This window comes from Amphiura filiformis, chromosome 14 (genome assembly GCF_039555335.1).
Source record: "Amphiura filiformis chromosome 14, Afil_fr2py, whole genome shotgun sequence".
NCBI classification, from domain to species: domain Eukaryota; kingdom Metazoa; phylum Echinodermata; class Ophiuroidea; order Amphilepidida; family Amphiuridae; genus Amphiura; species Amphiura filiformis.
In genome coordinates this window covers 12,665,352-12,737,440 of record NC_092641.1, presented here as the reverse complement: position 1 = coordinate 12,737,440, position 72,089 = coordinate 12,665,352, and the positions used below count along the sequence as shown (strand labels likewise).

At 36.7% G+C, this 72,089-nt stretch overlaps 2 protein-coding genes across 4 annotated transcripts; one reads left to right on the top strand and one right to left on the bottom strand.

The window, feature by feature from the left end:
• Nucleotides 1–13,060: 13,060 nt before the first annotated feature.
• LOC140169729 (microfibril-associated glycoprotein 4-like) lies at nucleotides 13,061–21,378 on the top strand. The gene is made up of 6 exons (XM_072193025.1): nucleotides 13,061–13,725; nucleotides 14,171–14,295; nucleotides 16,423–16,519; nucleotides 18,057–18,224; nucleotides 19,650–19,785; nucleotides 20,700–21,378. The coding sequence occupies exons 1-6, from the start codon at nucleotides 13,332–13,334 to the stop codon at nucleotides 20,812–20,814; spliced, it is 1,035 nt and encodes a 344-aa protein (XP_072049126.1). The 5' UTR covers nucleotides 13,061–13,331; the 3' UTR covers nucleotides 20,815–21,378.
• A 6,492-nt stretch (nucleotides 21,379–27,870) lies between these two features.
• LOC140169728 (upstream stimulatory factor-like) lies at nucleotides 27,871–70,500 on the bottom strand. Of its 3 annotated transcripts, none has more exons than XM_072193024.1 (8): nucleotides 70,385–70,500; nucleotides 55,881–55,936; nucleotides 53,604–53,680; nucleotides 52,402–52,551; nucleotides 35,543–35,708; nucleotides 34,308–34,404; nucleotides 32,348–32,504; nucleotides 27,871–29,843 (listed from the first exon to the last, which is right to left on the bottom strand). In XM_072193024.1, the coding sequence occupies exons 1-8, from the start codon at nucleotides 70,414–70,416 to the stop codon at nucleotides 29,628–29,630; spliced, it is 951 nt and encodes a 316-aa protein (XP_072049125.1). In that variant the 5' UTR covers nucleotides 70,417–70,500; the 3' UTR covers nucleotides 27,871–29,627. The 3 variants fall into 3 exon arrangements, with proteins under 3 accessions (XP_072049125.1, XP_072049124.1, XP_072049123.1); XM_072193023.1 differs by lacking the exon at nucleotides 70,385–70,500 and adding an exon at nucleotides 58,198–58,678 and having other exon boundaries at nucleotides 32,351–32,504; XM_072193022.1 differs by lacking the exon at nucleotides 70,385–70,500 and adding an exon at nucleotides 58,198–58,673.
• Nucleotides 70,501–72,089: the final 1,589 nt, after the last annotated feature.

Genomic DNA, 72,089 nt, shown 5'->3' with positions numbered 1-72,089 from the left:
TGATTTTATATCAACAAGACACTGTTCAAGTTTAGCTATACAAACATCTCTGTCCGAAGGTTTCATAGAGATATGCAATTGGGTATCATCTGCATATGTCATACACTGGATTCCATTGGCGGAAGCAACATCTTCAATCGGTGCACTATACAAAGTAAAAATAACGGGTCCCACAACCGACCCCTGGGGTACGCCACAATCCAATGGGAGCGGATCAGAGACGACGGAATCAATGGCAACGGCTTGCTTGCGATTGCTAAGATACGATGCAAACCAGTCTAGTGCTCTGTCACCGATTCCGTATCGGTCCTCGAGGCGCGCAATCAACACATGATGGTCTATAGTGTCGAATGCGGCCGAGAAGTCGAGCAGAACCAGAACTGCCTCATCACCCTTATCTATAGTCTGAAGAATATCATTGCAGACACGGAGAAGTGCGGTTTCTGTGCTACAGCCTTCCCGGTAGGCAGATTGTTTGTTGCCTTTCAAGTAAGCTTGAAGCTGTCTCACTGCGACGCGTTCGACCAGCTTTGATTCAAACTGGAGATTTGATATTGGACGAAAGTTTGTCATGTCCTCGCAATCGAGAGAAGGCTTCTTGATAAGAGGCTTGACGCGAGCCACCTTATAGGTGTCCGGGAAGTAACCAGTTGAAAGAGATTTATTGACGATCTTTGTAATGGCAGACAGAAGATCATCAACCAAGAGCATGAATAGCGACATTGGCAGCGGATCGAGGGTGCAGGATGCTTTGGACGACTGCATCACAATTTCGCGGACATAATCCTCGGAAACTTCCTGGAATTGCAAGAGAGAGCAATCACACTTGTCAGCCACATTAACAGATGAAGCAGAGACAGAAGCGTTGTCAAGTGATGCTCTTATCTTCTGAATCTTCTGATCAAAGAACTTCACAAATTCGTTTGCAAGATCTAAAGAAGATTCATTTGATGGTAGCACCGTTGGATTTTGTGCAACAGACAATTTGTCGATGACACTGAACAGTTGTTTCTGATCACAGTTTGATATGACAGACTTGTGGTATTTTGTCTTAGCACTATCAAGAAGTTTCTTATAGTCACAGCAGCTTTCTTGGAAGATTTGCTTATGAATCTCCAAACCAGATGTTTTCCACTTTCTTTCACAAGAACGCTTCTTCCTTTTGGCATTTCTAAGGCTCTCATCGTACCAAGGTGCATGAGGTCTTAACGTAATCTCATGCGTTTTCTCGGGAGCATGTTTATCATGAATCGTGCGCAAGACGGTGTGATATTGTTCAGAAAGTTCGTCAAGATCATCAGCAGGTGTCAATATGAGTGGTGAGTGTACAACATCATCACGAAGAGCACTAAGATCAATGTCCTTTAGTTGTCGGTGACGGACAAAACATTTCGTTGCATTAGGTCGTGCAACATCAAGTTCACACTTGACTGCATAATGGTCAGATGGAAGACCACGGTGAACTGATGTTTGTGTTACTAGACTCTCCGTATCTCGAGAAATGATGAGATCTAGAATGTGTCCTTTGATGTGCGTAGCCTCGGTCACATGCTGACGAAGACTCGCTGATTCAAGAAGATCAAGCATGTGTAGAGCATCACGGTCACTCTCATCATCCATATGGAAATTAAAATCTCCAGCATATAAAACGCGACATTGAACGATGGAGATTGTCTCCAGTAATGTGGCAAACTCGCTAAAAAATGTTGAAGTTTTCAGCTTGTTACGCTTCGATGGTTGAGGTCTGTACACAGACAATAGTCTGAATGGTTGTTGCCCATGTGAGGACACAGACAAATCCATAAGTTCAAACGAAGAGAATGAATCACTTTGGTTCTCAGTGACTTCAAACCCCTTTCTAAGAATCACACTGATGCCTCCTCCGCGATCTTTCCGAGGTTTATGGTAAACAGCATAATCAGGAAGCGTGTTGGAAATATCTGCTAACGCACGGTTATCGCGAGCATCTCCAGTGAGCCAACTTTCAGTTACTACGAGAATGTCCAGTTTGTGATCAATAATAAGGTCACATATTGATGCTGATTTTCCGCGGCGTTTCATAGACCTGGCGTTCCATGTACCGAACCGAACTTTTGGAAAATTATCGGATCGCAAATTGTCAGTACCACCGGGATTAATTGGAACTTTGACAAGTTGTCGTTGTCTTGGTGACGAGACGCTATTCTCAGCAGGCAAAGATTTGGTACCAATTCTATTGGTAGTGATAACATTGCTATCAGCAGCAGACAGCAATTATACTACCTAATATTGCTATCAGCAGTCGACAGCGATTAAAATACGTTACATTGCTATCAGCAGTAAACAGCAATTATTATACGTAATATTGCTATCAGTAGTAGACAGCGATTAAAATACTTAAATTTGCTATCAGCAGTAGACAGCAATTAAAATACCTAACATTGCTATCAGCAGTAGACAGCAATTAAAATATGTAACATTGCTATCAGTAATAGACAGCAATTAAAATACGTAACATTGCTATCAGTAGTAGACAGCAAATAAAATACGTAACATTGCTATCAGCAGTAGACAGCAATTATAATACGTAACATTGCTATCAGCAGTAGACAGCAATTATACTACCTAACATTGCTATCAGCAGTCGACAGTGATTAAAATACGTTACATTGCTATCAGCAGTAGACAGCAATTATTATACGTATAATATTGCTATCAGTAGTAGACAGCAATTAAAATACTTAACATTGCTATCAGCAGTAGACAGCAATTAAAATACGTGACATTGCTATCTGCAGTAGACAGCAATTAAAATACCTAACATTGCTATCAGCAGTAGACAGCGATTAAAATACATAACATTGCTTTCAGCAGTAGACAGCGATTAAAATACGTTATATTGCTATCAGCAGTAGCCTAGACAGCAATTAAAATACCTAACATTGCTATCAGCAGTAGATAGCAATTAAAATACGTAACATTGCTATCAGCAGTATGTTACAGCAATTAACATAGGTAACATTGCTATCAGCAGTAGACATCAATTAAAATGCCTAACATTGCTATCAGCAGTAGACGGTAATTAAAATACCTAACATTGCTATCAGCAGTAGACAGCAATTAAAAAACGTAGCATTGCTATCTGCAGTAGACATCAATTAAAATACCTTACATTGCTATCAGAAGTAGATAGCGATTAAAATACGTAACATTGCTATCAGTAGTAGACAGCAATCAAAATATGTAATATTGCTATCAGCAGTAGAGAGCAATTAAAATACGTAACATTGCTATCAGCAGTAGACAGCAATTAACATACGTAACATTGCTATCAGAAGTAGACAGCAATTAAAATACCTAACATTGCTATCAGCAGTACACAGCAATTAAAATACGTAACATTGCTATCTGCATTAAACAGCAATTAAAATACGTAATATTGCTATCAACAGTAGACAGCAATTGCTATCAGCAGTAGACAGCAATTAAAATACGTAAAATTGCTATCAGCAGTAGACAGTAATTAAAATACGTAATATTCCTATCAGCAGTAGACAGCAATTAAAATACGTAATATTGCTATCAGCAGTAGACAGCAATTAAAATACGTAACATTGCTATCAGCAGTAGACAGCAATTAAAATACGTAACATTGCTATCTGCAGTAGACAGCAATTAAAATACCTAACATTGCTATCAGCAGTATACAGCAATTAAAATACCTAACATTGCTATCAGCAGTAGACAGCAATTAAAATACCTAACATTGCTATCAGCAGTAGACAGCAATTAAAATACGTAACATTGCTATCAGTAGTAGACAGCAATCAAAATATGTAATATTGCTATCACCAGTAGAGAGCAATTAAAATACGTAACATTGCTATCAGCAATAGACAGCAATTAAAATACGTAACATTGCTATCTGCAGTAGACAGCAATTAATATACGTAACATTACCATCAGCAGTAAACAGCAATTAAAATACGTGACATTGCTATCAGAAGTAGATATCGATTAAAATACGTAACATTGCTATCAGCAATAGACAGCAATTAAAATACGTAACATTGCTATCTGCAGTAGACAGCAATTAATATACGTAACATTACCATCAGCAGTAAACAGCAATTAAAATACGTGACATTGCTATCAGTAGTAGACAGCGATTAAAATACTTAAATTTGCTATCAGCAGTAGACAGCAATTAAAATACCTAACATTGCTATCAGCAGTAGACAGCAATTAAAATATGTAACATTGCTATCAGTAATAGACAGCAATTAAAATACGTAACATTGCTATCAGTAGTAGACAGCAAATAAAATACGTAACATTGCTATCAGCAGTAGACAGCAATTATAATACGTAACATTGCTATCAGCAGTAGACAGCAATTATACTACCTAACATTGCTATCAGCAGTCGACAGTGATTAAAATACGTTACATTGCTATCAGCAGTAGACAGCAATTATTATACGTATAATATTGCTATCAGTAGTAGACAGCAATTAAAATACTTAACATTGCTATCAGCAGTAGACAGCAATTAAAATACGTGACATTGCTATCTGCAGTAGACAGCAATTAAAATACCTAACATTGCTATCAGCAGTAGACAGCGATTAAAATACATAACATTGCTTTCAGCAGTAGACAGCGATTAAAATACGTTATATTGCTATCAGCAGTAGCCTAGACAGCAATTAAAATACATAACATTGCTATCAGCAGTAGATAGCAATTAAAATACGTAACATTGCTATCAGCAGTATGTTACAGCAATTAACATAGGTAACATTGCTATCAGCAGTAGACATCAATTAAAATGCCTAACATTGCTATCAGCAGTAGACGGTAATTAAAATACCTAACATTGCTATCAGCAGTAGACAGCAATTAAAAAACGTAGCATTGCTATCTGCAGTAGACATCAATTAAAATACCTTACATTGCTATCAGAAGTAGATAGCGATTAAAATACGTAACATTGCTATCAGTAGTAGACAGCAATCAAAATATGTAATATTGCTATCAGCAGTAGAGAGCAATTAAAATACGTAACATTGCTATCAGCAGTAGACAGCAATTAACATACGTAACATTGCTATCAGAAGTAGACAGCAATTAAAATACCTAACATTGCTATCAGCAGTACACAGCAATTAAAATACGTAACATTGCTATCTGCATTAAACAGCAATTAAAATACGTAATATTGCTATCAACAGTAGACAGCAATTGCTATCAGCAGTAGACAGCAATTAAAATACGTAAAATTGCTATCAGCAGTAGACAGTAATTAAAATACGTAATATTCCTATCAGCAGTAGACAGCAATTAAAATACGTAATATTGCTATCAGCAGTAGACAGCAATTAAAATACGTAACATTGCTATCAGCAGTAGACAGCAATTAAAATACGTAACATTGCTATCTGCAGTAGACAGCAATTAAAATACCTAACATTGCTATCAGCAGTATACAGCAATTAAAATACCTAACATTGCTATCAGCAGTAGACAGCAATTAAAATACCTAACATTGCTATCAGCAGTAGACAGCAATTAAAATACGTAACATTGCTATCAGTAGTAGACAGCAATCAAAATATGTAATATTGCTATCACCAGTAGAGAGCAATTAAAATACGTAACATTGCTATCAGCAATAGACAGCAATTAAAATACGTAACATTGCTATCTGCAGTAGACAGCAATTAATATACGTAACATTACCATCAGCAGTAAACAGCAATTAAAATACGTGACATTGCTATCAGAAGTAGATAGCGATTAAAATACGTAACATTGCTATCAGTAGTAGACAGCAATCAAAATATGTAATATTGCTATCACCAGTAGAGAGCAATTAAAATACGTAACATTGCTATCAGCAATAGACAGCAATTAAAATACGTAACATTGCTATCAGCAGTAGACAGCAATTAAAATATGTAACATTGCTATCAGTAATAGACAGCAATCAAAATACGTAACATTGCTATCAGTAGTAGACAGCAAATGAAATACGTAACATTGCTATCAGCAGTAGACAGCAATTATAATACGTAACATTGCTATCAGCAGTAGACAGCAATTATACTACCTAACATTGCTATTAGCAGTCGACAGTGATTAAAATACGTTACATTGCTATCAGCAGTAGACAGCAATTATTATACGTATAATATTGCTATCAGTAGTAGACAGCAATTAAAATACTTAACATTGCTATCAGCAGTAGACAGCAATTAAAATAAGTGACATTGCTATCTGCAGTAGACAGCAATTAAAATACCTAACATTGCTATCAGCAGTAGATAGCAATTAAAATACGTAACATTGCTATCAGCAGTATGTTACAGCAATTAACATAGGTAACATTGCTATCAGCAGTAGACATCAATTAAAATGCCTAACATTGCTATCAGCAGTAGACGGTAATTAAAATACCTAAGATTGCTATCAGCAGTAGACAGCAATTAAAATACGTAGCATTGCTATCTGCAGTAGACATCAATTAAAATACCTTACATTGCTATCAGAAGTAGATAGCGATTAAAATACGTAACATTGCTATCAGTAGTAGACAGCAATCAAAATATGTAATATTGCTATCAGCAGTAGAGAGCAATTAAAATACGTAACATTGCTATCAGCAGTAGACAGCAATTAACATACGTAACATTGCTATCAGAAGTAGACAGCAATTAAAATACCTAACATTGCTATCAGCAGTACACAGCAATTAAAATACGTAACATTGCTATCTGCATTAAACAGCAATTAAAATACGTAATATTGCTATCAACAGTAGACAGCAATTGCTATCAGCAGTAGACAGCGATTAAAATACGTAAAATTGCTATCAGCAGTAGACAGTAATTAAAATACGTAATATTGCTATCAGCAGTAGACAGCAATTAAAATACGTAATATTGCTATCAGCAGTAGACAGCAATTAAAATACGTAACATTGCTATCAGCAGTAGACAGCAATTAAAATACGTAACATTGCTATCTGCAGTAGACAGCAATTAAAATACCTAACATTGCTATCAGCAGTATACAGCAATTAAAATACCTAACATTGCTATCACTTTATCAGCAGTAGACAGCAATTAAAATACATAACATTGCTATCAGCAGTAGACAGCAATTAAAATACGTAACATTGCTATCAGTAGTAGACAGCAATCAAAATATGTAATATTGCTATCACCAGTAGAGAGCAATTAAAATACGTAACATTGCTATCAGCAATAGACAGCAATTAAAATACGTAACATTGCTATCTGCAGTAGACAGCAATTAATATACGTAACATTACTATCAGCAGTAAACAGCAATTAAAATACGTGACATTGCTATCAGAAGTAGATAGCGATTAAAATACGTAACATTGCTATCAGTAGTAGACAGCAATCAAAATATGTAATATTGCTATCACCAGTAGAGAGCAATTAAAATACGTAACATTGCTATCAGCAATAGACAGCAATTAAAATACGTAACATTGCTATCTGCAATAGACAGCAATTAATATACGTAACATTACTATCAGCAGTAAACAGCAATTAAAATACGTAACATTGCTATCTGCATTAAACAGCAATTAAAATACGTAATATTGCTATCAACAGTAGACAGCAATTAAAATACGTAGCATTGCTATCTGCAGTAGACATCAATTAAAATACCTAACATTGCTATCACTTTATCAGCAGTAGACAGCAATTAAAATACCTTACATTGCTATCAGAAGTAGATAGCGATTAAAATACGTAACATTACTATCAGTAGTAGACAGCAATCAAAATATGTAATATTGCTATCAGCAGTAGAGAGCAATTAAAATACGTAACATTGCTATCAGCAGTAGACAGCAATTAACATACGTAACATTGCTATCAGAAGTAGACAGCAATTAAAATACCTAACATTGCTATCAGCAGTACACAGCAATTAAAATACGTAACATTGCTATCTGCATTAAACAGCAATTAAAATACGTAATATTGCTATCAACAGTAGACAGCAATTGCTATCAGCAGTAGACAGCAATTAAAATACGTAAAATTGCTATCAGCAGTAGACAGTAATTAAAATACGTAATATTGCTATCAGCAGTAGACAGCAATTAAAATACGTAATATTGCTATCAGCAGTAGACAGCAATTAAAATACGTAACATTGCTATCAGCAGTAGACAGCAATTAAAATACGTAACATTGCTATCTGCAGTAGACAGCAATTAAAATACCTAACATTGCTATCAGCAGTATACAGCAATTAAAATACCTAACATTGCTATCAGCAGTAGACAGCAATTAAAATACCTAACATTGCTATCAGCAGTAGACAGCAATTAAAATACGTAACATTGCTATCAGTAGTAGACAGCAATCAAAATATGTAATATTGCTATCACCAGTAGAGAGCAATTAAAATACGTAACATTGCTATCAGCAATAGACAGCAATTAAAATATGTAACATTGCTATCTGCAGTAGACAGCAATTAATATACGTAACATTACTATCAGCAGTAGACAGCAATTAAAATACGTAACATTGCTATCTGCATTAAACAGCAATTAAAATACGTAATATTGCTATCAACAGTAGGCAGCAATTGCTATCAGCAGTAGACAGCAATTAAAATACGTAATATTGCTATCAGCAGTAGACAGCAATTAAAATACGTAATATTGCTATCAGCAGTAGACAGCAATTAAAATACGTGACATTGCTATCTGCAGTAGACAGCAATTAAAATACCTAACATTGCTATCAGCAGTAGACAGCGTTTAAAATACCTAACATTGCTATCAGCAGTAGACAGCAATTAAAATACCTGACATTGCTATCAGCAGTAGACATCTATTAAAATACCTAACATTGCTATCAGCAGTAGACAGCAATTAAAATACGTAACAATGCTTTCAGCAGTAGACAGCAATTAAAATACATAATATTGCTATCAGCAGTAGACAGCAATTAAAATACCTAACATTGCTATCAGCAGTAGACAGCGATTAAAATACCTAACATTGCTATCAGCAGTAGACATCTATTAAAATGCCTAACATTGCTATCATCAGTAGACGGTAATTAAAATACCTTACATTGCTATCAGAAGTAGATAGCGATTAAAATACGTAACATTGCTATCAGTAGTAGACAGCAATCAAAATATGTAACATTGCTATCAGCAGTAGACAGCAATTAACATACGTAACATTGCTATCAGCAGTAGACAGCCATTGAAATACCTAACATTGCTATCAGAAGTAGATAGCGATTAAAATACATAACATTGCTATCAGCAGTAGACAGCAATTAAAATACGTAGCATTGCTATCTGCATTAAACAGCAATTAAAATACGTAATATTGCTATCAACAGTAGGCAGCAATTGCTATCAGCAGTAGACAGCAATTAAAATACGTAATATTGCTATCAGCAGTAGACAGCAATTAAAATACGTAATATTGCTATCAGCAGTAGACAGCAATTAAAATACGTGACATTGCTATCTGCAGTAGACAGCAATTAAAATACCTAACATTGCTATCAGCAGTAGACAGCGTTTAAAATACCTAACATTGCTATCAGCAGTAGACAGCAATTAAAATACCTAACATTGCTATCAGCAGTAGACAGCGATTAAAATACCTAACATTGCTATCAGCAGTAGACAGCAATTAAAATACCTGACATTGCTATCAGCAGTAGACATCTATTAAAATACCTAACATTGCTATCAGCAGTAGACAGCAATTAAAATACGTAACAATGCTTTCAGCAGTAGACAGCAATTAAAATACATAATATTGCTATCAGCAGTAGACAGCAATTAAAATACCTAACATTGCTATCAGCAGTAGACAGCGATTAAAATACCTAACATTGCTATCAGCAATAGACAGCAACTAAAATACGTAACATTGCTATCAGCAGTAGACAGCAATTAAAATACGTGACATTGCTATCAGCAGTAGACAGCAATTAACATACGTAATATTGCTATCAGCAGTAGACAGCAAATAAAATACGTAATATATTGCTATCAGCAGTAGACAGCAATTAAAATATCTAACATTGCTATCAGCAGTAGACCGCAATTAAGATACGTAATATTGCTATCAGCAGTAGACAGCGATAAAAATACGAAATATTGCTATCAGTAGTAGACAGCAATTACAATACGTAATATATTGCTATCAGCAGTAGGCTAGACAGCAATTAAAATACGTTATATTGCTATCAGCAGTAGACAGCGATTAAAATACCTAACATTGCTATCAGCAGTAGACAGCGATTAAAATACCTAACATTGCTATCAGCAGTAGACAGCAATTAAAATACGTAACATTGCTATCATCAGTAGACAGCAATTAAAATACCTAACATTGCTATCAGCAGTAGACATCAATTAAAATACCTAGCATTGCTATCAGCAGTAGACAGCAATTAAAATACGTAACAATGCTTTCAGCAGTAGACAGCAATTAAAATACATAATATTGCTATCAGCAGTAGACAGCAATTAAAATACCTAACATTGCTATCAGCAGTAGACATCAATTAAAATACCTAACATTGCTATCAGCAGTAGACAGCAATTAAAATACGTAACAATGCTTTCAGCAGTAGACAGCAATTAAAATACATAATATTGCTATCAGCAGTAGACAGCAATTAAAATACCTAACATTGCTGTCAGCAGTAGACAGCGATTAAAATACCTAACATTGCTATCAGCAATAGACAGCAACTAAAATACCTAACATTTCTATCAGCAGTAGACAGCAATTAAGATACGTAACGTTGCTATCAGCAGAAGACAGCAATTAAAATACGTAATATTGCTATCAGCAGTAGACAGCGATTAAAATACCTAACATTGCTATCAGCAGTAGACAGCGATTAAAATACCTAACATTGCTATCAGCAGTAGACAGCAATTAAAATACGTAACATTGCTATCATCAGTAGACAGCAATTAAAATACCTAACATTGCTATCAGCAGTAGACATCAATTAAAATACCTAGCATTGCTATCAGCAGTAGACAGCAATTAAAATACGTAACAATGCTTTCAGCAGTAGACAGCAATTAAAATACATAATATTGCTATCAGCAGTAGACAGCAATTAAAATACCTAACATTGCTATCAGCAGTAGACATCAATTAAAATACCTAACATTGCTATCAGCAGTAGACAGCAATTAAAATACGTAACAATGCTTTCAGCAGTAGACAGCAATTAAAATACATAATATTGCTATCAGCAGTAGACAGCAATTAAAATACCTAACATTGCTGTCAGCAGTAGACAGCGATTAAAATACCTAACATTGCTATCAGCAATAGACAGCAACTAAAATACGTAACATTGCTATCAGCAGTAGACAGCAATTAAAATACGTGACATTGCTATCAGCAGTAGACAGCAATTAACATACGTAATATTGCTATCAGCAGTAGACAGCAAATAAAATACGTAATATATTGCTATCAGCAGTAGACAGCAATTAAAATATCTAACATTGCTATCAGCAGTAGACAGCAATTAAGATACGTAATATTGCTTTCAGCAGTAGACAGCGATAAAAAAAGAAATATTGTTATCAGCAGTAGACAGCAATTACAATACGTAATATATTGCTATCAGCAGTAGACAGCGATTAAAATACCTAACATTGCTATCAGCAGTAGACAGCAATTAAGATACGTAACGTTGCTATCAGCAGAAGACAGCAATTAAAATACGTAATATTGCTATCAGCAGTAGACAGCGATTAAAATACCTAACATTGCTATCAGCAGTAGACAGCGATTAAAATACCTAACATTGCTATCAGCAGTAGACAGCAATTAAAATACGTAATATTGCTATCAGCAGTAGACAGCAATTAAAATACCTAACATTGCTATCAGCAGTAGACAGCTATTAAAATACGTAATATTGCCATCAGCAGTAGACAGCAATTAAAATACGTAACATTGCTATCAGCAGTAGACAGCAATTAACATACGTAACTTTGCTATCAGCAGTAGACAGCAATTAAATACCTAACATTACTATCAGCAGTAGACAGTAATTAATATACGTAATAATATTGCTATCAGCAGTAGACAGCAATCAAAATACGTAACATTGCTATCAGCAGTAGACAGCAATCAAAATACCTAACATTGCTATCAGCAGTAGACAGCAATTAAAGGACCTAACATTGCTCTCAGCAGTAGACAGCAATTAAAATACGTAATATTGTTATCAGCAGTAGACAGCAATTAAAATACGCAATATTGCTATCAGCAGTAGACAGCGATTAAAATACGTAACATTGCTATCAGCAGTAGACAGCAATTAAAATATGTAACATTGCTATCAGTAATAGACAGCAATTAAAATACGTAACATTGCTTCAGCAGTAGACAGCAATTAAAATACGCAACATTGCTATCAGCAGTAGACAGCACAACTTGTTGTACCATTGCATCAAGCAATTTGAGGCAACAAATTATTGTAAATTAACTTCAACAAATTATCAGCAGTAGACAGCAATTAAAATACGCAATATTGCTATCAGCAGTAGACAGCGATTAAAATACGTAACATTGCTATCAGCAGTAGACAGCAATTAAAATACCTAACATTGCTATCAGCAGTAGAGAGCAATTAAAATATGTAACATTGCTATCAGTAATAGACAGCAATTAAAATACGTAACATTGCTATCAGCAGTAGACAGCAATTAAAATACCTAACATTGCTATCAGCAGTAGACAGCAATTAAAATATGTAACATTGCTATAAGTAATAGACAGCAATTAAAATACGTAACATTGCTATCAGCAGTAGACAGCAATTAAAATATGTAACATTGCTATCAGTAATAGACAGCAATTAAAATACGTAACATTGCTTCAGCAGTAGACAGCAATTAAAATACGTAACATTGCTATCAGCAGTAGACAGCACAACTTGTTGTACCATTGCATCAAGCAATTTGAGGCAACAAATTATTGTAAATTAACTTCAACAAATTATTTTTGTGAGTGTAGCAACAGAGGGCACCACTCAGATCAGCAGTGATTTTGAGACGGCTTCGAACACCGGAGCTACACACGATGACAATTTGGGACCAGCAGAAACCACGGTAGCCAGCAGTACTTCTGATGCACGGACAACAACAAATATCTTTTCCACACCCATAACATCATCAGATGGTACTACTCAAGTGAATACTGGTACCTGGACGACTACTTCTGACACCAGAATAACAACAGGAGATGACACTTTTGGAACAGGTGGTACGCAAGTTAACAACGACATGACCACTTCTGCAGAACCTACAACAAATGTCCTTTCGACATCCGTGACATCAGCTGGCACAACTACACCCAGTGATGGTTTCACGACAGGGACTACTGGCGTTACCAGTTTGAAACCAGGTGGCACAGCACAGACTAACAATGCAATGACTACTTCTGGAATAAGAACTTCATCAAGTATTGGCACAGCGCAAGGTGGAGGAACTAACGTACCAGATGTGACGACTTCTAGTGAAGGTGTCTTCTCTTCAACTCTTGGACATGACATGACAACAACTGCATCTGGAGTCACATCAAGTAGTGGTGTTACCCTGTCTAATGGTGTCACGGTGACTGCATCTACTGCTTCTACTACTACGGACGTGCCGTCGTCGGTAACAGTTACACCGTTGAGTGAGTATTCTTCTCCATTTTAGTTGCTATTCATGACATGTGATGTGAGAGCAAGTTCGTCTCGGATCGGTTTTGACTTAATGTTTGAAAAAAAGCGGCTTCAAAATTTGAAATTAATGCACGGGGTTGGGTCGGGGAGGTTTACCTTTTCAGTTTTCATTAAAACCAAAAATCGCAAAAATGTCTACTTATGCATGTTAATTGATTTTACCCTCTTAAATTGACCGTGTTCCCATCCCCGAAAAAATATAGGGCTGGCACTATTGTTATGTTGATTTGAAGAACCCATAACCTATCAGGAGGAATGCGAAGTGGGTGGAAAAATAGGAGGACTAAAACGGAGGGGATGAAACAGTTTAAGGTCAAAATAGGATTTTCAACCTATCATCACTGATCATGTACGTTTCATGCACCTTATTTATCATTATCTTCATTGGTATTTCAGTATTTCAGGGCTGCTCAGAAGCGCTGAGCCAAGGATACATCGTGTCTGGCATCTACCGCCTGAATCTACTCCCAAGTGTTAGTAACTATTGGTGTGATATGGTGTCCGATGGAGGAGGGTGGATGGTAAGATCGACTCTCTTTCTTTCCTCATCTCCATCTTTGTAATTAAAGCAATTGGTTCATCTCTCTCTCTGTGATTAAATTCAATGGGATTATTAACTATGTTTATATTATGTGAAGTTCGTTCTACTCTAACCGGAATCCAGGAATCCGTTCTTGTTACAAAATGAATAGCAAACATGGAAAATGGGACACTTATTGAAATATTAAAATGTGATGAGCTACCATTTTTGTGTCCTATCAACAATGATTTGGGTATAAGTTCGTCTATTTTTACATATAACTGCCGCTATCAGGATGTTATATTGTGTATTTTCGGGTCACAATAATTATATCCATGCCTTTTCGGAATTATAGGTCCCATGGACCCCCTGCCCCTGCACTACCATCACTACCAATGGATAAACTTTTGACTTTATACCAAGTGTTAAAGAGAATCATGGGCCTCAGAGAGTAGACCTACACACTGTCGGTCCATTCAAAGTATAATACTTAAGGGCTGGGGTATGAACGTTTGGACAGTATTTATTGTGGGACATTAGAGCACATCAGACATATCGAATTGCATTCTGAATACGAAGAATGTCATTCTGATATCAAATATACATTTTATGGCAAATCATTAAAAATTGATATTTTTGATATTTAACAGTACTTGAAGTACAGCCTGTCTCAAAAAAAATTGTGCAAGTGAAAAGCGCCCTCTCTGGCAATTAGAAAATACCGTTGTGACATAATGCTTACATCACCGTCAAGGGCGTAGTCTTAGCTCTCAAATGCCGTTTGTTCTGTTCAATATGCTTGTTTTAATCTCGAGATATGTTTAGTTAAAGACGAAAGGGTAAGATCACAATTGTGCCACTTTTACTAGGGAAGAGGGCTTTACATGTAACAGTGCTAGCATCAAGTTTATCAAGAGTTCCTTCGTGAAATCAAAAGAATGCATCAATTACACAATACAAAATGTTTTGACAGTTTTTACTGTTTTATCATGATGCAGGGATGATGATTCCCTCTTTCCACTTAAAAGAGATTAAAAGATAAATAAATATTTCACATTCTGCTGTAAAATTAAATACATGTGCATGTCAATGATTTTATCATGGTAAATGCTGTTCTCTTAGTCACTTAAGACATGTTAAAAGACAAACGAATATTGCGCACTTATACATGTTATAGGTTAATGAACGCGTATTACTTGATGGGAGAGATATTAGACACAATAATGCACGCGTGCTGATGTTGATGCGTCTAATGCATGCGCCCCGAAAGGAGGAGTGCATTAGACGCATCAACATCAGCAATCATTGATTTACATGTACAGCTCTCTTTTCCCCTTTAAAAGTGGCACAATTGTGATTTTACCCTTTCGTTGTTAAATAAAGATATCTCGAAATTGGAACAAGCAAATTGAACAGAACAAACGGCATTTGAGAGCTAAGACTGCGCTTGTGACATTGATGTAAGCATTATGTCACAACGGTATTCTCTAATTGCCATAGAGGGCGCTTTTCACTTGCACAATTTTTTTTGAGACAGGCTGTAAACTTTATAAATCTGATGATTTATACTTAAAGTGTATGTAGGTGGGATGAAAAGCCGACGATCAATTGAAAATTTTGACCTTTCGTATTGAAGATATGGATTTTTTTCCCAAAACACCAAAACAAATTAGGTCTTTTTGGGAAAAAAATCCATATCTTCAATATGAAAGGTCAAAATTTTCAATTGACCGTCGGCTTTTCCTCCCTGCTATATACACTTTAAGAATATGTCGTTAGATTTATATAATTTACTTCGAGGACTGTTATACATCAAAAATTTGAAAAATATCAAATTTTTATAATTTGTCATAAAATTTGTATTATATTGTGATTTTCAAAAATGAAAATTATTTGATATCAGAAAGACATGCTTCGTATTCAGAATGCAATTCGATAGGTCTGAGGTGCTCTCGTGTCCCACAAAAAATACTGTCGAAACGCTATAAACGCTCATTTTAGATTGCATGATGATGACTCAATGATGACCAATGTCGTCTTACCATTCCTTGGACCGCCTCGGAATAGCGGATACTAATTCAAGTTACATATCGCCACGACCATACTTGACTGCTTTTATTTTCTGTAGGTGTTTCAAAGAAGACTTTATGGCAGTGTTAATTTCAACAGAACATGGCAGGAATACGCCAACGGGTTTGGGACGCCAGAGGGTGATTGGTGGTTAGGTAATAACACAAAAATGTCAGACATCATGACCTATAATAATAATAATTATTATAATCTTATAATGATAAAATGCATTTACCGTATATAGGCGTATAATAGTTATGTGTCCACTGCGTGTCACTGTACAGATAGTAAATGAAATGAATACCTGAGTGGAAGAAGGGCCCAACTCCATTAAAACGTGCCTGGAAACCTTCACCCTCGCACAGTGTCATCGCCCCGATATCTTCATGGCAGAAATCGCCATGGTATGTTGAATCCACCGCCACGCATGGCCATTTTGTATCGACCTGTTTAATAATTTTGAGTCGCATAATGGGCCGAAGGACATCTGACTAAGGCTATACTGACAATAGCCCCGATTAGCCCGGTGACTGACCTCGCTGTGTGCCTGTCGTGCATTGTACGCCATAGGTCATATTCTTTTAGACTACCTCAACGATTGGCCTATACACTGCGCTATATAATTCGGCACATATAAATCAAAATTATTGTCAGTTTTTGACTCAAGACGCACGATTCTTTCTCAAGACGCAAGCTAACGACTATCATATCTGTTCAAAATATATATTCAAGTGCAAGGAACCAGATCTGGTTTCTTTATACGAAATCATTTACGGGAGATATTCATCATTTTCTACCCGGTATCCAAAGATTTTCGTCTCATATCAAACTCGTGCATAGGACATTCACTTGTATCGATCCCTGGTATTGATTTTAGTATCTCTGCAGAGAAAGTAATTATTAGCCAGGTGATGTTTTGGTGTGCCTCGTTTTATAGAACTAATAATTGTGTTCACAATATTTCAAGATAGAAAGAAGGATGATTTATTTATGCGTATTTTGATACCCCATTTGTACAATTTCGTTCAACAACACAGTGTTTTAAAAGAAAAATACCAGAATTTTAAAGTTGCAGCTATAAATTTGTATTGATTTGAAGTCAGCGCAAAGTTTAATGGAGGGTTTTACGTGCCACAATGCCTGCGTAATAACCATTGATCGCTGTAAACGGCAACTTTTAAATTCGGCGGGTATTTTTCTTTAAAAGCACTACTGTGTTGTTGATATTGCACGACATTTGACAAATCTGGTATCAAAATGCGCGTAAATAAATCATCCTTCTTTCTATGTAGAAATAGTGTGGAAACAATAATAGTTCTGAAGCTATAGGCGTATTCAGAACAGCTGCGTTACTTTTTGTATAGACTTTATAGATACTGCAATGTATTTATACAGGTGCGTGCCCAGGGGGTCATCCTCGGGGTTTTAGCCAAAATCATGAAAAATCTCCCTATTTCGGGTCCGTTTTAGGCACTCAGCAGTCAGCACTCTCCGAGGGTAAAGGTTTCCAGGCACGCCCCTAATCTATGTTCGTGACGACGTGGTAAACCTAGGCCTTATATGTTTAGCATGTTGATAAATTAATTTTTACGACACCTTTAATTATTTCCATATTAACATGATTAATATGTGTCCTTCCACTTTCTTGAAATACAGTTTCGAAATTTAGTTGTAGCTTTCATATTTCAACAGGCAACGACGCTCTGGCAAATATAACCAATGCTTTCAACTTTGAGCTCCGAGTTGATTTATCCGACTGGGAGGGTAATGACGTCCACGTAACCTACAAATCGTTCAAGACTACTGGCCCCAAATACACGATGTCTCTTGGGCAATATTCGATTCCGAAAAGCACGACAGGTAAGGCTTCAACCCCCAACGTCCTGTCGGCGCCCTGACACAAACGACGGCATACCACGTCCTATTCAATAGAAACCAGAATTCGGAACAATAGAGGGCGGTTAAACCGTGAGTTTTTCCGGGCGTCCGCGGTCATCCGGCGGTTGGGTTTCGACGCATTCTCTCATAGTCTAAATGCAGGGAGCATCATCATTCCTCTGTCTGTATGATGCATTGACTTTCAAGATTGCTGCATGCTGCAAGGATTGTCTCTTGGAGACAATAATTATGGTTTAAACGAGCACGGCAGTACAGGTAATTTGCATGTTTAAGGTGCTTAGACCTATTAAGGCGATTAGGATGACAGGAGTTATATTCGTCCAGTTTTAGTCAAAAACTGCCGTATACTTCTTAATATTGATATACATTCATCCGATTTATTTTTCTCAATATTTGAGTGTAAAAACAGCTAGGTCATGCTCTCCTGAACGCATGATATCAATAATGTCAATTGGGATTTCACTGTTTTTAATCATTATTTCTAATGAAATAAAGATATAAAGGTACAGATTTTCTAGATCTACAGAACTTGTATTTCTTATATTAGTCATTAACAGTTATCGGGGAACACTGACGGTATGGCGCCCAAGATATTAACCTCCTGCTTGATACACTGCAAACAGTGCCGCCGACAAGGGGGTTAAGGGGGTGCGTTACCCCTCGGGCCCAGGGTCCTGTAAAATAAAGAAAACATCCCAGACAACATACACACATTGGCCCAATATTGGAAAGCCATTGGCAATCTTGGCATTGGTATTTTCTTGGGAAGCAATATTGGGTCAATATTGGTTTCTCATTGGCAATTATTGGCATTGGCGTTACATTGGCAACGATATTGGATCAATATTGGTTTTCCATTGGCAACTTGGCATTGGTAAAATCTTGGCAAGAAATATTGGACTAATATTGGTTTTCCATTGGCATTATTAGCATTGGCCTTGCATTGGCAAAATATATTGGATCAATATTGGTTTTCCATTGGCAACTTGGCATTGGTAAAATCTTGGCAAGAAATATTGGACTAATATTGGTTTTCCATTGGCATTATTAGCCATGATGAGCATGATGAGGACACGGTGGCTCAGTGGTTACGGCCTTGGACTCATAATCCGAGAGCTTGCTCGACGTACGTGGGTTCGATTCCCCGCCACCACCGTGTTGCGCCCTTGAGCAAGGCGCTTTGCCTCGCTTGCCTCACCCCACCCAGGTGCAATGAGAAGCTGTTAGGGATAGTTACAGTCGTTGAACTGATGGACCCTGCGCCACTTGTAGGCTGCAAACGTGGTTCCGACATATTCTAATGACGGCGGAATAAATGTAAAGCGCTTTGAGGCTGTTTACGACATAAAGCGCTATATAAATATTTACATTTATTTATTTATACAGGAGATTCGTTAGGATATGCTGATACTCGAGATTTTAGTACATTTGACATGGACAATGACAATTCTATCAACAATTGTATGGAGAAATACGGTGGCGGCTGGTGGGCGAATAACTGTTTTAATTGTAATCTGAACGGGTAAGGCTATTAACATGCATGTGCACACACCCCACCCCAATAATGCACACAGACACAAACGCATACTTCACAATTAGGCCTACATCTTAAGTGCAGGCATGAGACTGCACTTTCCTAAAAAAAACTGAAAATGCGTTTGAAATTGGGCAAAAAGTTTCAAAAACAGGCTGAAATTAAATAAAGTTGCGGAAAAAAACACTGAATTCAGTTTTAAAACTGAAAATCCTCATGCCTGTAAGTGATAAAAAAATCACACACAAAGATATTAATCAAAGACACCCACTCCCAAAGGTAAGATACGATGTTCCCCGGGGCACATAATTTTGGTGGGTGTGCTCCCTGTGCAATTGGACATGGTGGTTCTTTGGGAGCTGATTGCGTATCAGTAAAGGGGAGTCTTTCGGAGCTGCTAACTATCAATGGCTTGTGTCTTTCTTGTGAAAATCGCATTAAACAAACACCCAGAAATGAGTGGAATGACCAATTTGTGGTCTTTTAGAGCAGAAATGATCAAATTCAAGGGCCTTTCAGCACAATGTTTTATGAAATTTCAGTGTTTTTATGGAGCTGCGTGGACCAAAAACAGGGGCGCGGGGGGTGGGGGCTTTCCGTATCATTTGTGTTTTAAATGCCCCTCCCATTCCTGCCCTATATTATACATTGTTCTCATAATTTCTTCATATATATTAATAAGCAGACCTGAAACTAACCTTTCGTGAACAAAGCTGAAAATATCCACACAAAAAAGAAGCTGAAAACAGTGTTAAATTGGGGGCAAAATAGCTCAAGTTGGGCTGAAAATAAAAGAAAACGCATAAATTTGAACAACAAACAAGCTGAAAACTTTCACGGACTGAAAATGGTATTTGGACGTCCGGATGGGAAATCAATTTTCCATATTTTTATCTTGACAGTAACTACCACAACTCTTCTGACTTACCAGACTCGAAAGGCATAGTATGGGCCAGCTGGAAAGATATCAACTATGCCCTGAAGAAAACTGAAATGAAGATCAGGATGACTTCATAGGAACAGGACGACTGGACTGGAAGAATATGATTTTTATCAAATGTAGTTATTTACTTCTAAATCTAAAATAAAAATGCATGTAAACGTCAACATTCAGAGTTCACAGCCATGGGATTGGGCAATTTTCCCCATGTGCACTACCTGCCCATGTATAATATGTCTCTAAGAACTATTTTGATTGGTAAAGAGTACTGGATCATCTGTTGAGCCACTCAGAGATATGGTAAAAATGGCTTAGGGCTAAAATAGGGCAAAGTTAAAAGTACTGAGATTACGTAGAAGCTCTATTTTGAGTGATCAATCAGATTACTATAACATGTAATTAACCAATCAGACTGCACTGTAAAAAGTAAGTGTCAATGGGTTCATAATCAAAAGTTACAAGACATGGTAAATGGAAAGATTTTCATGAATATACATCACATCCTTTTGTTTGTATGATACAAGAGGCAGTTTATAATCCACAACCTCATTCTCCATTTACCTCCCAAGTTGTTGTTTATAAATACCATCAGAATTCAGAAACCATGGGACTACATAGAGCTATGTACACAAAACATTTCTTGCTGATTTAATCATTTTTCAAAGAAATTGTTCAATTTGTAAAAATTCTCCAATTGTTCTGGTAGTTTGTGTCTTCCTGTATGGGTGTGACATCTAGACCCCAAATACCAAGATGCAAAAAAAAAAAAAAAAAAGGTTAATGCTTTTGAGATGAACTGCATGAGAAGGCTCCTCCAGCTCCACTACTCTGAACATACCAACAAACAAGGGCAATGATGGAAAGTTTCATTGCAGAGCATGAACATCTGTTCTCCACTGTGAAAAGAAGACAACTCCTTACCATGTGTGATCAGGTGGAAGAACAGTCCAGCAAACACCATTCTGCAGGGAGGTACAGATGGGGTATTATAAGGAAGAGAGAAAGACCAATGAAGACGTGAATTAATAACATTTAAGACTGGATTGGGTTGAACTTTGACAAGCTTTAATACTAGTATATGAACAGCTGAGGACAGAGAACTTGTGGGTCTCTAAGAGTCATCGTTCCTCACTACATCGCCCAAATGGCCTTAGGTATGGTACATAACCTAGACAGATGTACTGAAAACAAAAAGGTTGAAACCACAAAATGCTCCTTTAGTTAACACCTATTAGATTTTGAGAAGTAGGGAGGGATGTGAGTTTGAGAAGTAGGGAGGGATGTCAGTTCTTTGGAAACTTAACAAAATTTGACTTTTCCAGTTGAAATCCATTCACCCCTATGGTAGATATGGCCTGGGGTTACCCGAATGGATTATTCCAATTGGAATCTACACCCCCTGTGACCCTGTGGTTTTACCTGGAATAGCCCATAGTCAGCGTCCTATTAGGCTCTTCGCACTTGATTATTAATTTCCTGTTAAAGATTTTGAAAAAGGGACGAGGTGACTTTTAATTATTAATTATCTTTTATTTTCTTTATTTAGTTTGAACTATTACAAGCAACTTCTGACTCTTGACTAGAGCGGGCATTTAATTATTTCACAACAATATTTGATTAAGTGAAGGTGGAGTTGTACTCTTTGTTCATTCATCATTATTGTTGATATTATTAAAGTCAGAAAATTGGAAATAAAAATAAAATAATTATTTTGAGATTTTAAATTTTGGACGCGGGCGGTAAACAGGAAACTAATAATGAAGTGGGAATGGCCTTATACAGGATCAGTTCAACGATGTTGGTAGGCAGGCACATAGCAAAAACACTTATTATTTCACAGAGAAAACACAGTATTGTTGAGTATCAAAAACATTTATTCACACTGTATAAAGGAAATGACACCACCTCTTCCTTAAAAAAATCTAGTGATCTACTTCCGTAAGATATTACTTAATATCCTTATTATTAAATCATCTATAGCAATTAAAGGATAGGCATGGTTTGATTTTCCGTGACAATCTGACATACTCTCGCAAAGGATTCAATTCATTAGGAAACATTATACTTTATTTAAAGCCTGGTGGGTCAAAGATCAACATTTTTGGCCAAATTTAACGTAAATTGCTGAAATTTTTACAATTTTCCCAAATTTTTTTTTGCCAGTTTGGCAAAATTGGTCTATTTTGGGGGAAAAAAATGAAAAAATGACCTATCCATATACAAAAATTGGCTTTGAAAAAAAGGGGCCATTGACATAACCAAATGGCCAAAAATGTGACTCATGTTTGCGGCACATCCCCGCATGGTCATTTGCAGTGAGTACCCCCCTCCCAATCTCGCTGCCAAACCACACTCGCCTGACACTTGTCATATTTTACATGTGTACAATGTTTACTAATGTAGTAACCAATCTGTTAAATAAATATGTCTGAAACTAACTTTTCATGTCAATAGAGTCAAGTATCAGATTTTTGTAATTTTGTTCCAGAGAAGTCAAATTCAGAAACCATACTCAACCAACATACACTAGCAGACAACAGTATGATAAGTCAAGAAATTTTTAACAAAAGAATTACTTCACTGGGGATTGAGTTTCTAGGTGCGCAAATGCGATCACACATCATCGCACACCTTAAATCGCCTATCCGAGTGCGATTTACAGCACACCTCAATTCCTAAACTTCCTAAAGTCTCTGAAGCTCCAAATTTCAATAACAAGATGTTTTATGACCAATTATTGATTGGTAAGTTATTATAAGCAAAATTCTTATTATAGGCAAAATATCTAATTCTCGATCATCAGATGCAACTTGGGTATGCACAGGTATTTGAGTCGAGCATACTACGCACAGACCAGCGCTTATGGTGCAAACATAGCTTTTGAGAATTGACCAATCACAAGGTCGTTGCTAGGCATGGTCAATGTTCGGTCATGTAGCTCACGGGATCGTGTTATTGTTTGAAAAGTACGCTGACGCAGAAGGTATATCCTCTCATGATCGAGAATTAGTTAGGTTTTAAGTCAAGTGCTTTTCCGCCCAACTGGGTGATTTACATTCTAAATTCGTGTAAAACTGCCCAAATCTCCAGTATTGGGTGCTTTTTTTTTTTATCTGAGTCAATCACCGTGGCCTGGCGAGCCAATTTGCCGCACCTGAGCACTGAAAAGTTTTGACAACACTGTTGTGACATCATACTAGTCACAGAGTAAAGGTGTACACTATTGTAACAGTTACTTATTCCGTAAACTGGGGGTCAAAGGTAAATTATTGGTATAAGGAAAGATTGCCCTATTACTTAAACACTGTGACTGATGCACACTAGTTCACAAAAAAGGACTTACAATGTACATAATGTGATGTACATGCATACTGGACAGCATGTGGCGCTACATTAAATAAACTTTTATCCACTTCTATAGATGTACCATGATGTCGCCCATAATCCTTGCTATAGCCAAAATAACAAATTCTCGATCATGAGAGGATGTACCTTCTGCGTCAGCGTACTTTTCATAGAATAACACAATCGCTCGACCTGCATGACCGAACCTTGACCTTGCCTAGCAACGACCGTGTGATTGGCCAATTCTCAAAAGCTGTGTTTGCGCCGTAAGCGCCGCTCTTTGCGTAGTACGCTCGACGCAAATACCTGTGCGTACCCAAGTTGGCTCTCATGATCGAGAATTTAATATTTTGGCTATAGTCAGGGTTACTCAAATTAGTTGATTAATCATTTTATAATGCTTGTTAAATTTTCACATTACACGTTTGTAACAATGGAAAAAATAAGGTTCACTACTATGCTTTTTGTCTAGCACAGTTATTAGTGATGTCAACGTGTAGAGGCAACTGTTTCGTACGTGCATGTTACGATAGCGCCTTGTCTGAACACTACTTTTTTTGAAGTTGTGCACAATGAAATTTACTCTCTGACATTACCGACTAAACTTGGCAAAAAGCACTATAAATAATTAGGTCTGTTGTTTTTGCTATCTACTATCGTATCATAAATGATAGGCATGTCCAATATTTTGAGTAGTGAATGCCACAGGCAATGCCTATCATCTACAGCTCATATATTATTTTATTCTCATTCTTATTCAGTTTAAATATTATTTTAATTGCTAAAAACTATTTTTTCCCAGAAAAAGAAGTTACTGTTATGAGGACTAAATTTGTTTACAATTTTTGCTTGTACTGCATGCGTGTACGCACATTACGCACCTAGTTTAACAGCAGTGTTCGAAATATGCCTCAAAAAGTTACAGGCCAGCCGGCTTGACTTAAAAAGTTACCGCCAGCCGGGCCGGGCAACTAGATGCCAGTCAGAAAAGTTACCGCCAGGCCAAAAGTTACAGGCCAATGGCTGGCTGACCGGCCCTATTTCGAACGCTGTTTAACGGCAGAGAACTTTGTTTTCAAAAACCTTGCTTGTCGAATTTGATAAATGATAAACCAGGTTTATCAATTAACCAGGTTTTTCGGCAAAAAAGTGTTTCTCTTCTATTATATACCTGCCCAAGGCTGCATTTACAGTCTATTTAGTAAAACCAACCTTTTTTCAGGAGTTGCCAACAATTTATAAGATTGAAAATCACTTTACACTGTATAAATGTACAATCCTACATAATTATATTCACATCTCTTATAGATTGTAAAATACAAATATTTCGTGTACAAAAAACCCCAAAAAAACACACCAATTTTACTGAAAAAAAAACCAAACAAAAAACACCCAAAAGCGACGCTCATTAATTCATACTTCTGGGACTCCTTATCAACATTGTAACAACATTTTTAGAACAATGTAACTTGGAAGATGACAGCATATGACGTAACTATTTATAATAATTTGACTCCACAATCAAATAAGTACCTTCATAAATTAAGATTAACTGTTTTTTGGCTTGAACCCTGGATGTTCTATTCAAACCTTACATATGGCGATTCTGTATAATTTCAGGCATGAGAATGGCTTTTTTGAAGACCGCCTGAAAAACAGTGTGAATTTGACCCAAAACATGCTGAAAATAAAGAAAAATGTGTAAATTTAGACAACAAAACTGCCAGATTCCAGTGGTGGCAGGGCCAATGAGCTTCCCCCTCCCGAGTCAGAACCAAAGGAGCCAATGGAGCTTGCCCCCCTCCACCTAGTCAGAACCAAAAACCATTAAAAATCCCACTGGGGGGACAAACAAATGTCAGATTCTTGCCCCCCCCCCTCCCTCCACAGGCTTTCACTTAGCCACTCCCCTAGAAAAAATAACTCCTGATGCCACCACTGCCAGATTCATGTTTGTAAGCAATGGAGTCAAATTCGTTTGAACTTTTGACTGAACATGGGTGCTTGTTTCTATACAGTTTTATACATTCAGAATGCAAGCTGAATTATATCAGTTTTGCAAAATTAAGTCTTAATATGCAAAATGAAAGCCAAAGCCTCTAATTGTCTAATTTCTATAAACTATGATGTTCAATCATGAATATAATTGTGTTGAGGTAGCATTTGCGATATGACCATTAATATTTTCAAATAATAACTGACAAATGAGAGAGTAAGGCCGAAAAAATTTGTTGCGTTGCCCTTACCTAACCCACCCAAATTTTGCAAAATAATGGGTCTGCATTTTTTTTTTTTTTGACAAAAGATGTTCAAAAATTTAGCAAAAAATTCTGGAACAATCACTATTTCTTGAAGGATAAAAGTTCAAAATTTGATCCAATCCACTGAACCGCTCTACCCTATCCAATATTTTTAGGTAAGGCCAACACAACTTTTTTTCTTTTACTTAACTTCGGTACAGCTTCTAACTTGGCTAAAGCAAATCTAGAACATATAATGCTAGCACAATCTATGGCATATAGTGTCCATGATTACTGATCCATGGAATATTGGCAAGACTTGAATGCACTCTATCTAACAATAACATTGGTGCTATTCCAGTTGAAATCCATACACCCCCTATGGAAGACATGACTTAATCTCCCACACAGGGAGTGTAGATTTCATATGGAGTAGCCCATTCAGGTAACTCCATTTGAAATTCACACTCCCTGTGTGGGAGATTAAGATCATGTCTTCCATGGTAGGAGGTGTATGGATTTTAATTGGAATAGTCCATTAGGATTAGGTTTACAGATTAGGCCCACAAAAATAATTGTTTGTTTGTCCTCCACAGCTTTGAAAGAGGACGTGCGGGAGCGGATTAAAAAAAAAAAAAAAAAACAACAAAAAACGGATTTGGCGTATTCCTGGACCTTGCTAGAGCTAAATGCTACAATCATTCATGGTGACTTAAAAAAACCATTTTGTTTCTTTAATATGCAGTTAAAGTTATAATTTGTGTTCATGTCATAGTCTTTTAATGATTTCAAATCCAATGTAGACTATGACATGAACACAAGTTATAACTTTGCATATTGAAGACACAAAATGTTTTTGTTTTTTTGTTTTTTTCAACCATGAAAGATCTTAGCATTTAGCTCTAGCTATGTCCAGAGATACTCCAAATCTGAAAAAAAAAATTGAATTTTACTTATTTTTATTTAAAAATAAAAAAATGAAAAAGGAGCGGGCAGTGGAGGACAAACAAACAACTTTTTTTTTTGGCTTTAGGATATAAGTTTGGGTAACTCAATTTGCCGACCAGTTCTACAAAATTATCAGCTCATAGTCTGTGCTACAGACTGTGTACCTATGTTATCCATAAGGAGAAACACTACTGGGTACCACACTCTCACAGAAGCATCCACAGGGGTGTGTATTTTAAGTAGAATACCCCATTGTCAAGTTCAAAGGTGCTTCAAACTTTTTTCCAAACCAAATCTAAATAAATAAAAGCAGCAGCAGCTTTGAAAAATAAGACAAATGAAAACACATGATTTTTGTTGCAAATAATGATACAATAATATAATATTCCTATCATAATGGATGATAAGGTTGCATAAATATTAAATAAACTTATTTATGAAATACAAGATGGGGGATTCTAATATACCTAACTTTATATAATCAATTTATAAAAAGAAATAGGAGCGATTGCCGAATAGGGTGCAACTCTAGCTCTACTAGTCTTATTACAAGACTGCCCTACCCCAACCCTAACCCTAAACTCAGTAAACGAGGACTAGCATGTTGCACCCTATTCGGTAATTGTACCAAAAATTATAACAACTTAACCATGGAATATATATTAATGAATGATACTGAACCACCTAAATTGAAATCCAATTAATATCAAAGTTTCTAATTCTAACAACCAAAATTACCTCTCTTTCTTGATATAATTGTGTCCATTTATTCTATTATATGTGACATGATCTGATTCCCACAAGACCCAAAGTCAGCAATACTGAAATTGAGATATAGACAAAAACAAGGAGCAAAATGCAATTTAAAAAAACTTCCAGAAAATGGGCACTTAATAAGGTCATAACTTTGCAACCAAGTGCGAAGGGATGATTGATGGGATTTCAGCATTGGTAAGATTGGGTACTGAGCAAGCTAATACTGACTCTATTGTCCGAGTTTTTGAAGATCAGATCGTGTCACATATTGCAACTGCATCTTAGCTAGCCACCTGTTCAACTGTCATTCTGAGGGCTCAGCACCATAATATCATCATTGGGCATGAAAAACCTATGTACTTGTGGCCCTTGAACATGTTTAAAACAAAACTGCCTAAAGGGTTACATAAGAGGTTTTGCTTAAAACATGTTCAGGGGCCAATGACATGTAGGAAGTTTTTCCTGCCCAACAAAGATATCCAACTACATTTTAGGGGAAAATAAGAATTTGGTACCGTATATAACAAATATATGAAAATGAAGCTGGCGACAACAAGCTATTTAAGCAAAACAAAAAATTGATCTGCATCATGGTTTGTATTCACAGAAATCAAATTAAAATATCAGTCTCTGACTGCAGCCTACTCACTGAATGTGTTAGAGACACAATATCTTATCTCCATAAGTGCCATAGACTTAGTATGATCTTTGCAGGGGTCTCATTTGTTCAATGTCTCATTGCCATTAGGGAACAAACCAAAAGATTGATGACGTCCTATAAACGAAACTAGTTTCGTTTAGGGGGGAAGGGGTAAAAATACTCGATTACGTTTGTACAAAAACATCAGTCTTAAGAATGTGTCATTATTATTATGTCAAAATTTTCAACATTTCATTATACGTTTCTGGCAGGGAGGGAGGGGGTTAGCTGAGAAACGAAACTAGTTATGTTTATAGGATGTCATCGATCTTTTGGTTTGTTCCCTTATGATCATGTGGTTTTATGTGGCTTAGAATAGCTATTATGGAGTTAAGATGCTGTGGTGCTGAGCCCTCGTTTGAAGACATGAAATGTAGAATATGGCCTTAGGGTACTTCAATGTCGTACACATCTGGTCATACATGATACAAATCATTTTTGTGAAATTGTGCACAATTTGATACATTGTACGTCATCACAGGATCAGCAATTCCCAGGATTATCAGCATTTTCCGTGGCAATGGCGTGCATTAGATGATGCAACACTCCTCCATTCTTCTTTGAATTTGATGCACTTGATGTTGATGCCCCAGATGTGAAATTCATGCCTCAAAATTGAAATCCATTTTTACCTCCATGACCAACTTAAAATTCAGCAAACAAATTATATACTTGAAATTATTTCAATATTTTGGCATTTTTTTGCAAGAATAATGTACATAATTTATCCGTATCAACAATCACATGGAATTTGTAGATCAAATAATTATGCACATACAGTACTACCACACTACAGTGTTTCTAGATGCTTTTTCCCCAGAAAAAACACCTTCTTTCCTCACAGAGAAATACTGAAGGTCTATTAATTACAAAACAAATTCTCTTCAGAAAATTTTTGACGTTAATTTCGGTCGGGCGCAGCCGAGTCAATCCCAGCCTGTTGCAACTGCGCCCTCAGGAGCATGTTCTCATTTTTGAGTTCCTCTACTTGTTGCCTTAGCAACTCGGAGTCAACTGAGAGGCGCTCCATATCCTTAAGGCTCTCGGCCATTCTTGTGTTTGCTGTGCGCAATTCTCCGATGTAATCTACTGTCTTCATAAGGATGCCTCCTTTGCTCTGAAGAAGAAATGAAAGGAATTGAGGGAGAAATGTTATTTTGATATAATTATTAACTTAGAGACATAACAGGAGAGATAGCATTATTTTACCAAGTTATTCCATGCAAAAATCTCCCATGTTATATCAGACGATAGGGACACTGCTAGGTCTCAAAACTATACTTTTATTCTCATTCTTAAACAGATGACCCGTACTGTCACGTTTGCATGTAATTTATGTCCACTCTTTATGGCTATTGTTATCAAGATCAAGCAGTCACTCCATGCATAAAATTGGCGAATCCATTGAGTCATTCATACGCCCATGCATGGGGTCGCTGCGCGGAACAGGCCCAACGCAAACTATACATGCAACCATGCAGTTCAAAACGCACCCAGCATATAACACAGGCAAGATCCAATGAAATAAAAGGGAAAATGACATGAATCAATAGTATGTAAGATTTCTGAAGAAAATCTATTAATTTTTCTCTGACAAAATGTTAGTTTTCACTATCAGATAATGTGCCCTTTTAATTTACAGCCGAACTAATTGTTTAACTGGCGTAACCCGACCGACCCTAAAAGTAGACCCGATCCTGACTTCCTTTTTCTTAAAAAAAAATTTTAAAAAAAATTATATATAATTTTTAAAAAAATTCAAAAAAAGTTCCAAGGTCTTCATCAAAATGCATTTTACAGCTGTAAAAGAGAGAAAAAAATCTCTACCTATCTACCCTATTTTATGTTATGCCAATCACACAATTTAAAAAAAATTATTTAGTCATTCAATCATTGATTAGATCAAACTGTCATGAACATCCCATACAGACACACAAGCCATTGGGCAATTCCTATTGATATACATACTCCATATGGAAGTCATGACCTTAATCTCCCACACAAGGGGTGTAGATTACAAATTCAGCCACCCATTCAGGTAACCCCATTTGAAATTCACACCCGCTTTAGCCGCTTAGAGTGAGGAAGATTAAGCCCATGCCTTCCAAAGGGTGTAAGGATTTCAACTGGAATAGCCCAATCATTACACCATCCCATGCAAAGATCTTGTCATGTGCCTGTGAGTAAGGATGAACACCAATTATAGCATAAAGCACTAATTTGGAAATTCTTATTATGTGTGGTTAAGCCTTGTTAAATACTCAAATCATATGGTACACACATGAAGCGTATTGGGACTTATGTCTGGCAGATTTGCTTAATATTTTCAAGCTTTTAGGTTTAGCCATTTGTGGAAATTTCAAAAAAATGGTTTAAAGAAGGGGTACATTTTCAATATTGTCTCTTACATCTGGAAAAAGAGTTCATATTTCCATGTTTTTTAGTTACTTTTGCCAAATTTTTCATCACAAATTTGGGGAAATTTAGCTTAGGCTAGCTTGAACAGATTTAAATCATTCCAAAGTCCTGAATATTTGTATATTTTGCGGTTTCTTTTGGATTCAAATTAGGTTTATTTTTAAGGTCAGAATCCCAATTGCACATCCCAAAACAAGAACCCCCTGTGCAGACCCTCTTTTTATAATGGATCATTCTTGCCTGTTGAGCTGTGGAATGATCCACAGTACACTCAGGTAATCTACCGAATTTTATATGTCTCTGCAGACCCGAGGGAGGGGGAAGATTCTTAATGGGAAGGTGCATATATAGATGTGCGGCAGGATAAAATATCTTAGTTTAGCCATGGTAAACATATTTCAGAATGGTTTAAAGAAAGGGTTTTTTTGTGAATTTTCTCAAAGAAACTACAAATAGTGCTTATTTTTCTGTTTGTAGTAAATGTTCCTTATTTGAACAGAAATCATTTCAAAAGTCTTGCATATTTGCATAATTTTTAAGTCTTTTTTCATCAATTTTATTTATTTTCAGGACAATTGTCATTTTTCAAGCCACACACGCACACCCCTACCCAATTCCAAATCAAGTCTGTGCACCCCATCTCACTGTTTAAACCAGGGGCTCTCAACTTTATTTCTTTGAAGGCCACAAAGGGGGCCAAACCCATTTCAAACACACATGCTTGAGGGCCACAGAATTAGAGAAGGAGAACCGGGACTCCCTATACCGCCACGTACAATCGCGCCGTCAGCTATGGGGAGAAAATTGGGGGTATTCGGTCCTTGCCGACGGTCTTGGAGATGAACGAAAACAATTCTGCGTCTCATCTGTAGCGCCTTGATACTCAAGGCAGGTCGCATCAAGTGCGTCTCTCAAATGCGCCCTTTGTCCATGTCGCGCTTGCATGACAACGAATGCCTCGAGTGCATTCCGAGGGAAACCGAATACCCCCAATTTTTGCTCCATGCTTGTATCAAGATGGCGGTCGAGTCCTGGTTCTCTGGTTTTAATTCTGTGTTGAGGGCCAAATACACCAAAGTTTCTTCCTGTTGATCCTGAGCCCCTGGTTTCAACTATTCTTACCTGTTGAGCGATGGAATGGTCCATTCAGGTACTACTTAAGATTTTTGCATAAATTTGAATAATATAAAATTTCATTCTTACTACCTGTCCGGCTTTGGAATGGTCCATATTACACTCAGGTACTACTTTGGATAATTTAACAATCCAGTTATTGATTTTATCTCTTCTTCTCCTCTCCACCTCGTTATGTGTGGCTCTCCGTCTCTCGTCTCGTGCTGTTCTTGTACCCTCAATTTTTCTGTAAGAAAATATATTTATTGTTACATTTATATAAGGTACGGTATCAGAATTTCTTGGGGTTGTGTCATTTATTTCAGATCATCGCAAATATATTAATTGTGTCTGCCATTGTATTCCGCCTTGTTATAGTGAAGCCATATAGGCTCCCTCCTTTCTTCATTACAAAATATATTACATGCAAGTGAAAGAGAACATAAGATCTAACAAATGGATATGTCATTTATGTATTATACCGCAAAATGTGCAAATTTTAAGATTTCCGCAAACAAACTTCATCACTTCTGGCCTTCTGCTCATCATTTTTAGCCAAAATAAACCAAACAGACAGAAAAAATCCTTGCTTTTTCTGGTTTAAGTTGTTGTTTGTTTATGCGCATAGTGATTTTCATCATTGTTTACTTTGATTTTTGTTGGTCCCTTGTTGTTTCTTGTTTGGCTTAGTATGTCTGCTTATGTGTGTACAGTGATTTCCATCACTTGCTCCAGTATGCTGTAGGCATACAATAGGGAGTTTTCAATTTCCACGACGGATGGTTCTGCAATGCGAAAACACCCAACATTGTTGTCGTTGATTTTGTAATGCGTCGTCATCCTCATTTTACAACACACGAAGAGTCTGATAACAATCGTGGCGACGATGACAACGTTTGGTGTTTTACCATCGCAGAACCATCCGTTGTGGAATTGAAAACTTCCTAATGTCGGCCGGGGAGATCGGCTAGCTATAGTATAAGAGAGTGTCTTAAACAAGACTAACCAGGCTATTTCATTTCTATTGTCAGCTTCAAAGAAATATCAATTTATTTTACATACCTGTATCGTCACGATGTATAAGATATACAGACTGAATAGCCTTAACTTCATTCCACCTCAAATTCTGACAAACCGCCCTTGTATGGGCGTGTATGCTCTGTGTGAGTATGTTTGATTGCTCAATATGATGTTACAACCAGTGAAATATGCACCTTGTCACTACCTAACTCGAGACCCGGGACTCGAGATGACAAAAAGTATGTAACTTACGGACTGAATGTGTGTGTTCTAGGTGCTATGGTCTCTGTGTGGCATATTACTTACGATCTGATTACGACTAAATGTATAGTGTTCTACATGTAGGTGCTATGGTTCTCTGTGTGGCTTTAGCATACGGACTGAATGTGTGTGTTCTAGGTGCTATGGTTCTCTGTGTGGCGTTAGCATATTACTTACGGACTGAATGTGTGTGTTCTAGGTGCTATGGTTCTCTGTGTGGCATTAGCATATTACTTACGGACTGAATGTATGTGTTCTAGGTGCTATGGTTCTCTGTGTGGCATTAGCATATTACTTACGGACTGAATGTGTGTGTTCTAGGTGCTATGGTTCTCTGTGTGGCATATTACTTACGGACTGAATGTGTGTGTTCTAGGTGCTATGGTTCTCTGTGTGGCGTTAGCATATTACTTACGGACTGAATGTGTGTGTTCTAGGTGCTATGGTTCTCTGTGTGGCATTAGCATATTACTTACGGACTGAATGTATGTGTTCTAGGTGCTATGGTTCTCTGTGTGGCGTTAGCATATTACTTACGGACTGAATGTGTGTGTTCTAGGTGCTATGGTTCTCTGTGTGGCATATTACTTACGGACTGAATGTGTGTGTTCTAGGTGCTATGGTTCTCTATGTGGCATTAGCATATTACTTACGGACTGAATGTATGTGTTCTAGATGCTATGGTTCTCTGTGTGGCATTAGCATATTACTTACGGACTGAATGTATGTGTTCTAGATGCTATGGTTCTCTGTGTGGCATATTACTTACGGACTGAATGTGTGTGTTCTAGGTGCTATGGTTCTCTGTGTGGCGTTCTGGAGGACATCTTGTGGTGACATCATGACATAAAACTGACCAGATGGGACTGAAAAAAGAACAACAATAGGAAAACAAATACAATTAATCAATAAATAATGGGATTTCAAACATGAGGGGAACTGCTCTTCAAAGTGAAACAGTTGGTCCAGATAACATGTCCTGCCCAATTTCTTGTTATTAAGGCCCAAACAAAATATTTAAGAAGTCGTAATTCCTTATTGCCATTATTTTGAATCCTTAGATAGGCTTAAGCACCAAGGTGTAGGGAAATGAAACCTCTCAATTGTGTATAATCTCCTTGGTGGGACGGTCATTTGTTTTTTCAATCCCATCTATTCGAACAACTTTCGATATTTCTATATGGGTGTTTGCGCATCTATGATTGCTTTTTTTTTCTTTTGTTGAACAAAGTTTGCTCACAGACAGCAAACCAGTAATGTTCCCTTCAAGCAGTTCTACTTGATGGCCAATTGGGCTATTCCATTTGAAATTCCTATACCCCCAATGGAAGACTTGACCTTAATCTTCCACACAGGGAGCATGAATTTCAAATGGGATTACCTGAATGGGTGACTCCATTTGAACTCTACACCCAATCACTCCCAAGTCACATGGTTTAAGAATACATTCCTTAACCATGTGACATGGGGATGATTTGAAGTGACCTTGAGATGAGTCTGGTATTTATTTCTAGCTATTTATAGCTATTATGTGAAATGAGGCATATGTAGCAGCCGACATGTGCATCTTGTTTTGATGTGGAAGTACACATATGAGACGCGATCAAGCAAAATCAGTCGGAACTCGGAAATGTTAAATTTTCAGTTTCTTATAGGATAGTAAACAGCTTTTACAAAGCCACATGTTGCAGAAAACCCCATTGAAATTGAACAACCAGTTCCAAAGATATGAGCAATTATAGAGTTTCCAAAACAATAGGAAACAAAAGGAAATATTTCCTTTGTTTGGCTATATCTCATAATCAATATTTCCAAGTTCCAACTGATTTTGCTTGATTGCATCACATATAAAGACATGGTCCTTTAACGTATAAAATATGTGCCTTGAATTATAAAATGTCCGCTTGAAACAAGGATGAAGTGTAAGGACTGTGATATATGTCATGTGCCGGATTCCAGCAAGCTTTGACAACACCATGTCCAGGATAAATAGTTATTCCTTACCCCCACTGGTGTTCTGTGAAAGAGTGCCATCTGCTGTGGTGGTGACTACGGCAGATGAAGCTGCGTCTGAATTGATAGCTGCCGCTGGGAAGTATGTGAATCTTGTTTCCCCTGTCTGGCCTTCTGTGGTCGGACTTTCTCCATTGCTGAATGGTGCCTGTATGACCTGCAAATTTAAAAGAAGAGAAAAAATGCTTGTCAAGCAAAGTGTTTCCTGGATCAAATGAGTATAAATGCAAGTATATAGTAAGACATTTGTGACATGATCAAAGGGAATGAGTCACATGTTGAACCTGGTCAAAAATGAGTTTTACACATGTTTCTAAAGTAAGCGAACATTTAAAGCTTTTATAAACTGAAAACCCCATGTTGATACGACTTTTCTTTGCAAAGTTACGCCAATTTACCAATCGCTTAAAACAATATCAAACAAAAGAATTTTAACACTTTCTTTGCCAATATCTCAAAATCAATGTTAGCGACATCCGACTCATTTCCCTTGATCATGTCACATTTGTGTGCATTGTTTCTGTTCGACAAACCCTAACCTCACTGTGATTTGCATTCCTCTGTGATTTGTACTCAAATGATAGCTATGTTTCTAGTTCTCCTCACTGTTTTGATGTGCAGCATATATTTTGTCCTACAGATAATTTTTGCAGTTTCAAGCTTAACTAACATTTTTACGGGGTAATGATGGGCGGGTTGTAGATTTCTTTATAGAAACTTAGTAATTACCAAGCACTTTCAGGGGGTGTTGGATTCACAGGGTGTTGAATTTGCGAAACAATGAAAATTTCAGCTTTTAAACACAGTGGTAGAAAATGCTGCAGGAAATTACCTGGTCTATGCATTTGTACATGTAGCAAATACAAGGGCACACAAAAATTTGAGCTATATCTTTTGCTTCAAGAGACGATAATCAACACAGTATTACCAGAAAATAGTACAAAATGATTTTAAAGCATTATAAACCTGGTTAAATAGTTTTGGTCAAAATGTTATCAAGTTTGTTTTTAAAAGGTTTTATAATTATGAAGATTGAAAAATGCTACAACATTTTTAAAATGTTGTCAAAATATTTGTTTGTTGGTAAATATTTCAAAATATTACTTAACCCAACAAGTTAGTTTCTCTAAAACGTTCTGTGTTTGCTGGGATGAACCCAAAATAAAGCAACAATGACAAAGTTGGGTAGTAAATGGAGTTACATGCACCTACAAGTGCCACCTCATCAACCAGAACACCCACAAGATTTCAAAATCCTTACACACAAAGAAACTAAAATCCCTCTACATTTAAGACTCCTTTCCCAAAATAAACTCCCATGTGATTCCCCAAGAGGGGAAATTCACTGAATTTTGACACATCCTGCCTTAAGACTCATCCCCGAGGGAGCTCTTCACTCCCATTTAAACATTCAGTGACAAAGAATCACATGAGTTATAAAAGGAATGATACCAAAATGCTTATGTCATTATCAGTGCCAATAATTCCATACTTTGAAATATTCCTGAATCATGTGATATCTACAGCAACATAAAAATGGGTCTAAAGTTGATTTTAGCAATTCATTGTCATTGTTTCTTATGATATATCATTTTAAAGCCTTTCTTTGCTGCTAAACAGCATCAAAGTTGGACTTGTCATTCTTTAGGTATGACAATTTTAATACTGCTAAAACAGTTAAAAATACAAAACAAACTCACACAAACTTTTGGCATATTTCAAAAAAATAAGTTTATCCACCTTGTAGCTTGCTTGGTTTGGTCCCATGGAAGTGAGTTAAGGTGAGTCGGAGCAGTGTCTGAACTAGCGGTTTTTATGCTATATTGAGCAAAAAGAAGCCTACACTCAAAGGGAAAGGTATTTGGTTCAGTTGAGATCCCAAAGCGCATTAATAGGTTTTATTTCCCCCCATGTGTATGATTTTTCCTGGTATTTCATCTCCCATTAATGTCTTGATGCTCTTCTGTAGCACACTCCATCCATATTCATGTCTGTTCCTAAGCAGAGTATCCCCATGAAACTTGGGCTTGTTAATCATCCAAAATCATTTCATCTTCCATTACTAAATCTTGGAAGTTCTTCTGTACCACACTCCTATCTGCATCCACAAGACATACATCTGTTCCTCCTCAGCAAAGTAGACTGGTGTATCATCAAATGATATGAGACTTTCATCTACAGGTATGCCCACAAAACAGCAAAAACTTTTGTTTTGGCCTATTATTTGTCATGTAACTCAATAACTGCAATACATATGGACATATAAATGGGACCAGTGGCTTTTCCTATAAGATCTATTACCCTACAGACATAAACTGTATTAAAAACTAAATTACCATAACTGGAAAAATATGACCAGAAGTCACCGACTCGCCTTAAACAACAAATCAAGGGGAGTAGTAGAGTGAATCATGGTGCTGCATTTGGACGCAGGAAACCACAAAAGCTAACGGCTAAATTCCTTTTAATTTAATGGAGTCTCATCAGTGGTCGAGATTATTATTATTAGCTACTTTTATTGTTTGTCCAATCTGATTCAAAAGTGCAACCTTTTCAGTTAAAAGGTCTACTCAATTACTCAATTTTAAACAAATTTAAATTTTATATTTAGAATTGCAACCTAATGCTTCCTAACTTTATTCCAAGAAATATAGAATTATTGTTGTTATTATTACTATTTATAACTTACTAATTCTGTTGTCAAGGCAATTTTATGTCAGACTTTGAGCTTCAAACAAGTTCTTACTGCGAGATTTCTAATGCTTTCACATAAGCTTCATTAGTTGTGCAAGTGAAAAATCCAACCTGGTGAATGACACTGTGTTTTTGAAAATTAGCATTCCCGTTTCCGCAGTTACAATGACAAAGTTATCAAAACTGATACCTTTAATAATCATTCAGTAGAGCACTATTTACTTCTTTTGCAAAAATTTTGTTTGGCTGACATGTTGTCAGTTGCTATAACATGCAACTGCAACTAGCAATATTTACCCTACTGACTCGAGTATAGTCTCACCTTGTTTTTAGGTGAATTTTTTTCAGAATTGGGGGTGGGACTATACATGTACTCAAATTTAAAAAAATATATTATTGTTTTACAAGTTCTTTATTTTTTCAGTACAGAAATACAAAAGTTCAAGTATACCATAAAATTAGCGTAAGGTACTGAGTGAAAAATTCTTTTGATTTTCCGACTGAATATTAAACTGACTGACTGGCTGAATGAATGAATGAATGATAGATACACCCTTTGTCAAAGACCCAACTTGCTGAACTTGCTCCCTTGCAAATGAAAGAATAAATGATAGATAGATAAACCACCCTTTGTCAAAGGCCCAACTTGCTCAGATTGTTCCCTTGTATTAAATCGGCCCCTACCATAACCTGCTTTGACCCAGACCCAATTTGCCATCATCCTGTATGCTTTATAATCACATGCTACTCATGTGACTCATTCCAAGCTGAGGAGGCTGATGGGACATTTAAAAAGGCAATTCCTGCGCTATTTTTAGACATACTTCCCCCACATGTTTGATGACGTAAAACCACTAGCTAGTGCTACAGTTGTCCATGTCCAAACTTTTACATTCCAGTAAAAATCGAATCCAAAACAAGAGTGTAATGTAATTTTTTTAATTCTGCAAAATACTTGAAATAACATTATCAATGAAGGTATAATACAAGCCCGGATCCTTGAGTTATTTTTTTATTGGTGTGCCAGCCGCTCTTCAAACCTCCTTTCTAGGGGTAATTTTTACTACAAAAACAACAAAAATCACAAACTTTTGCGATTTTACATTAATGTTTTTAAACATGGACCAATGTCTAAATATTTTCTGAAAAGACTCCCCCTTTTGGAAATTTTGGAAACAGGGACCATTATCTAAGTATTTATTGTGAAAAGCCTCCTCATGTCTAGGGATTTGTTGCGAAAAACAGGCCCATTTGGGCAGCACCCCGGGGCAGCACATCCCTCATATACTTGAACATTGAATAATATTTGATATCGATCAAAAGAATCACACTAACTACATGTACAACTACTTAACTTAGTTTTTGAGTCATAGTTGTATCTGTTTGAGATCTAACTCACAGACATACAAAGCCCACACACATGACATCATCACATGTCTGTATAACCATGTGACAGTGAAATGTTTTAGTTGTTACATGAATATTAGAATTCCTAGCATTTTCAATGGTTTAATCTTGAATCTATTGAATCTATTTTTAGCCAACATTTTCTGTCTCGTCCACAGAATAAGGAGAACGAGTCACCAACACTCGCTTTGAAGTTTAGCGTGTTCTGCGTTAGCTTAGCGTTACTCGGTGCGTGTACATACTTTTACACGCGCGATCAACGTGCCGCATACGAACACGCAAGAAACCATGCCAAGCCAATGCAGAACATGCTAATTAACTTCAAAGCTAGTGCCGGTGACTCGAGGTGTATAGAGACTATACATGTAGTTGTAAAATTATATGTAGTAAGCAAAATCTCACCAAAAGGTAAGAGAGGCTTTCAATTTCCAGACGATAATGCACTAATTGCTCTTTATACATAATCATGGGCAAGATGAAATGGAACCCTGATGAAAGTCTAATTTTGCATACCAGAAACTAGACTGCTCTGCATTCCCTTTTTGATAAACAATTCATACCATTCCATGCATAAAACCAGGCCCATACGCAGGGGGGGGTGGGTGGTGTGGGGTGCGACCGCACCTCCCCAAATTTGCAAAAGTATACAAAAAGTCCAAAAAAATCAGTGTTTTCACATTTTATTGGTCAAAAACGGTCCAAATTTGTTGGGGAAAAGTCCACTTTTTCAATTCAATTTTTTTCAATTCAATTTATTTCCATCAAAAATACAAAGAATACTTAATTAACACCAAAATGATTAAAAAACACAAGATGGAGGAGATGCAACAAAAGGCAAATGCCTGCAAAAGTGTTGCACCACCTTACAAAAAATTTTTTAAACAAACACACATAACAACTAAACAAGACAAGTGCGGAGGCCTAACAAATAAGGATAAACAAAAATAAATAAGTCAGTGTTGTTAATTTACCGCAAATTAAAAATTAAAAAATGACGGTTAATCAACCGGTAAATAAGCATTAATTTACGTTCATACATACACGCTATATAACAGCGCGCGTGATTGGTCGTCCCGGATGTGAGATCGCCGGGTAAGGAAAATCATGTTTTTTAATAATGTATTTGTAATTTTTTTTTTTATATTGTTTTGATGATGTAAGAATCATAAAATATTCAGGTATGTATGAACGGGGTTCCTTCATATATCTACACGACTGAACGGCCGCTTATGCCCTCGGGCACAAACAACCGCCCAGCCATGAAAATACATGAATGAACCCCTAACATAATTAATGAAAATTATGAAAATACACAAAATTGCAAACTAAAGTACTTACTAGGAAATCAAAATCAGCACCCCCCCAAAAAAATCCTGCGTATGGGCCTGCATAAAACAAAACACATCCCAAGTGATTGCCCTGCCCAGATCAGGTTGGATCAGATGATCAGACAGGATTGGTGGATTTTCCATGGTCAGAGGGAATAGAGGGATGATAAATTAAAATGGTCTAGTAGACTAACCCGAAACATGCTCATGTTTGTATGCAGGTGTGACCACAATTCACCTAGCTAATGAAAATCAAAAATAGCAAAGAATACATCCCAAAATAGACTTAATCCAGTTTTTAATTGAGATACATGCGAACAATGTCCTAGGCTGTCTCTTGATACATTAACATGTGATATTGTCTAATGTATGTATAGACTTGACCTTAATCTTACAAACAGGGAGTATGAACTTAAAATGAGGTTACCTGAATGGATGACTCCATTTGAAATCTGCACCCCCTGTATGAGAAATTAAGGTCATGTTTTCCATAGGGGGTGCATGGATGGATTTTAACTGGAATTGCCCTTTTTCATGGAGACTTATTTTAACAAATTTATCTAAATGTGTCTATTATAAACCTGTCAAAATGCAAAAGAAATAGGAATTTACTTACAAATCTGGATTCCTTTCAAAATATGAATTTTTTTAGCATGTTCAAAGGGTAGTTCTCTAAGGGTATACAAGGTAATAGTCGAAGCAGCCAAAAATTGATTTTCAATATCTAAATCAAATTGATTGAAAAGTAACACTTTGATGTGTGTACAAAAGTTCATTCTACAAATCATATACATTGAAAACTTGCTTAATTTATTGTTGTGAATGAGTTGTATACATTTTACTTGTAAGTGTTGTTGTTTCAGCCAATACAACATAACTCAAGAACCACAGGACCTGCAAAAGTATATCTGTGATGATATTTGAATTCTTCTACACGCTCGCTATAAATTGAGCAATGCAATTTTTGCTAAAGCTCACTACCATTCGTAAGATGCTGTGAACTACATTTTTTTTGCTGCTTCAACCAACAATACATCCTATGTGCATAAAACAGTAATGGTAATTGCAACAACAATTATACAAAAGCTAACTTCACTGCCACGTAACTACATGTAGGCCTGCTCTGGCATCGCTATAGTAATGACTTTGGGTGGACCCTATGCCATGTAATTATACAAAGGAAATGTGAGGAAACCATCAATAATGAAGTGGTTTAAACTACTGACACTATAATGGGCTAATCAATTAGTGGTTGTAATGACAGTTATGAATAGGTATATGGAAGCTAACTGTAATCAGGTGACAAAATGACATTTAGAAAACAACCTACTATCTTTGTTTTTGACAAATGGAAGTTGTACGTTTGAAAAAGTTATGTGCGTCAACAACCAAAGTAGAAATTGCTCGCTTGGGGAGATTCAATTAAACGGTTTAGATAATCAGACAGTGTGACAACCACAAAGTCACTGATCAACTGTGAAAACATACATGTACTATATCAACAAAATTGACAGTCAATGATGAAAACAAATATACTCTTTGGTCTTGTGTTTCTTCTAATTACTATAGATAGTACATTTATCAAGCTCATAAACAAGTAAGCAAATCATTTCAAACTTGGCAAAGCAAATTTGTATTTTTTCTAACTCGCAATATTTGTATACATGATTTGTTACTTGCTGAAAACAGGACAGATGAAACAAAAAACTTTGTTTCAATTAAGTTCTTCTTCATCTTCTTGTCTTGATGAATACTGCCTAACACCAGCGGTCGAATTCGAAGGTATCACATCGCAAAATTTGCATGAGTTACCCAAGCAGGTTTATGGTCATACATATGAGCTCAGTTCCATTGTACATTTCTTTAAAATTGGTTGCAGATTTTTGAAATAACTAGAAATTGCAATAATCCTTGTCCAGTGCTGGATGTGACCGCCCCTCCCTGGCAATTATACCAATTGCACTCGAGTGGGTGCTTTGCTTTGCAGCCATGCAGGCTCTGCACGCTATTTGAGGGCCGGCACTGCAACCAGAGGACCTGAGCCAGAGTTTTCTACTCTATATAATTTTAGTCTAAAAATCCAAAAACTTTGGGCATACATGTTGCACAGGATTGTTTTTGGTCAAAATAACCTTCTTGCTTGATCTTAATTCTGAACTACCTGAAAGTAGTACAGACTAATAGGCCTACCGTTCAAAAGTAGCATGTGACCTACGACAAACATTTTTAGAAATACGTTGTATGGTGATTGACAATTATCTTCTGAAATCTGCCCGACTTGAAATTTCAGCCACTGTTTTAAAGGTAACCAATTTAACCTCATCCCAGCCAATTAGACACACCCACCTAGCTATAAAAATTTCTCAAACATGTCACAAACACACACAAAATATATCCGAAATAGATCATGCCAGCACCACAGTATATCAACCGGCTTCATAACTTGTGAAGGAGTGGCATACCGTTGACAATATCAAACAGTGGCATCTATAGCACCAGTCATAGATGGGGAAGGGGCACTGACCATGATTGGGGGGGAGGCCACAAGCCATTTTTCGGAAATTTTACAAAGGGATTTTCTAAATTGTCCAATCGACACACCACCCGTGCTACTATGACACTCGCCACTGGTATCAAAGTAGGGGAGGCAAACAAATGTGTGCAAAGCTTGCACACAAAAATGGTCAATTTTAACCTTGAAATAGACCAAAAGTATGTTCATTTTGGTCAAAAACAGGCCCAAACCGAAGTTTCCAGGCAACCCAACACTTCACCTAAATATAGTTAGGGGAAAAAGTTCACTTTGGTGACCACTCTCTGGCTAGTAAGGTTTGACGATTGATTCGACTTCTATGGACCATTTAGAAAAAAAATAGCCACCATGTCCCTCGCGAAAATCCCGGCATTTTTCGCTAGAGGCCAAAATCCAAAATGGCCGCCACCACCATTTTGAAAATTTAAGTTTTGAACCAGAACACCTATAATCATGCACAAAGACACTTTTTCGGATATGTCGAGTACAAGGATTCCGATTCTGACATTAGTTTGACATTACGGCATCATTTTCACCCAGAAATCCAAGATGGTGGCCGGCACCATCTTGAAAAATTTAGTTTTGAACAAGAGGACCTTAAATGGGTGTACAAAAGACACTTTTTGGATAAGTCGACCACAAGGATTTCAAATTTGACATTACGAACTCATATTTACCCAGAAATCCAAGATGGTGGCATGGTATCATCTTGAAAAAATAAGTTTTGAACCAGATTACCTAAAATCGTGTACAAAGACACTTTTTCTTTTAAGTCGACCCCAAGAAATCCGAATCTGACATTAATTTGACGTTACAAAATAATTTTTGCCCATAAATCCAAGATGGCCCCCATTTGGTAGAGCGTAAATGTGATTTTTGAATGAGAGCAGAAGCATAAGTGTGTCATTTCCGCCTTATCAGGGGTTCATGTCTCTTATATGGGGTTTCAACTGCCTTATCTTGGGTTTACATCCCTTACCTAGGGATAAGGCGCCTTATCTGTGGTTTAGACGGCCTTATCCTTGGTTTACGTTCCTTACCTGTGGCTAAGATGCCTTAACCTTAGCATATCGCAGTCTAAACCCAGTTAAGGCATATAAACCCCAGATAATGCTCCGTAACCCCAGATAAGCGACGTAGACCCCAGATAAAGCAGTCTAAACCCCAAATAAGGTGCCTTAACCCTAAATAAGGAACATAAACCCCAGAAAAGGCATCTAAACCCCACATAAGGTGCCTTAACTCTAGATAAGGGTTGTTAACCCCAGATAAGGGTGGTAAACCTCAGATAAGGCATCTAAACCCAAGATAAGGCGCCTTAACCCCAGATAAGAGACGTAAACTCAGATATGGCAGTCTAAACCCCAGATAAGGCGCCGTCTGGGGTTTACTTCTCTTATATTAGGTTTATGTTCCTTATTTATGGTTAAGGCGCCTTATTTGGGGTTGGGACTGGTTTATCTGAAGTGTACGTCCCTTATCTGGGGGTAAGGCGCCTTATCGGGGGGTTTAAACTGTCATATCTGAGTTTACGTCTCTTATCTGTGGTTAAGGCGCCTTATCTTGGGTTTAGATGTCTTATCTGAGGTTTACTACCCTTATCTGGGGTTAACGACCCGTATCTAGAGTTTGGGCACCTTATGTGGGGTTTAGATGCCTTATCTTAGGTTTATGTTCCTCATTTAGGGTTAAAGCGCCTTATTTGGGGGTTGGACTGCTTTATCGCGGTCACGTCCCTTATCTGGGGTTACGGCGCATTATCTGGGGTTTAGATGCCTTATCTGGGTTTAGACTGCGATATGCTAAGGTTAAGGCATCTTAGCCACAGGTAGGGAACGTAAACCCAGGATAAGGCCGTCTAAACCACAGGTAAGGCGCCTTATCCCTAGATAAGGGATGTAAACCCAAGATAAGGCAGTTTAAACCCCATATAAGGGACATGAACCCCAGATAAGGCGGAAATGACACATTTATGCTTCTGCTTTCATTCAAAAATCACATTTACGCTCTACCAAATGGGGCCATCTTGGATTTCTGGGCAAAAATATTTTGTAACGTCAAATTAATGTCAGATTCGATTTCTTGGGGTCGACTTACCGGAAAAAGTGTCTTTGTACAAGATTTGAGGTAATCTGGTTCAAAACTTATTTTTTTCAAGATGGCGCAAGTGCCACCATCTTGGATTTCTGGGTAAATATGAGTTCGTAATGTCAAAGTAATGTCAAATTTGAAATCCTTGTGGTCGACTTATCCAAAAAAGTGTCTTTGTACACGATTTAAGGTCCTCTTGTTCAAAACTAAATTTTTCAAGATGGTGCCGGCCACCATCTTGGATTTCTGGGTGAAAATGATGCCGTAATGTCAAACTAATGTCAGAATCGAATCCTTGTACTCGACATATCCGAAAAAGTGTCTTTGTGCATGATTATAGGTGCTCTGGTTCAAAACTTAAATTTTCAAAATGGTGGTGGCGGCCATTTTGGATTTTGGCCTCTAGCGAAAAATGCCGGGATTTTCGCGAGGGACATGGTGGCTATTTTTTTTCTAAATGGTCCATAGAAGTCGAATCAATCGTCAAACCTTACTAGCCAGAGAGTGGTCACCAAAGTGAACTTTTTCCCCTAACTAATAGTAGGATAACACAAGTAGTCATTGAATATCCCCAGACTTTCCTGTATAATCCCACTTATTACTTACACAGCAGTCAACTTCAGTCAACTAATAAGTTTGATCTAAACACACAACAACAGGTGTCTAGTCTTCTAATTCAACATAACCGGACTTAAACACTGGGCTTTCACTAAGGATACACATCATTTTATCTTGTTGATCGAGGGTAAAAATCTCAATTTATACATGAACTTTTTTTTTTTTACTTTATATTTTTTTCATCTGAGGAATGAGCTTTTTGACAAGAAAAGACCACCTTTTGTTCATCTCTCAAGGAGGTTTCACTGTGGTCAAGATGAAGAAGTTTATTGAGATTTAGGCTATAGGCTATTTTTTGTGTGTGTGTGGTGGATTGGAAAAAAAATAAAACAGCTGGAAAAAAACTGAAACTTACTCAATCCAGCGGAAATATTAACATGCAAATAACGGATGATTTTACTATTAATGCGCGCAGGGGCTTTGAGACTAATTATTAAAATTAAGATGGATCATCAGAAACAGAAAATGGGTGCTGATGGCCTGCTAGACAGGTACAAATCTGTATTTGAATATGGAAGGTACACACTAGTTGGCACCTCTGACAGACCCAGGGCCATATGGTAACCAATTATAGTCCCATCCACTATATAATTTTGGCCAAAAAACCAGGAATTTCTAAAGATTCAAGTATTACCTCAGCCCCAAATTTGGGTAATAAATTAAAACCCTACAAGTTCAATTGCAATGTTGCGCAATGCAGATCTGAAATGAAATGCAATGGGTGGCTTTGTCATCAATAAAGTACTAATATCATAAAACATACTCCACCGTGTTGGACCCCGTAACTAAATACACCTCCTTTTAGGAGACTTGGCTCTTAGCCTAAATATTTTTTTATTGTTTTTGATATGAACTGAATATCTGTTCCAGTTTTGAGGCATAGACAGAAAATGCCCTGTCAGTAAAAGAGGCTCAACAAAACATGATGAACGGGAATTAGAAAGATTTTAGCCTTCTCCATTCAGCAGCAGTCTAAAGCATATAATTTGTGATGGAGCCTGAATGTGCAGTGCCTTGTACATATGTGAGGGTTAAAAATTTGTAGTCAATCAGCTGTTTGAGTGGAAGCCAATATAATTCAATGAATTCAGATGTAATGGAATTAAACTTATGTCTATTGGTTATCAGCTTTGCTGATTTCGCTGGCCGTTTTGGAGTAAACTTGTGTTCAAGTTTTTGCTGACATCATCAATCAAGAAACTAAAAAAGATAAAATTTCATTAATTTCAAACACACAAACAAACAAACAAATTTGGCTTCAAATCATGCCTATCCAACAAAAAACAATTAACCAAATTTGTGGTTTCCTTTGACAATTTCCACAAAAGTATTTCAGTTTCTAAACTTCAAATATAACTGACATTATTAATTGACATCATCAATACACCCATTATTTCCACTGAAGAGAAAACCTCAAATTAAGTTCTTCCCAATTTGAAAACAAATTCATAAATTGCAACACCGTCATTAAAACAAAGAAAGAGGGACAATCTGAAATTGATTGTGGGTTACATGTAAATAATAGCTAAAAGAAATAAACAATGTTTATGTTTATTTCACCACCCATGAATTTAAACACCTAACTTTATTTAAAACTGGAAAAAGTAAGTATTACAGGGTTTTTGATGAAAATGTGGCTTTAAAAAGGGTATCAATTAAGGATTCCTAAAAGCCCACACGTGACTCATTTCCTTATGATCATCTTTAATCAGTAGGGTTTTCAACCATCATCATCTCTGAGGACACAGTTCTTAAAACCCACTTATTTTTTTACATCCCTACAATGACCTTTGAATGTGTTGGGTACAAAAACTCATACTCCACAACTTAAGGTCAAATTAATGTTGAGCTTTGTTTGACGGATGTTAATTTATGAACTATGCCACTGAAAATGAGGTTGTTTTAGCTCACATTATTGTGTGCTCTAATTGGGCTATTCCAGTTGAAATCCATACACCCCAAAACACTTAGGATGTGTAGATTTCAAATGGAGTCACCCATTTAGGTAACCCCATGAGAAATTCATACTCCCAATGTAGAAGATTAAGGTCATGTCTTCCATAGGGGTGTATGGATTTCAACTGGAATAGCCCATTTGGGTTGATGATAACCTTGCATATGGACTGCTCAGAAGTGGGTAAGCGCAATAGCTGCCCTGTGAACGTTTGGCAATTTACACATGGTATATTGTACTCATCTACATGGCAGCTACCCATGGCAGCTATTACACTTAGGCAGTATCTGCAAGTGGACAGCAAAGTACATACTGTTTTTTCCTGTGATATAACAGACTGCTGTATTTTTTAAAGAAAATGTATAATTAGATTGAAACTTTTGATGGGTCAATAGTTCTAAAACCACAGATTAATCTGTGAAGATTATTGTGGCCTCGTGATCTGTATCTCTATGGTGAGAGGTAAAGATGTTATCAGAGATGGCTGCCTTCAGTTACTCACAAAACCTGGTCTTATGTAGGCTAAAAACTTGATAAACATGCTTCCTTATCAGAAAAAACTATTTTGATTAGCTACAATGAGGGCTATAGCATGTATTGAGCCAATTGCAGATGGTAATAGTCAGTGGCAAAGCATAACGGGCTCTGACTCCTAATTGGAAGATTGCGGGTTCGAGCCCGGCGACACTATTGTATTGTGCCCCTGAGTAAGGCGCTTTATCTTAATTACTCTTCTCCACCCAAGTGTATTTATATAAATGGGTACCGGCATTCATAAATGCTGGGAAGGTTCACTGTGGAGGAGGTGTGGAGATCTCCCCACAGCAACATTTCACAGTGGATACAGGTTCGATTCCTCTACCTTCATTTTAGTCAGTATAGGGCTGATGGAGATAAAGCTTAAAATTGCTGAGAGATTTAAAACCTCAATGCTGATTGGTTACTCAAATAATCATATCCTGTATTTAACCAATCATAGGGTCTGTAGTACGAAGAAAGGCAGTAGTTCTCTGGGGTTAAAACCTCAAAAGGCAGCCACAGCAGAAGCCTGATTATCTATATGCGTCAAGTGATCTGCGATTTCACCCTTTATTAGCGACTTAATCAAATAAAAATCCTAACAGCCTTTTCTGTGAATCAAGCCAACCAGGGTCGCTTTATTTTAAACATTGGGTTAAAATTAGTCCTCTTGTCTCCAGAAGAATCTTGTTGTTTGATTCATCGCGACAAAACAGTCCCAAAAACCACGTCTGTGGTTAGATCAACCTAAAAACGGTGTTGTTTTTCTTATGGCGTGTCCTTCCTTTGAAAGTGCCTCGTCAGAACAACGGAAATGACGAAAAACCACAAAAAATCCGGCGACGCGCAAACCGAGCTATATATGGCTCGAGACGCGATTCGAAATGTCACCATGGGCATAACACAGAACTTTTTGATAGGTAGCACGTTCTCTTGTTTCAAACTTGAAGTTATTTCAGAACCCATAAATAACCATTTTTGACATACATTTGGCAACAATATTTTTTTATCTAGGTTTATGTATTAGACATTTTAAAAACCACCTCAATATGTTCATAATATAGATCTGCAAAATCAGTGGTTACATACAAATGCACATATTGAGAAATCAGACACAAACAAAGGGGTTCATCTACAAACATGCAGACCTGCATATGCAGTGGCTGTGCCATGGTGGGGCAAATGCGCCCCAGTCAGAACTCTTAAACCCAAAATTAGAAGAATTTCCAACTTTTGTGGCCACAAATGTCCAGCTTTTGCAGCAATTTTGCACAAAATTTGTTGATATTACCCTCCCCTCTCCCCCTGAAATTCACTCTGTCCCCATGCCCCAGCAAGATCAGATTAATTTTTTTTGTCATATTCTAGTAAATATTTAGGCTAAATATATGCTGAAAATCCCATTAAATTGCAAGTTACCAAGATACCAAGTTCCTTGTACTGAAAACAATGATATACAAAGGAATATTGAACTTCAAAATCACAGGTGACTCAATGTGCGAGATCATAATCAAAGAATTATCATTGCCTTAGTATGCCGCCAACACACTGTGTATTAAAAATAAACTTTTATAAATAAAAACAATGATCCAGTCATGTGGTTTTGTGGGGGTTTCCTTTGGGAGTAACAATAATTACTAATTAGTCTAGCCCAGTGTCACATGGCCATGACTCTCTGTTGTAAACATAGATTACTTTTACCTGAAGGGCCAGGAAAGTTATCCATGCCTACATGTGTGTGAATGGATGGGCTGTAAACTGTTTTGTGTCACTATCCAATTGGGCTGGTAATTCCTAAAATAATCCCAACCTGCCCCTAAAGATCATCAACCAACCAAACTTTAAATTACCCGACATCTAACATTGCTACGTCGTTTTGACAAAAGCGTACATGTGTCAGTTATGCAATAAACAAAGTGTAGAGACTTCCAAGTCATTCTATAATTCCATGATGTTAAGGGGGTACTACACCCCTGGCCAATTTTGTGCCTATTTTTGCATTTTCTCAAAAATTATAGCGCATTGGTGACAATTAAGATATGCATGTTGTAGGGGCAAGGACTACAACTATTGCTCTGAAAATTCAGCAACTCAAGCAGTGTTCGAATTTAGGAAAAATAAATGGTTGTCCCACGGACAACCAGATTACAATTTCTGGTTGTCCGTCTAAGTTTTTGGTTGTCCGTAGGCCTACAAATGTGACTTTTGGCTAGATTTATGGTTGTCCAGCGGACAACCGAATCAGTATTTTTGGTTGTCCGGCGACTTTTCTAGTTGTCCCGGGCAACCGGACAACCAAAATTTCGAACGCTGAACTCAAGGCAAGTAGTTATTGATTTATTGATCAAATACTGGTTTTCCCTCATTTTTGACTGCAACTCCACAAATGCTGTCTGTGCCGAAATAAAATTTCCAGTGCAGTAGTTGTAGTCCTTGCCCCTATAATATATACATATCTTATTTCTTGTCACCAATGCGCTATAATTTTTGAGAAAAATGCAAAAATAGGCACAAAATTGGACAGGGGTGTAGTACCTCCTTAAGAGTCTTGCATATTATGAGCTGATCATAGTATTTATGCACAGCCCAACGACAACGCACCCTATCTATTCAAATTGGTTTAACCATATAAACAGTCCATCCACTTTTTGGCATAGAGACAGGAAAGTTCAAGGAAGGAAGAAAGAAAGCAGATCATAGTGAAGACGAAAGTTGTTTTCTCTGCCCTGGTTTTGAACCACCGAACCCCTCGGGTGCGGAGCAGCAGACCAGCATTAGCAAGTCACAAGTCTGATTGTTGCCCGCCAATAATTCCATCTGTTTGTGATTTTGGATGATTATGAAATCACATCACATGGTCACATGGGTTGCTTGGTGTGGCAGTCCATAGATGACTTTACTGAAGCCATAAATTGCATCAGAATGTCTATCATGCATCAAGATATTTAGTTCCTGAGTTTTGCTACTAAATCCAAAACTAGTTTTGTATTCAATGCATAATGCAGGTTCATTAGGTTTTCTCCAAATTCATTCTCTAATGTCTTCCTGCCCAGCAAAGCTATGCTCAATGTATACTTTTCAAGTTACCCAAAACTGGCATATGGGTAGGAGCAAAAAAGGTTCCCAGATATCACATCATATTATGCATGCACGGAGCAACTTGTATTACAGGCTTCATGGTAGGCCTTGTTATCCTCTGGACTTCTGGGGGTTCATAGTGAAAATCAGACAATCTGGGCAATACAGTCCCATTAGCACACCAAATCTAGCTGTATATTACGTATTAACAAATTTTGATACATTCTATATTATAATGCATGCAAACTTGCAAATACATGCAGGCCTCAAAATACTTTTTGGAATATAACTGATGTTTTGAACAGATACTATGAAAAGTGTATCTTTTTTTGCCATTGATTTTGACAAATATTTTTAACAGTAGCTATTTGTGAAATTTGGAGGTGAATTGCCCTTCATCTCTGCTGTACATGTATATTGGAATATTTCAGTTGAAATCCATACACCACCTATGGAAGACATGATCTTAATCTGCCACACAGAGGGTGTAGGTTTCGAATGGAGTCACCCATTCAGGTAACCCCATTCAAAAATTCACACTCCCTGTGTGGAAGATTAAGGTCATGTCTTCCATTCAACTTTTAAAATAGCTGACTTTGAGCCTTCAGATAGGTGGTTCAAAACATACCTGTGTTATAGCTTGTTGGCCCTGCGGGAAATTTGTTGTTGTCACGACATTGACGGCCCCGGGACTGGCGTCTCCATCCTGCGTGTCGTTGACCTGCACGACACGGTATGTCACCTGGTTACCACCGTTGCCATCTGTTCTGAATTGGTACTGGAATGAAGAGGATAAAAAAGTAAAAGAAGTCCCGTTGAGACCATCCTGTTGAGACCATTTAACTTGCTTCAACAAAATGAGTGTAAATTTGCAAGTTGGTAGTTTGAGACATCCTAGCTGCTGAGTTGATGTTCTTTGTTTGCTGGGCACCAGTACAAGCCAGTAGTATGTCCTTCATGAATGGCCCATTGCACCCCCATTCACAAAGGATACCAACACAGCAGCGAGGACATCTCAAAACTACCAACTTGTGACTCTACGCTCATTTTCTGGTAGCAGGTCACACATTATTCCCCATCCCAGAAAATTTTTCTGAAATCTCAGAAAAATCTGCACACTAGGTCAAGTTTATCTGTGATACCTCCCCCATCTTAACACAGTTTTCTGCACTCCTGTAAGTTACTCAAGTGACATTTTGCTCCTGCCGCCCAAAACTGCACAAATCTTGAGTAAGAAATTGTTGCACAAAAAGATAACAGATTTTACGATCTTTGTAATTAGTGAAACCCTGTACCATGCATGTACATGTATACGATGTATTACGCACTAAAGTCCTTTCAGGTTTGGCATTTATATGGCTTTAAAATCGCCAAGTTAGTTCTGTTGTGTTGTATTGTGATATGTAACATTGCTTCACATGGTATTGTGTTGTGCAGTGCTGTAGTGTCCAGTTTTTATTTGTTTGTTTAGCAGTGCTCATTCCCAATACGGAAGGCTAGGGATTTCTCACCATGAACTGGCCTAGCCAAATGATGTAGTGTGTTGTGATTTTTATGGTATTGCTTGGTTTTGATTTGGTTTGGTTTGGATAGAGTTCGCCTGCTGTGACCCTGGGTGAGGTTTGGTTTTGAGGGGAGTGGTGTGCCAACACTACCTTTTAATCTATATAACCTTTTAAGCGACAGAGGAAAAAAAACCTTCTAATGGGCCCGACTGACCCACATTTTGCATGATTTTGGTGATTATTTTGGGTCATTTGGACTCTTCCAGAAAAAATCCAAACCAAGCGACCCTTGGCAAGTTCATATTCTTTTTTTCATCGCCTTTACCTGTAGGTTATCACCAAAGCCTGCTCCTCCTACTATTGTAGCTGCTTGCTCATCTGTTGCTGTTATGACTGTATCACCTGTATAAGGTCAAAAGACAAACACCAGTTGATATACTTGCAGAAGATTTCAAATATGGTACATACTTTATCGTTATATGAGTGCAAGACATTACAATGTATATTGTAAAGCTGCCTTGATTTGAAAAATGTCCAAAATCTATAACATTTGACAGACAATCTTTATTTCATTTGTCACCAGTAATTTAAAACATTAAGTCAGTGGCTTGTAAGATTCAGCAAAAAAAAAAGATTCTGACTATAACCCAAATATTGAAAATCTTGAAAAAAAAATTCTGCACAAAACTATAAACAAATTGTAATTTTGCTTGACAAAACCAAGTGAATTTTTGCTCACTACAATATTCTGACCTTCACATCAGAGGACTTCATCAGGTATGACTGATATGGTCATCTGATCCACTTTCCTGGGAAACTGGTTTCCTGTCTTCCTTAGTCTCTATTCCAGTCTTTAAAAGTTGATTGTATACATGGCTTTTAGAAATATGTAATGTGATCAAAGCAATATCAGTCAGAAGTCAGAAATATTGATTTTGAGATCAGAGTCAAACAAAGGAGATAATTTCTTCTCTTTCCTATGGAAACCCTTCAACAATCTTTGGAACAATTTCAATGAGGTTTTCTACATCAAAGTAGAAAAATAAAAATTGAATATGCCCAACTTCAGACTGATTTTGCTTGATCACACCACATATTTGCCCTCCTCTCTGTAAAAGGTCTTGCTCGCCCTTCTTCTTATCTCCATGGCTTCTCGAACTTTTCTAGACTTTTTCTTATGCTCCCGCACTATTAAAAAGATCTTTGAATCTTTCCAATTTATTATATGACTTCAAAGACTAGAAAAGAAACTAAGAAACACCGCAAACCTGGAAAGTGGATCAGATGACCGTATCAGTCATACCTGACGTAGTCCACTGATGAAGGACGAAATATATAGTGAGTAAAATTTCACTTGGTTTTGTCAAGTAAAAATGACAATTTGTTTATTAAAATCAACAAACCTGATTGACTTTAAATATAAAAGTACCGTATATATAACAACTCTGAATTTGGAAATTCCAGAAAAAGATGTTTAAATTTCTTTCAATATTTTTGACATCCTGAAAAGTTTTTGACAGTTTCTGCGCAATTCCAAACTGTTTTTAAAAATATGAATGAAGTGACAAGATAAATATCAAAAAACACATTTTAGGTGTTTTTTTATTATTTTTAAGCCTAAATTGTAAACTAATTTGGCTATAAAATAAAAGAGGTAAGGAAAACAAGTCCTCCGTTTTACTATCATTTGTTGTACAACACCCAGATATCATTTTATGGCACATAGTACTTATGTTAAATTTTTTCAGCATCAGATTGAAAAGTGATCACCCATGCCTACAGATTTTATGTAACTCTGCAAACTTTGTACGTCATTATTGCATGGTTTAGTCACAGCAAGGATCAATGCACTATTGTAACAATCCACTTGTGAGTGACTCTTTGCCCTTTGTATGTAAATATGTATGTAATTCTTACGTTATAAGGGGTGGGGTATGAACGTTTGGACAGTATTTATTGTGGGACATTAGAGCACATCAGACATATCGAATTGCATTCTGAATACGAAGAATGTCCTACTGATATCAAATAATTTTGATTTTTTGAAATTCGCAATGTAATACACATTTTAGGGCAAATCATTAAAAATTTATATTTTTGATAGTACTCGAAGTAAACTTTATAAATCTGATGATTTATACTTTAAGTGTATGTAGGTGGGATGAAAAGCTGATGATCAATTGAAAATTTTGACCTTTCGTATTGAAGATATGGATTTTTTCCCCAAAACACCAAAAACAATTAGGTCTTTTTGGGGAAAAAATCCATATCTTCAATATGAAAGATCAAAATTTTCAATTGATCGTCGGCTTTTCCTCCCAGCTACATACACTTTAAGAATATATCATTATATTTATAAAATTTACTTTGAGGACTGTTATATATCAAAAATGTGAAAAATCTAATTTAAATAATTTGTCATACAATTTGTATTATATCGCGAATTTCAAAAAATGAAAATTATTTGATATCAGAAAGACATTCTTTGTTTTCAGAATGCAATTCGAATATGTCTGATGTGCTCTCATGTCCCACAAAAAATACTGCCGAAACGCTCATTCCAGATCCCTTAAACTGTTCCAATTATTATTGTTGGCCTTACCGTCATGTATCTCTACTGTTGCATCAGCATCTCGGTCTGAATCGGACTTCTCCTGACTACATTCAAGGAATAAATAATAAACAAGAAAACAAAAGCATTAGCTGCAGTATGGTTTTATTTACAGGATTCAAATCTTACACAATTTTGTCAAACTAAGCCTATACGTACCAGGGTGAGCATTTTTAAATACCAGGGTGAGCATTTTTAAATCCTTAAAAGGATTGTACGCGTGTAAGTCGGAGGTAATTAATTTTTCACCCCCAAACTCACAAGAAAACCAAATATGGTAGGTGAAAATGAAATTTTGGAGGTGAAAAATATTGTTGAATTGGAGTGACCAATTTTTTTATCATTTTATATAACTGCTACTATGTGAATGAACAGATTTAGCCAATCACCCACATTCTCTCACAATGTTGTTCATATTTATCCGGAGTGAAAATTCACTAACTGCAGTTACAAACTTCATGAGTGAAAAAGCTTGAAAATGTGATTTTGGTGAGTGATTCACCCAAAAACCTGAGCCAACGCCATCCCTGTCTATACCCCTCACCTTGTGCAATGAAAGTGGAGATTCTGTGGATCTGTTCTTCAAAAAACCAACCACATTCCACTTCCATAAAATACCAGCTGAAGAGTACCTAAGAGTGTGGGGGTGGTGAGCTAGAGGAGCAAGTTGTGTGAAAACCAAAACATTTTCACGTATGCTTTGCTATATGAGCACAATATTCCTGTTATTTCAGAGTAGGCCTAAGTCAGCAGAACAACTTAATGTTAAATTTTCACTCCCCCTCCATTTGAATGAAGTGGCCCATAAGTACAGTACCACTGATTTCAAGTTTCACTTTCAGGATTAAGAAAAAAATAACGAAGTCAACAAGAATCTGAAATGAAGAAAATGTTCAACCCTGCCAGACAGACAACAGCCACAAATACTATCAATGTAATCAGCATTGGGCTATTCCAGTTGAAATCCATACCCACTATGGAAAACATGACCTTAATCTTCCACACAGGGAGTGTGACTTTCAAATGGGTCTACATAAAATAGGTGGCTCCATTTGAACACTGCATGTGTGGGAGATTAAGGTCATGTCTTCCACAGGGGTATACATTTCAATTGGAATAGCCTCACAGACTTGGCTCAACAAGCTACATATAGTATGAACTTTAGTTGACCTCAATTGACAGAAAGAAAGTGGAAATTTATACTGACTCAACAAAAACAAACAAACCAGAATCTACAGGAACTCTACATGCAACAACAATTAATTGTAAAATTGTCTTTGGTATTTTTGGTTCAGTTTAAGGGGTACAACACCCCTGGTCAATTTTGTGCCTATTTTTGCATTTTTCTCAAAAATTATAGCGCATTGGTGACAATATGCATGTTGTACTTGTAGGGGCAAGGACTACAACTATTGCTCTGAAAATTTAGCAACTCGAGGCAAGTAGTTATTGATTTATTGATCAAATACTGGTTTTCCCTCATTTTTTACTGCAACTCCACAACTGCTGTCTGTGCCGAAATAAAATTTCCAGTACAGTAGTTGTAGTCCTTGCCCCTATAATATACATCTTACTTGTCACCAATGCGCTATAATTTTTGAGAAAAATGCAAAAATAGGCACAAAATTAGACAGGGGTGTAGTACCCCCTTAAAAGGCAGTGTTCAAAACCAAACATGTAGGCCTACATAAAAGTAATATTTAATGCATCACAACTATATCTAGAGATAACGTGACAGGAAAATGCATATCAAATTCATAATTAAGCCACATAAAATAAATTTTTTGGTTCTTGTCCGAAAGAATTTCATGAATTGATGAGAGTGCTTACAGCTTTCAAAAAGAATTTTGAATAAGGTAAAACATAAGACAAGAAAAAAGTTTGAAAATTAGACAAATTTGAAAGAAAGAAAGCATGCAGATAAACCAAATTTGGAAGTTCAAGAATGTGAAAAGAGCAGCTGGGGAAATGGAAACATTCAGAAAGAAGAAATTAAAGAAGGGAAGAACAAATAACAAGGAAATAAAACACACACACAAAAAAAAAGGAGAAACAACTATTCAAACTAATAACAAACATTGAACTTAACTTTAAAATCTAAAATGAGGACCCTTGAAAAGAGTCCGCTCAACAGCATCAAATGCAATGTTCACACAAGAGCAAATTCCTCAATAGATCTCAATGCAAAACAATTAATTTCAAATTTGAAATTACAAATCTTGAGTATATTCAACACATCTCACAAGGAAATTAAGAAATTCCCTTTCGTCTAAAGTTATAAATCCTCCTCCAGGACAAACCATCTTACCTCATTCTCCTCCTGCTAAACGCCATCCTTTTTTTCATCGAAAAAGACTTCAATAAATTTGCTGGTATATCAACAACGCCACCAATACCCGCAGCAGCAGAGGGTGCAAACACAAACCTATCCTCTCTCATTCTCCAGCTTCCCTAAGAATGACTACGCACTAAACCTCCTCAACTCAGTAACTCTCCTACAATGTAGTCCTACTCCCCCCGCCTTAGATCAACGCCCTTATGCATGCATCATAAGCACGGCCCACGATGACTGGCCGTGACGGTCGACCCGTGTGACAACCGAAGCAAAAATAGCCCTGGACTTAATATGTTAACTTCAGGCAAATCATGGGGCAAGTTTATAAATAAGTTTCTTCCCCTCTTTTTAAGTTCTGGTTACGGCAATCCCCGTCAATTTACTGGAGAGGAAACTGCTCTATTGTCACATATGGCATCATATCACTTCCTTTAATTGCTATGTCACTGTGCCAGCCCTAACACAGCAAAAAGGTTAATCTATATGACCCTTGTGGGAGAAGGATGCAACTTGTAAAGACAATAAGAAGGAAATACTTTCTTTTGACGAAGTATGCACATGTATTACAGTTAGTTAAAACCTGTGGCAATAAGGAAGTAAACTTCTAGTGGTAGGCATCGATACAATCCAGAGAAGATATCATACCCTTCCCACAATCCTTTGCAACATGACACATCACCTTATTACACCAAATGACACTCCAATTATTTTGTACAGGTTTCTGTTGGTTTCATTTTGAGAATCGACCCATGTTGCACTAGATATTGCTTTCATGCAACTTTGTTGAGTATTTATCTAGATCTATGTAGATAGAAAATAGTAAATTGAAATGGAAGAAATGCATTGTGGGAAGGGTAAGATATCTTTTCTGGATGTTCCCATAATGTTTTATGCACATACTACATGTATACACATACAATGTAGGTGGGCAAGCAAAAGTGATAAATGATAACTTTCACAAGAAGACCTATATTTAGTATCACTCTGTTATCATCACAAAAATAATGAAATGAAATGTGGAAAAAAATTGAAAAAAAAAAAAAAGCCAAGGAAACTACACTGTAAACAGCATTTACCCAAGTAATTTCCTTCCTTTTGTTCAAATGCTTTTAATGATCTTACATCTTTCAAAACAAAATGCAACAATTTTATTTTTTTAAATTAGTCACCTTTCCATGGTTAAGGGCCAGAGCCTAAAATGGTCATCTCTCACCTTAAAATTTAGAAATTGTCACAGGAGTGAATTTCTCAACTCTGGTTTATACTAACTTAAGAGCCACTGTCTGTAAGATTCAGACTCTTGTGATTCAAGTGCATCACACATTTTCTTTAAAAAAATAGGATGATGCAACATTGGTCCAAGAAAACAATCCCAAAGTTTTAGCTTCCTCGCTCATTTCGTTTGTCCGTAAAAAAATAATGAAATTTTGGCCCCCAAAACATCGTTAAATGGTTTATCAATTAGCAGTGACTACAAAATTGTGCGCCAACATTGGCCCAGTAAATAGAAAACAGTTTTTGAATCCTTCTATGGGTGTCATTACAATTACACAAAAAAAATGGTTGGGTTACCATTGGCGCATCGTAATAAACAAGTTTAAAATATTAGTGAAAAGCGCCCTCGTGTTGTTTTCTGTGGCTTGAAACTCGTTGCGCCATTAAGCACCCATATAAAAAGCAAGCTGAAATGGATAAACTAATTATTTAGAATCAAATGCAAATGCAAAATTGATGGGTGCTCGTTGGCGCTAGGAGAAAATTGGGGTCAAAGGTCAAATTTTCTTATTTTATGTCATTTTCACGCCTCATTAATTTTGTGCGCCAAGGTCAAAGAACATTAAAAGTGGTGTTCAGTGGTAAAGAAACTATAACTCTAATAAAAGAAACAGAAACAAGCTTGGGTCCTGTTGGTTCACAATTTTTATTGATTTTCTAAATATCATCCTAAAGCCTAGTAAATAGCATATAATAGGTCAAATAGGGGTTCCATCAATCTTCAAGCATCCACAACAGGACGTGCCAACAGGTACCCATAGTGTTTTTACTTCATTCACCATATTTAAGTGTTGTTATTTGCATTTATGTAGAAATTAGTTTGGGCACATGTTGGCGCAAGGATATATTAGGGGTCAAAGGTTAATCCAAAACCATAAAGTGCTACTGTATATAGTTCATGCAACCAATATGCAATCTTCAAGCATCCACTACTAGATGTGCCAAAAAGTACCCATAATGTTTTTACTTCAATCAGTTTATCTAAGTGCTGTTACTTGCATTTATGTAGAAATTAATATGGGTTCATGTTGGCCCAAGGATATTTTTAAGGTCAAAGGTTAATCCAAAACCATAAAATGCTACTATTTGATAGTTCCTGCAACTAATACGCGATCTTCAAGCGTCCACTACTAGATGTGCCAAAAAGTACCCATAATGTTTTTACTTCAATAAGTTTAACTAAGTGCTGTTACTTGCATTTATGTAGAAATTTGTTTGGGTTCATGTTGGCGCAAGGATATTTTAAGGGTCAAAGGTCAATCCTAAAGCACAAAGTGCAACTCTTTTGCAAGTTTGTGCAACTGTGAAAATGTGCACAAACATTGTCCCAATATCTACCTCAAATGGAGTGTATATTTGCTTGTTTTAGTCTTATGGATGCTCATGGCACAGTGATATTTAAGAATAACACAAAATACTGTTGAATGCAGAATGTGTATAAATCAAAACTTACCCTGCATTTTCAGATCATTTGACCATCCACAACAAACCAAGTGGAAGGTACACATTTTAAGTTTTCATGGTTTACAAAATGTTCTCCAAAATATTATAAGCCTGCACATGTTGTTATAAGTATAAGTATATTGATTCATTGCAGTCAAAATGCAATATTGTTCTTCACTTATTATACAATACAATGTAAGCTTGCACAACTTCTGCCGTTTAAATAAAAATGCAGAAGTTGGTCTCATACTAGTAATATTGGGCTCTTTAAATATTCATATACTAAAAGTAATGCCAATATTATCCCAACTTCAAGGCTTTTTATGAAGAAATTGAATAAATCGAGTTGGCATAGGTAGTGAAAAAATTATGGGATCTTGTTGGCATTGAAATTACCAACACGCAAAGAATGCACTTTGTCATATTTTGAGTTTTTTGTATTGACCTTTGACCCTCAAAATATCATTGCGCCAACATGAACCCAAACATATTCCTACAGATACACAAGTAACAGCACTTGGATAAACTAAATGAAGTTTAACACCATGGGTACTTGTTGGCACATCGAGAAAGGGACACTCGAAGATTGCATATTGGTCGCACAAACTAACATAAAAGTAGCATTTTGTGATTTTGAATTGACCTTTGACCCTTAAAATATCCTTGCGCCAACATGAGCCCACACTTATTTCCACAGAAATGTAAGCAACAGCACTTGAATAAACTAACTGAAGTTAAAACACAGTGGGTACTTGTTGGCATATCTAGTGGAGGATACTTAAAGTTCGCACATAGTACGGCATGGCATATTATTTACTGTTTACTTGCTTTAAGATGATATTTAGAAAATCATAAAAAATACTAAACCAACAGGACCCAAGCTATTTACTGTTTCTTTTAGTAGAGTTACAGTTTGTTTACCACTGAACACAAATTTTTCTGTTCTTCGACCTTGGCGCATGAAATTAATGAGGCGTGAAAATGGCTCAAAATTAGAAAATTTGACCTTTGACCTCCATTTTCTTCTTATACCAACGAGCACCCATCAATTTTGCATTTGCATTTGATTCTAAACAATTAGTTTATCCATTTCAACTTGCTTTTTTCGTGGGTGCTTAATGGCGCAATGAGTTTAAAGCCACAGAAAACAGCACGAGGGCGCTTTTCACTAATATTTTAAACTTCATTATTACGATGCGCCAATGGTAACCCAACAATTTTTTTGCATCATTGTAATGATACCCATAGAAGGATTCAAAAACTGTTTGCATTTCACTGGGCCAACGTTGGCGCACAATTTTCTAGTGGCCACTAATTGGTAAACCATTTAACGATGTTTATGGGGCCAAAATTTCAATAATTTTTTTCGGACAAACGAAATGAGCGAGGGAGCTAAAATTTTGGGGGTAGTTTTTTGGACTGATGATGCATCATCTTATTTTTTTTAAAGAAAATCCATGACGCACTTGAATCGCAAAAAGTCCCATTTCGGTCCCATTCTTACTGACAATGGCTGTTAAGTTTATGAATCATCAACAAAAAATGTAAAATTTGCCAGTCAATCTCGTAATAATGCTAGCAATTAAATACCCATGTAGTGCCCTCTAGGTGTGACAGGACGGAATGTTAAAATTTGATGTTATATTTAAAAAAAAAAGATATTTTTTTTTGTTTATGTTTTATTTAGGTCTTGTGTAAGGGCAATTTCAGCACTAAAAATGTTTGGTGGACAAAAATAAATAAAGAAATAAAAATAAATGTGAAATTCCGTCCTGCCAAATTGTGAGAAGATTTTTTTTTAAAGTTTTTTTAAGTGAAAAAAAAAAAAAAATTCAGTCAAAACTTTTTGGGTCAACTATTTTGGTAATAAATATATCTGAATGCAAAAAAATTAAATTCAACAACTTCGCTAGCCTCAGAGCCATTTTAACTTCTCTTTAAATTCATTCTTATCAAATATTGTTGTTATTTATTTGCTCCTTTACTTTGTTTCTAAAATTGTTGAGATGAAAAGACAAGTTCTTTGTTACCATGTAGGCCTATACATAGTATATATTTTGCAAACATTTTCTTCAAGCTAGGAATGCTTTTGGAAAACTTTATACTAAGAACGAGTCAAATCACTTTTCAAGTAATTTTGGGGTATACTCAAGGCCGGAGTTTACCCAGCAGAATCTCCAATTTGAAAAAAGAATTTTAGAAAAAGGGCCTTCTTGTTTCCTTGAGCATGCAGTGTTGGGAAAGACCAAAAATTAAGGGGGCTATCATATTCTTCAAAAATTTTATGACCCCCCCTATTTTTCTTTCCAAAAATTTATGTCCCCCCCAAGTACTGACAAAATGTTGTGACAATGCTAAATTTTACAATGAAAAACAAAGAGAAAACACGTCCTTCCTCATAAATCCATTCATGAAAATCCTCCAGACAAGAACCAAAACATTGATTTTATGCGGCCTTAGCCAAGGCAGTAAGGAAGTTTAAAGAACATTTTCTGAACTTGAAAAGGGAACATGAGTCACATGGGTTCAGAGGAATGTCATGTGATACCGGCGAGCAGAAGTGACTCGTTTCCTGAGTATTTCGAGTAGACATCCATGTGCCTCAGCTTTACATCTTTATTTTATTGCTGTAAATGTACAAATGTATTTGCTGATTTGTAAAAATCAAAATTTCAACAGGAAGTAAAAAATTAAGCGGTAAAAATTAACTCAGAAGGCAAATAATTTCAATGAGAAAATAGGCACACATATAGAATTTGTTTAGGCGGGACAAAAATATTGATATGCTTTTGGCCTTCTGCCCCCAACCCCTTCTCAATCTTGCCCCTGCCAACAACGCAAAACAAGGTTGTTTTATGCCTACAACTTGTTCTGTCATCACAAGAACTTGTAAGATCAGGATTTTGAGTTTGGTGTATGGTTCCTTTTACTTAAAAGAAAAGGTGCATTTCATGTGAAATATGCATGGACATTTAATGCGGACACACAGGCAATTGGAAATGTACCCCGGTACATTTTTTTGTACATGTACCATGTGCATCAACAAGAGTGAATGAACTCTGTAGACAGTGTCCGAAATAAGGAAACAAATGAAGGTTGTCCTGAGGAAACCTAAGATTCTGCAAATCCCAACTCAAATCATAAAAATGTGTGTTATTTTTGGGTGCACAAATGACATATCAGTAAGAAATCAAAACTTCAGTCAAGTTTCATTTAATTATTAATCATGATTTTAGTACAACACCGGTATACATGTAATAGCGGTTGCCCTTCAGACAAGTGCATCCCCAGTGATATTTGGACAAGAGGACTTGAAGAGGATAAACTTGTACCGGTACTTATTTTGAACAGTACTGCTGATGCTGTGATTCTCGTCGAAATCTAGGTCCTGATGAAGAAAATCTAGTTGTTTGCTATGGTCTGGTTTTGAACCACAGATTCCTCAGGTGCAAAGGACGAGACTGGAGAAAGCAAGCCATGACTGTTTTTAAAAGTGTGTGTGTACACGATGTATACTCTGACATGTCTGATGATTGCGCAATAATCATGATGTGGGGTCAATCATCAATCAGAGGGGTGTCTTTGGGGTGTCCAAAATGGTCAAAAACACTTAAATTCTTCAAAATCAGGGTGTCCACTTCCTATTCACTCCATTATAAAAATCAGAATTTTAGGGTGTCCAAATTGAAAACGGGGCATCAAAGTGACACCTGGACAGTGCACCCCTCTAGTTAATGCCTTGTGTGGGATGCAAGGCTTCAACCCCAGGCCCTGAACAGTGAACACTACTGGTCTAGTACCGTACTGGATATAGAACAACATTTCTGATTGGTTGATAACTATTTTGAACTGCTCATTTCAATTGCCAATAATAATCATCATCATCATATTCATATCATATATGAGTATTATGACTATAGGCTTTAGGCCTACTATATATGGCCAAACTTGCAATTTGCAGATGACCTTATGAGTGTGATCGGAAATTGGGTAACATTTGGTGAAAAAATAGGATTTATTCAAATTTCCATAAAAAATAGTTTTAATTTGGTGGAGAGGATTATATTTTAATAATCAAAGAAAAAAGAAAAATTTGTCTCAAATTTTGTGTTTTCCGTGCCGCTAAAGTTGCGTGCATTATTTGTAGCGTGAGGGACGGACACTATATTGCATTATTATGAAAATACTTCTCTTAGAAAGAGATTAGATGCTATTGTCAATTTTTGTTTACAGATTATTAGTACAACCCTTGCCACAGGAAATATCAATGAGATTTTTAATTGGATGTCTTCCAGAAGAAAGGAGGGGTCATGGAAGGTGAACCCTAGAAATTTTGTCCGTCCCTCACGGATAAAAATCCAAAAAAGTTTTTTCTCTGAGAAACATTTCAAGGAATTAAATTAGCATATACCCCATCTATCAATATTAATGCTCACCTTACTAGAGGTAAAGAAACTAAAATTCCCAATCTTTAAATCTAAGAGTTATTAGTCCTTAATTAATGTGAGGGACGGACATGTCCGTCCCTCACACTAACTTTCTATTGATGTACAGGTACCAATGTATGTTGAGTGAAAATATTTTTGTTTACATCAATAGTGCAACCCCTGCCACATGAAATATCAATGAGATTTTTAATTAGATGTCTTTCAGAAGAGAGTTGGAGGTCATGGAAGGTGAATGCTAGAAATTTTGTCCGTCCCTCACGGATAAAAATCCAAAAAAGTTGCTCTGAGAAATATTCTAAGGAATTAAAATAGCATACACTTACACCCTATCTATCAATATTATCAATATTAGTGCTCACCTTACTAGAGATAAAGAAACCAAAATTACCAATCTTTAAATCTAAGAGTTATTAGTCCTTAATTTTAAAATTAAGGGACCGACATGTCCGTCCCTCACACCAACTGATTTTGGATGTACAGGTACCAATGTATGTTGAGTGAAAATATTTGGCCACTAAATATTAAACACAATTCTTCTACCCAGTCAGAGAGTCTGTCTAAAACAAATTCAGGCCAATCCCAGAAGGTCATGCTCCCAAATATTTGGAATTGAACGTCCTGTTGCTAAAAAAGAGGGTCTGTCCGTCCCTCACACCAACTTATTAAAATTAATATTATTGTAAATTACTGCTTCTTTATCAGTAAAACTACAATTGGGTATTGAAAACAAACAGCATTAAGTAAAACTTCTGTGTAATTTGAAATTAAAAGTGAAATACACACTGAATAAAATATTTAGGCCATCATATGTCCGTCCCTCACAGACAAGCTGTCCGTCCCTCACACAAGTATTTAGGGGGTATAATCATATGATATTTCCACTGAACTTGAATTATTTTGACAACTGCATTTCATTTAGATGTCAAGGATAGCATTAGTGGTGGATTTGGAGAAATCTTGCCAAATTTGAAATTTTGTAACATTTTGTCCGTCCCTCACATAGAAAATGTCCGTCCCTCACATAAACTTTTGACCCGCTTCATAGACGCCTTGAAAACAAACTGAGTCAAATTTCTTAATTTTTGGAGAGATGGAACATTAGGGGAGATTGGGGTTAGTTGGAACTAGAGTTGGGCGACTATCACTTTTTTCCTAGTCGACTAGTCGCAGCAAATAGTCGCGACTACGACTATAGTCGCGACTATCTGTGGTTAAAATTGGACTGAAAAATCGGGTGAAAGATTGGTGGCAATTTAGTATTTATAATGTATGATTACAGGACCCGTGATTGCCGGCATTGCATCACAGTTTGCTACACAAACCAGCACTGTTGCGATACAAATTGCTACACTGTATCGCACGTTTGCGATGCAAATATTTGACTGTAAAATGCTGTAATATAGGCCTAACTTTTCTGTTCAATTAAATTCACTTGCCACTTTCCAGCAACAGCACAAGAAACTTCATATAATTTCTCAAACCTTCAATATTCCAATAGCGATCTTCGTTCGTTTCCATGTTTTGCTGTGCATGAAAATATGTAAACATGCCGATGCGGCAGTGCATATTTTCCATGGTATGCTCATGAACGTGTTGCATCGTGCATGTATGTACGATTAACTTTCACCTCCGACCCACGCACCTGACCTCATCTAGACTACTGCATTTGTCGCTACAGGGGTGGCATTGCAACATTACGACTGTTTGTCAGCTAATTTGTTTATTTTCCTGTTGCTTTCTAAATATTCTGTTACCACAATAAGCATAGCTTTTTGAAATTACGTGAAAAGTACTTCTAATCTAATAATATTTTCCTAAATTTTCCCTTTTGGAAAACACTTCTCGGAAGTTTTTCGCTGTTTCTTTCCAAAGTTGAAATAATCTCATACCTTCAGTAGTTGGTACAAACACCCAACCTGGGTCTGTACATGCACGCTATGACGCTGCTACACCTGTTATCGCTGCATAAATTATAATCATAATGAGATGTTCGACAGTTCTAAGTAATTTGAGTTTTTTAACGGCTTTTATCTTGTGGGAAAGTAGTTCGACAACAAGTCAATAACACCAATTTAATGATGATTTTTGGACATTATGATTACTTGTTGGTTAGTTGGTAAGACAATGACTAACATTTTTTCACATTTTTCGCAGTTTATATGTTAGTATTTGGTTGGTTTTGGTGCGAATAACTGGCACTTTTAAAGTAATTTTTAACACAAAAATATACTTGCATTAGTCGACTTTTGGTTTTCAATAGTCGTAGTCGCGACTATCAGTAATAGTCGCGACTAACGACTATTGGCGACTTAGTCGCCCAACACTAGTTGGAACGCGGGGTAAGTTGAAACATTGGATTTTTTTCTGACACAAAAAATTAATTTGGTAAAATACTGGCACCTAGTAATAGGTATTTAGTAAGGGTCATCCACCAAATTAGCAACAGCACTGATGCCCCACCAGTGTTGGCTTGGGAAAGGAATATCTATTTTTTGACTTACTGACTAATTTTTATACCCCTCAGAAAAGATGCATTATCTCCATGTTGTTTGAAGATTCAGGGGCTTATTTTTTGAGTATCATAAGCACTAGTAGTAAGTCCCAGAATAATGTTAAATAAAAGTTTTACTGTATTTCTTCTTTTGTGTAATGAACTTTGAAATGTAAAAATAGGCATCGGAGGTTAGTTGAAACTTTTGAGGTGGGGTTAGTATGAAAATCGCATAGTAAAATATGGTTACAAATTTGACTTTTTAGACATTTGTAACATGTTTACCATTTCTTCAATATTGCTTTAATATGGTTAAAAGCAATAATACAAGCAAAAAGTGCACACAGAAAGTACATTTTATAATATTTTAGGCTTCTCATATTTTGGTCCATGGTGACACTTGTCACCTTGTGTCCAAAGTATTGACCCGCACTCCCACATATTTATTTATTCATTTTTTCACACTGATTGTATGTTTTAAAGGGTGCTATAATAATTATTTTGAAATTTTTACAAGCCGTGTTTCAACTAACCCCACCCTATGTTTCAACTTACCCCAGGGGTGGGGTTAGTTGAAACACTTTTTTTCAAATTTTCAAATTGGATTATATGAATAATCATAAGCAGGTCCAATAAAGTTTAAGGCTGTATTTGTAGCATGTGTTTATACTGATATAGTTAGTGTTTCTTAAAAGTAATCGGTTTGCGTTAAAAAGACGATTTTGTGAAAAATGTTTCAACTAACCCCAATCTCCCCTACTCTTTCATGAAAAGTATATATTGATTAAACATGTGTATAAGTTTCAATAGAAAACTTGAAGATGTAACTAATGGTGGTGATTGCTTATTCTATTGATTTCCGTCCCTCACACATGAAAATTTTGTATAGTGAAATAATTGATGCACATATGTGGCAACATTTTCTTGCATGAAATAACTATTGGTTGAAGGGTTATATTTAAAACCTATAACTTAGAGGAATAAATTTTAACAAGGGTTAATTAAACACAGCAATTAATCTATTGATGTCCGTCCCTCACGTGAGGGACGGATTCCGATCACACTCTTATACAATGTACCATTACACTCCTTGATTGGTTCAAAATAGGACACAATATTCATTTTGGCCAATCGGCAGGTAGTTTTCATGCCTAATCTTGGTCGGGCTGACGTCACAAAGGGGAAATAGCCTTGTGAAACCAGTGTGCGCATGTGCACTTGTGCAGTTCCTCTTTCTCGAGCTGGTTGCTATGCGCGGGATTGCACGCGCTTGTGCAAAGGGGACGAAGGGGACAATGTTCCCGGATGTCCGACCGAATGAATGGGGTTACCGTTTACTATCTAGGCAAAATAACCAATTCTCGATCATGAACCTTCTGCGTCAGCGTACTTTTCATAGAATAACACGATCGATCGCGCCTTGACCTTGCCTAGCAACGATCGTGTGATTGGTCAATTCTCAAAAGCTGTGTTTGCGCTGTAAGCGCCGGTCTTTGCGTAGTACGCTCAACGCAAATATCTGTGCGTACCCAAGTTTGCTCTCATGATCGAGAATTTAATATTTTGCCTAGATATAGAGCTTGTAGTTGCTTTGTGCTACGAGGGTTTGCTGTTTGGGAGCGATTGCCGAATAGGGTGCAACTCTACTAGTCTTATTACAAGACTGCCCTACCCCAACCCTAACCCTAAACTTCGTAAACGAGGACTGGACTCAAGTCGAGCAAGTTGCACCCTATTCGGTAATTGTACCGCTGTTTGCTGTCAGGGTTTATTAAGGTGTAAAAATAACCAATTTGTGACCAAATTGATCACTTTTATTTTAAATTATATTATTTATATTATCATACATGATGTATGTCATGATTTATATCATGATTGTCGAATGTCGACCATCCCATCATTCATTGACATTACATTAGATCCTAAGATTTGGCTTTATTAGTAAATAAAATAAAATAAAATTATCTGTTTTGTGATTTCATTATGGAAGTTGGAACCACCTCCCAACATAAATGCCTAGTATTAGTTATCATGGTTATGTAATTAGTTAAAACAAATGGCAAGAAATGAACCGGCATGACCAGGGTCCAGGAATCATGCCGGATGGAATTGGAAATGAAGAATCACATAATGGATACTGTTTTGTAAATTGTATGGGGGAATCATTTTTGTTAAAGGCTCTAAATCCTGTACATTTTATTCCCAAAAGTGTAACATGCTGTCATTCAGCACAACAAAATATATACCTTCAACTGTTCAACATGTTCAATGACAATGGCAATGCACTGCACTATCACTGTACGTTGAATGCTCGTTCATCATCATGCCGCTCGGTGGTGGCCGAGGTCATACACATCGTATTTGGGCTACAGCACAGCACACAAATATGGGCACTCATTTGCCAACGTAGCGAAAAATGTCAGCGACATTGCATAGCATATATCGACAAAAATCACTATTTCTACCACTCGAAACCTTTCAAAATAACTTCTAAACTCGTTACCTAGTATCCAAGGCTTGATCCAGCATATCCATGTGGGTTGGATGTGGTTTGGAACTCCAAACGAATCAGGAATCTTCACGATGATCACGGGGCCAAACAAACTGATCACATGAGACAGAAAAATGGACATGTGACAAAAAACTACTAAGTACTTGGGTGGTTTGCGTTTCGACCAGTGTGGTTGCAATGTACGTGGGTGGTGCTTTGCACCCATAAATTTTCGCGACCTATAAATTGTAAGATCAATAAAAATAAAAATACTACACTTGACGAAGTATATTAATTTATTTCAATAAGGTAATAATCTAATTTATTGCTCTAGCTATTTATTAATTAAAAAGAATCGTTTTTAAATGGTTAAAATAAGCATTTCATTTTATACCCTGTCATGCTTTTTGTGGCTGAAAATGTATTTTTTAGGAGCATTGATAAAAGAAACTACCGAGAACATCATTCCAGTCTTGTCGCATGCAAATAAAAATTTGCATAAATGATTGCAGCACTTGGTCCCTGGAACTGGACGAGTATTATAATACAGCCTACAGGTCATGTAGAATCCCGTGTAGAATGAGCTAGCCTATAATTATTATGCTATTTATGCCTATATAAAATTTTAAACAAGAACTGTGATCAAATAAACTATTATTCTATGCAAGCAGGAATGCAAGAAAGAAACTATAGAAAGCAAAGAAAGAAAGAAACTATAGAAAGCAAAGAAAGAAAGAAAGGAAAGAAAGAAAGAAAGCAAAGAAAGAAAGAAAGAAGAAAGAAAGAAAGAAAGAAAGAAAGAAAGAAAGAAAGAAAGAAAGAAAGAAAGAAAGAAAGAAAGAAAGAAAGAACTAGAGCAACTGTGCCCTTTGCAAGGGCACGAGGTAAGATAGGCGTATGACTGTGATGACATCACACAGCAATACTGTGCAACGTTAAATTTGACCCGACCTTTGTCTTCGGTTGACCTTTTCGGTTTCATATTCTGAGCAACGTTAAATTTGACCTCGGATGACCTTTTCGGTTTTACACTCCCCAAGTGTTAGGGATCATTTGCCGCAAGTTGCAGCCTGATCGGAGCAACTTTAAATTTGACCTGACCTTTGAACTTGGATGACCTTTCCAGTTTCATACTTCTCAAGTGTCAGGGATTATTTTCCCCGACGTGCAGCCCACTCAGAGCAACTTTAAATTTTACCTGACCTTTGACCTCGGATGACCTTTGCGGTTTAATACTTCCCAAGTGTCAGGGATCATTTCCCCGACTTACAGCCCAATTGGACCAACTTCAAATTTGACCTGACCTTTGACCTCACATGACCTTTGCGGTTTCATACTCCTCAAGTGTCAGGGATCATTTTCCCCGACTTGCAGCCCAATCAGCAACTTTAAATTTGACCTGACCTTTGACCTCGAATGACCTTTGCGGTTTAATACTTCCCAGGGATCATTTCCCCACACTTACAGCCCAATTGGAGCAACTTCAAATTTGCCCTGACCTTTGACCTCACATGACCGTTGTGGTTTTATACTCCCCAAGTGTCAGGGATCATTTCCCCGACTTACAGCCCAATTGGAGCAACTTTAAATTTGACCTGACCTTTGACCTCACATGACCTTTGTGGTTTTATACTCCCCAAGTGTCAGGGATCATTTTCCCCGACTTACAGCCTAATTGGAGCAACTTCAAATTTGACCTGACCTTTGACCTCACATG

Excerpts from the sequence above, each read along its gene's own strand:
- LOC140169728 (XM_072193022.1), bottom strand. The coding sequence starts at position 58,328 with ATGAGAGAGGATAGGTTTGTGTTTGCACCCTCTGCTGCTGCGGGTATT. Across the intron at positions 53,681-55,880 it reads AACAGTAGAGATACATGACG|GTGATACAGTCATAACAGCA; the intron begins GTAAGGCCAACA and ends GACCTTATACAG. Across the intron at positions 35,709-52,401 it reads GCCAACAAGCTATAACACAG|GTCATACAGGCACCATTCAG; the intron begins GTATGTTTTGAA and ends TTAAATTTGCAG.
- LOC140169729 (XM_072193025.1), top strand. The coding sequence starts at position 13,332 with ATGACCACTTCTGCAGAACCTACAACAAATGTCCTTTCGACATCCGTG. Across the intron at positions 16,520-18,056 it reads AGAGGGTGATTGGTGGTTAG|GCAACGACGCTCTGGCAAAT; the intron begins GTAATAACACAA and ends ATATTTCAACAG. Across the intron at positions 19,786-20,699 it reads TTTAATTGTAATCTGAACGG|TAACTACCACAACTCTTCTG; the intron begins GTAAGGCTATTA and ends TTATCTTGACAG.